Here is a 72,089-nt window from a genome sequence, read left to right as displayed (position 1 = left end):
TTCATTTCCTCTCTCTTCTCCCCATTTTCGATTTTTTATTTTTATTTTTGCTCACATACTACCGTGCCATGGCAAGGCTGCACCGGCGTGTTGCCGTTTTTACCGTGTCACGAACACAGTCACCGTGACACGGCGGCGCTGCTATTTTTTTGTTTCTTGTTTTTTATTTTTTTATTTTTTTTTATTTTTACTACTTCTCTGTTACTGCTGCTGTTCAGAGTTCGTTGCTGTCGTCGCCTGAAGTCGCCGCTGGTGTCGCCGGAGCTCCGTCGCCTCCAAGGTTCACCATGACACGGAACTCGCTCACCGTGTCATGGCATTGACTGACCGTGTCGCGGTTGCCTGCGCTGCTGTCTTCACGTTTTTTCGAGCTTCAGGGCTCAAATTCTCATCACTTTTGCTCTAATTTTTTGCTACTTCCCTCATTTTCGATTCTCCACAAGGATCCATGTAAGTTTCCCTTGATTTTTGTCTCGAATTTGCTTCAAATGAGTAATTTCATGTAAAAACCTTGAAAAAAAAAATCAATTTGGGGTTTTTTGATTTTGAGGTTTTATGTTGAAATTCTTATCATGAATTTACTTGTATATATATGTATGTGTGTTTGTGTGAAATTTGAGACAAAAATTGCATGATTTGATGGAGAATTGAGCAAATCACCATTTTTGGGTACTACTTTTTGTGAAATGATGTTCTTGTTGTTCATGTTACTTCTTTGCACTTGAAATGGTGAAATATTGGTGGTAGATCTTGTAAAATATGTCACAATGTGTTGATTCACTGTTTTTGTGCAATTTCAAAACATATTTCGTGTATGTACTATATCGTCATGGAGAACATAGTATCATGCGGCTAGGAGAACTGTAGTATTAGTTTGTCATGGAGAAACTAAATACTATAACTAATTCCATTATTTGGCCAATTTTTAGCCTTGAGGTAAAAATTTAGCGTATAATGCGATAAACAACCAAATAATTTAGGAAGTGATGCTAAGCCTTTAGATTTTTTTATTAAAATGCAACTCGAATTAAATGTCTTAGGAAATGATGCTAAGCATTTAGATCTTTATTTTTATAATAGCATGCCAAGGCGACGGGACCGCGATCTTTCCACCCATGGCCGGCGTCAGGCTTTTCGGGAGGACACTCCCACTATTCCCGAGGGTATGGACGACGATGTCTTAGAGTCTGAGCCTCGGGCTTCTACGAGTAGAGGTAGGTGGGTTCCACCTCTGTGGGCTCCAGACCAGTTGGTTTTCTGTCGTGAGAACCACGTTTCTCATCACCCACTTGCCGGCATAGTCGATGGCACGCTTCGCCACCACGGTTCTGGAGCTGGAGATTTGATTCCTCGACTTTACCAGATTATCACGAGGGATCCTGCTACGAACGCCTTATGGGAATCGGCTGGTTTAGTGGATTTTTATTCGGCGGTCGTAGGGTTTCGCAGCCCCCGGGGTTGCGGTACGACCGTCGTTCGCGCATTGTTGGAGTATTTTTTGGATACTACCAACACCTTTCATTTTGCTTGGGGGGGAGATGACAGTGACCCCTCTGGACTTCAGCATGATTAGCGGGCTGCGCTTCACTGACCGGGCCGTAGCTCAGATGTCTGATCTTTCTTAGGGAGCGGCTGAGGCAGCCGATTTGTTAGGTCCGATTGTTCAGCATATCAGGACCCCAACCAGTATCTCGAGGTGGTCCTAGGAGCGGGCGATCGGAGCTGGCTTCAGTTCTAGCTCGTGGTTTCGACATGGGGGAGACATCGGCTGAGCAGCGAGTGCGGATCTTCATTCTGATTTTGATCTCCATGACTCTTTCTCCTGATAGGAGTTCACGCGCACTCCTTTTCTACCTCCCTTCTTTAGTCAGGATCAGTGAGATAGGATCCTATAGCTGGGCTAGCCTCGGATACGCCGACCTTCTCTTGTCGTTACGTCATGGATGTCGGCAGCTGAACGACGAGTCTCCCATCACTGTCTACGGTCTATGGAGAGTCGTAGAGGTGATGATCTTTTCCTCTTCTTGTTTTATTTTAATTTGTTCGACTCATGTGCTCAAAGATTACTTTTCATTGCAGCTATGGTTCTACGAGTACTTCCCGAGATTGGCACCTCGACGGCGTCGTGGAGCGGTTCATGACTTCCCTGTCAGGGCCAGCTGGCGTGACCGAGGAGAGTCACGAGTGGAGTCTGTCCCTGCGCTGCGCGGGCTGCTACGCCAAGGCACCTCTTATGTTGGCGTAAGAATTAGTTTTGTTGCCTGTTATTTTATCTTTGACGTTATTTCCGGTGTTTCATGCCAACTTTTTATGGTTTTCAGGTTGCCACTGACGCCCAGTATCGTCCTTGGGCCGGGATGACTGATCTTCCCGAGGCCTTGCATCTTTCAGCACACCGTACCATTTTGGTTGGTACTGGACGCTTTGTCTGGTATTTGGGGGAGCGTGTCGCTCGTCAGCATAGCGGTGATCGCTTTGTGGTGCCCTCATCTCCACCGGAGTCGATGCTGGACTCGCGCTTGCTTAGGGAGTTGATAAACAGGGGAGAGCGCTACACTTTTCCCTGGCAGGAGCTTGTGCACATGGAGGGTGATTACGCGCAGGACTTGCTTCCCTTTCTTGCTCCTCCACCCCGCCTTCCTGAGGTATGATTTCTTTTGAGGATTTTTCTACTAGTCTCTGTTTAAATAGTCGAATAACTTGATTATTCGATCGTATTTTCAGACGACTGTTCGCCCTGTGGGGAGGATCGAGATTCCGCCTCAGTCTGTCCGCTACCCAGGGCCGATTGGTATTACCGAGGACCACATTGCCGACGTGCCAGAGGGTTACAGACAGGCGCATGAGTCTTTGCCCAAGGTTTTTTAGCCGGTAAGTTTTTTATGCATTATTCATCCTTTTAACACTGCTTGTCACTGATTTTTCCTTGTTTTGTTCTCAGCCTAACCGCCCGGAGATGATGGGATTCATGAAGCTGGTTGACGCTCTGAAGTACTGCATCATCAAGCTTCGGCGTGGAGCGAGTTGTCGGAGCAGTTCTAGCGATGTTCTTGAGGTATGCTCATTTTTTCCACTTCTACCATTTGTTTTATTTTTCATTTGTTGATGCCTTTTGATTTTGTATCTTTCAGGAGCAACGAAGGTCCCGCTCGTGCTCGAGGCATAGAGGCTCGGACGAGGAGGAGCTTGGTCGTGGTAGACGATCTCCTGCGGTTCATCGGCATTCTCAGTCTCAGCGAGAGCCTCAGATTACTCAACCGTTTCAGGAGGCTCAGTGGCAGCCTCAGTCTTCCTAGCGCTTTCAGGGTCAGAGTCAGGGGCGGCGGCAGTCGTTTTCACAGCCTTCACAGCCTGAGTTTAGGCCTATTTTGACTCCCGTGGATCCTGGTTTATTTTCAGCTCCATCGTCTGGGATTCCTCCACCGGTGTCGGGCTTGTTCTCAGTTCCGATGCAAGGGACGATGCCTCCACCGATGATTCTCGTGTCGTTGAGTCAGTCTACACCGTTTGCCAGTTGGACGAGTCCTACCTTGAGTTTGACTGCTGCTGAAGTCATAGGGACTAGTAGGGACACTACTCCCCGTACTCGGATGATAGCGGGACTCTTTGGCTCACCATTCTCGTATTCACAGGGTGGAGATGATAGTGACCCTAACTCTTCTAGTTCTGCAGACTTTTGACTGAGGGTCTTTATTTGTACATACTGTGATGACATTGACGCTGTTTATTTACTATGACTCATTTTGTACATTATTCACAGTTTATGCATTTATTAGTGTGTATTAGTGTGTGCTTGAGACTCATTGTGTGTGATCGTGCATTTATTAATGACGCGACAAAAACGTAAGTGGAGTAAGTGGAGGGTACCGACCTTCCCCAAAGGAAAAAGAAATGAAAAGACAAGAAAAAATAAATAAAAAGTAAATATATAAATGATAAAGAGAAAATAGAAATAAATAAATAATGAAAAGAAATGATAAAAATAAAATAATAATAAAAAGAAAAAAGAAGTTGAGAATTTTATTAGGAATGAAACTCTCAGAAAACTGAAAAAATAAACGGTGAAGATAAAATACTAAAAAAAATCCAGATAGGTACGGGAAAAGATAAAAAAAGAAACCGCGTGGGGTGCCGCGACATGACACTGCACACCGTGTCACGGCAAAAATTGCCGTGTCGCGGCAAAAATTCCCGTGACACAGTGGGATTCCCCGTGTCACGGTGCACGTATTCTACAACGTGTGTTTTACGCGTACGAAAAGATAATTTCTGAGTAGTTCTGAGCGCTTTTGCTATAAAATAGGACCAGTATATTCATGATATGCATAATTACAAAACACAAAATAATTAGAATTTCATATTTCAATAATAATAATGTCTCAGAATTTTGATAATACATTGCGCGACTGGTCTTATGCTTTGACCAATGCTGACAAAAGAGAGTTAGAATTGTTTCATGTCAGGGGTTTACTAGCCCTGAGGCATGTGGCGATTGAACAAGATTTTCTTAGGGCAGCATTACACTATTTGAGTCCAGAAACACATTGTTTCAAATTTGATTACGATGAAATCTGTCCCCTGCCGGAGGAATTTGGTGCAATCTTTGGATTTCCTGCTAGAAATCTTATTGCCATGCCTACCCTGCGTGAATATTATTACCAAGATTTTGAACGCCATCTGAATCTAACAGATCCAGATTTAAATAGAATTGTATGTGGTAATGAGGTAGACTTAGAAAAACTTGCAAAATTATATTTTAATCGCCCTATCTCTGAGTCTTATCATGTATATCGTAGAAGGGCATATATTTTTTGCATGTTTAGCAAGCTTTTATTTGCAAACAGTAGGGTAGGACATGCTTGTCTAGCGTCTGTGCTTGAACATGTCGAATATGGGAGATCTTCTATGCCTACGTGCCTTGGAGAAACATTTCGTGGCCTTGACGAAGCAAAAGCTAACCGGAAAGCCATCAGGAAGGGCTCTCTGGTACTGCTGCAGGTAAAAATACGTTCCGATTAGCCCCCATGACACAAAACAGGCACCGTGTTGTTGGGGTTTGGTGAGTCCGACTCACCGCGGAAACAACCCCGACCCAAGGAACCACTCGCAATTAATAAAACCATAAAGCATAAATAAATAATCACAAGAAAGGAAGAACGAATCTTACCCTCAAAGCGAGCTTCGCCCTTACAAAAACGGGCTCTTACTAGAAAGCTTCGAGCACCGCAAGCGTCGTGCCTCCAACGGTATCCACCCACAAAGGACGAACACGACTTTAAGGTCCGCTACCTTGGAGTTAGCAAGGTCCGACCAAAACCCGAGTGTTATTAGAGTTTAAGAGTTTTCCCAAAAATATGGAATGCTCTTTCTAACTCCCACTCAAGCAAAGAATTCTCAAGCCATGCCATGACTATTTATAAGGAAGTATGCCTTGTGAATTTCACTCATCTTTCAATGTGGGACTTGTCACAAAAAGATCCCACATGGAAAGATTGGTGAATTCAACCCTTAGTTAAATAAACAAAGGAACAAGTAACAAGTGTCACATGGTTAGGTGTGGACCACTTTCTCACTTGGTCCCCAAGGCATTTCACATGCAATGTGAACTAACCATGTGTCACCCAACCTTGAGCCCCAAGTTGGGTTCGGTTGGCCCATTTTATTTTGGCCCGTGTCCATGACCCATCAACCCGGGTCCATGGCCATTGCCACATGTGTCGCCACCGTGGCGCGCCGCCACCATGGCGCTGCCACGTGGTGGCTGCCAACGTGGCTGCTGCCACTTGGCGGCTTCCAACGTGGCGGCCACGTATGCTGCCACGTGTGCTACCACATGGCGTTTTGCCATGTGTGCTGCCACGTGGCATGCTCCTATTGGGCATGCATTCCTAGCCTTTTGCGTGGCTAGGATTTTACTTGTTACTTGATGCATTTTCCCGTCTCTCCAAATCCTAAATTTTGGCTCGACATTTGAGATTCTCCGACGCTCGGTTTCGACGCTCAAAGCTCGAATTTCCGACGTCTAAATGTTTAACACTCGGGCGACGAATTAATTTCTTCCGAATTAATTCGTCGAGTCAGTTCGTATATTTTGCTTGGGTGTGACCTGAAGGGTTCAATCAAGATTAAGCTGTAATATTAATTATATTAATATTACTGATCGGAAACGGCCTCCACCCAGGCATTCCGATCACTTGACCCTGCTGAATATATTATCTTTCTAATAATTCTGAACCCGCTATCAGAATAATACACTTGTTCGAAGGACACCATTCCTTTCCAATCTCCCACTTGTCCTTCCGGACAAGTGTGCATTTAGTGTATAGCCCCTTTCCTATGTCTCTTCATGAACTATAGAGTAAGATTACTCGTCATCTCTGTTATGTCCAGAAGTGTTTCTCGAAATCCGAGTTTGACTATCGATAAGCAGATGATTTCTAAAATCCATCTGAGTACGGCCATGCATTTTCACAGTCTCGCTCTTCGAGAGGCCTTGTAAACAACAAGACATGTTCCCTATTGTTAGTAGGGGGACATTTCCAGTCTTGTAATGTAGCTTCTCTTACTAAGAGGACTCACCCGCCTGATATCTGTCTTTATAATCCCCAGTTACGGCAGACGTTTGGCGGATACCAAAGCGGGCCAGTACTCAAACAAGAGATCTCCCACTATTCATGGTCAAAGGAAAAGAGTTCTGATAGTAATAATGAGAAAATACTTATGACGATTTTTTAAATCTCTTAAAGTATCCTCATAGGTCGATCCAGTATGGTTCTAAACCAATACCTGTGCAAATGATTTATATCCTCATAGCACAAGAAACGGTGCTATAATCATACTGCACACTAATCTCTGATGGTCATCAATCGTCCACAAAATATGACCTTGATTAGGGATAATTTTCGATTAAAATATTCAATGTTAACTTAATAGGTGTTTCTTTATCCAAGCCATTGACTTGATACCCTATTTTGAATATTTATTAAAATCGAATGGACTCATTATTTAATTCTAAACCACAATTAAATAGTTTTGTGGAATATTTAGAAATATTTTATTCCACTATGAAACTTCACAATGTTTCATCTTATGATAAATGGTTTTTCCCAAATGTTTTAAGAGTAGTACTCTTCATAAAACATTCATAAAAATCACACTCATATTTGATATGCTTGATTTCTTTCATGCAATTATGAATGTTGTCGTTCACTTATTGCATAGGTTTAGTTATAATTACTTTGCAAACCTTAGCATCTTCATTATCCACCATTTCCATAATAAGATGATAAAATTTTGAGAGTGTTAATGGATTACATGTGATTCAGGATTTATTGTCCAAGCAATGGCTCCCACTCATTTTTATGATTCGAGACCTTCTACTTGACAACCTACAATCATCAACGTTCAACAACGAACTTTTTCATTTAACATCTTTCCTTATTATTGCCTTTAAGGAAACAATATTCTCAACATATATTTTAGTAGACTCCCTGATGATGCCTTGCTTGGGTTTCACTCCAAGGGACTCACAACGATTTGGGATACCCTAATCACTTGTGAGCATGGAAATTTTCCTTAAATTCCCGCACATTATACATGGATGCACATCCATGTTACCATTCTCAAGCCACGACACTTCTTGCCTAGTGCTTATAAATGGCTTCCTTGCTAAGGATCTAATTCTTGTTAAGGTTTGTGCCTGCAACATCAAAACTCAAATTATATTTGTTTCCATTCGTCAAGAACTTATCCAACTACTTATCTAAGTTCTTTGGATGTTCTTGACTATAATCTAATGATCTAATACTTAGATTATTGTCGATTGGTATTATATATGTACTTCACATGCTCTAAGAATTTAAGTCATCTGACGATTCCATATCATAGCTTTACATGATGGATTTCATTCTAGAATTATTCTCAATTTTAATCCATCCATGTAACATTTAGCTCATACAGTTACACTGAGTCTTGCCAAATTGTTCGCTATATGATGTGGTTGAAAGTCTCCTACTAGAGTCTTTCTCGTTTGACTTAGTACTTAGCCTAGCTTATACATAGGTCAAACATTTACTTAGCTTCATACATATGGGTCGAAAGCCTTTCAAAGTCCTTCATGTTTAACATGGTAATTTCTTTTACTCATTTAAACATTTAATTAAGTCTATACCATAGAACTTAATTCCCAACATGTACTAAGTATCGTCTTTAGCTCGGTCCATTGTCGAAAATACTTTCAAATCTAAACATTTAGCATTTGATGGTTGTTTCACAATAGAGTTCGTAAACTTCTTGTTGGACCATTACTTTTGCTCCCACTAAACTTCTTGTTCATCAGAATTTCTATGTTTCTCCATAAGTCAATCCTCTTATTAACTTTATGAGAAAACACGTTCCAATTCCTTCATGCAATGCTTCCTTTAATCCTATGACGGATTCCATGTGCTTGCTTTCAAATCTAGCATTATTTAGATTTTCAAAACCCTTAGACTATTCCATAGTCACTTCCAAAATCCTATTTTGGGTAGGCGGTTTTTGTATCTATTTTGCCATATTTCATATGTGCAATTTTGCTAGACCAATCACGAAAAGACTTGAGCATTCCGATTGGTGAATGGGATTTTATTAAAATCAACTCCTTGATATTAATTATATCCTTTACAACCAATCTAGCTATGTATGCATATACATTTCCACATTTGTTAGTTTTCTCCTTGAAAACTTATTTGCAATCGATGGGTCTTTCACCTTTCATGCAAATTAATCAAGTTTCAAACATGATTTTCAAACATGGAGTCTATTTCGGATTTTCATGGTCTTTAACCATTATTCGAAATTTGGATTTGTCGTAGCTATCTTACAAGACATTATTCCTTTACTATCTAATAGTAAATAGTATGCTTGTAAGTCTTAGGTTTGTTTCTAACTTAATAGAAAATTTATAGGATTCAATCCAAGCCTTTGGTGAATTCTATACCTATACGGGGAAATTACATCAAACACTGAGTTTTAAGGCGCTTTCAAAGCCCTTTTATTATGTTGATCTTACTCCAACATTTTTAATGTTTTGTGAGTAATGAATTCTCTTTTAAGGCACTTGTAAAGTTCTTTTGAGTATTCTTGATCAAGCATTCTCATGAATTCCTTTAAGGTCTTCCGAGATTCTCAGTTCTAGTTTGTTGCTAAGTTCGATGGTCATCGAGTTCATTTGTCTCCCACTTGTCATTTTGGAAACGTGTTACTTTCCAGAAAGACACTACTTAGAGCAACAAACAATTTTTGTTCTCAATTAGGATGTGGAGGTAATACCCGTAGTCTCACTTGAATGCTTACAAAAAGACATGTATATTGTCTTTGGGTAAAAGTTCGTTGTGAAACAAACAGTTAGCTCCTACTTGAGCTATCTTAGTCTTTATTGAGCCATTCAGCTCCCACTGAGTTACCAAGCTCCCACTGAGCCACGTTGCTCCCACTGAGACTAAGAGCCTTAGACATATACTTGAAAAGACTTTTAGAAGTTATTTCTATCCATAACTGAATATGGCGTCCTTTCTTAGCTTCGACACATTGTTTAGTGTAACATTAGTCATTTGTGCAAATCTTTAAGAACTTTATAGGAAGGGTTGTGAACCATCATTGTTCGAGTCATTTTCAAATGACACCGAGGTCTCCATGAAGACACACTATGTTATTTGTGGAGTTATTTATGAAAATTTCCATTCATAACTTTGAGATAGTCACGCTTGGCTCAAGCAAACATAGCTCGATCTAATCTAGACGTTTTGATATCTTGCCAAGTCGATTCTGTACTTCACTGAACTCTTGAGCTACTCAAGTAAAGTTTATTCACATTTGATGAATATAACCATATCCTTTCAAATTCTTTGTGAAACGTTGAAGTAATTGAATCCTCTTTAGCCTTCGGAGTCAACTGTCTATACCAAGAACAATAGCTCTCTGTTTTGTCGGTTTCAACAAGTAAGACTTGCTTGTCTTAGAACAATTCCAAATCGAGCAACTATCAAGAGTATATCTAATAGAGCCTTTGAGTACGTTCTTGTCGATGTGACATTGCTAAAGATGTTCGGAATGCAAATCAAGCCCATGACTTGAACTTAGTGAGTTTATCATGTTTAGGGAAATGTTTGTTTATAATCAGGCATTCTTGACTCAATGCTTGGATAACCATGCCATTCAAATAAATCTCGCAACTATTGCTCATTACTTTGAATGTGAGTCTTTCCGTGTGTAAACGGATCAATTGCTGATTATGGGACATAATAACCATTACTTGTTCCAGCCTTTGGCTTAAAAGGTCTTTAAACAAAACATACGACCTTACAACTGATGTAGCTCTTCTTGCTTCATTCTAAGATTGTAAGTCGATAACTTAGATTAACTTCAATAGTTTGAGGTCACTATCATAGTGGAACACTCAAGCAGTATCCGATACTTGTGAAGATAACGAATTGCTAAGTTAACTACAATAACATGAACTCATGAGTTGAAATGAAATCTAATTCCTTTTCTTCGTTCCTTCTTTCCTATATTTCTTATCATACAATATCTCATAATCTTACTTTAAGAATAATTTCTTTAAGTACCTTGACTCTTATACTTTGTTAGGCATAATCAAGCACCTAGTGCGCCGTAAAACAAAGTTCCATCTTTTCCATTAATTCTTACTCGAATTACTACATCAATGAGTCCTACTCAATTATGTATGATGCGAAAGGATACGTTGGTTGTCAATCTTGAGATTGCAACTCAATTCCTCATGTTTTATCAAAACTACCTAGTATTTTGAATACATGATGTCCAACCGTCCTTTCGGACTTAGTTATAAAAGTCATTTATGAGAATTGTATTTTAGAAATGCTTTTCCTGTCTTTGAGATCTATTATCAAGGATTTCCTTTACCAATCATGGAAACAATATTATTTGATTTAGAATACTATAAATATAAGTGCTAAGTATAACCATTTATCAAGAACATAATAAGTTTGAAATTTAATAGCATTCATGCAAACTTCAATCTTATTAAACGTCTTATTTACGCAAAATAATTGTCCCTATTTGGCGAAAATAAGGCGATTCCAAGATCCGAAGAAACAAAGAGTGGTTAAGCATGCTTTGGCTTGTCTTAAAAACTCAATCTTCTAGGGTAAGCATTGCCTTGCTAATGGCTCTAAGCCACTCTTGGTTAGACAATCGTCACATCTAATGCATCTTTGACGATGTATCTCTTTTGCCACGGTATGTGAGGACTCCTCACTCATACCGATGAGTTAAACCAAAACCAACGTGCACACCCGGTGTGCCTTATGCCCCTTGGAGAAGTGATGGCCCCTCGCTTTGGCGTAGCCTACCATCACCATCGTCCGGTTAGTAAGTGTTGTTTTGGAAAGGCAAGTTTGACTCAATATTATTAGGGACCTAGGATTTCTATGTTGGTTGATTTAAGTGAACTTACCTAATCATCGCAACATCAAGATAACCTAAACATGCATCTAACAAATAATTCACATATATATAAGCATAAAATATAAAGCGAAATTATAGATGCATATTGGCAACTAGCATGACCCCTTGAATTCTTCAAATCTTCAAAAGGTCTTCATTTGCAATTCAAGGCTTTGTCTTCCAAGATACGCCGTCTTCAAGACTTAACCAAACTATGCAAATTACTAGTGTCTACGACTAGGAATAATCTAAATATAAAGGTACAAAAATACTTAACGGTGCGTAGACCGTATTTAGATTTACAAAAATACATAACGGCACGTAGTCCGTATTTTCTATCCTAGTCGGGTCCCACTAGTTGCCATTTCATAAAACCTGTGAGAGAGAATATACATTCCATTCATCCATTCACTATTTGTGAATGGCCCATGCAATTTACAAAATCAAACAAGTAAAATGCATTTAAACAACGCGCGCACTAGTAACTAATCTAGGTGGTTAATCCGATTAACACGCCTAATTAAAACTAGTCAAAGTTGTTTAACCGATTATGTAATTGACGTCATTAATAATTGAAGCTCCCACTAAATTCCGCATTTCCCTTAATTAATCAATTAATTAAGTCGGTAGCACCCAAACTTGTCAAAATGAAATTTTGCCAATGCCGCTCAAAACCGAGGCCTAGCCTCCCAAAATTTTAATTAAAATAAACAAAATTAATTAAAATAAGTAAAACGGCAAAAAATTAACATCAAGCCTTAAAAATAAAATTTTCACACTAAAAAGCAATTAGTTTGCAATTATGTGAAAATAAATCAACCTTTAAGCATCAAATACTAGCAAGTAAGTGTGCTTTAAGGGGACTTAAAAATGCAGAAAATAATGCAAATAATCAACCACATAATCAACAAGTTATGCCATTAATTTCAAGGTTAGAAAAGACTTAAATTTTTTTGTCAAAAACGAAAAACCCCTCGAAAAAGGCATTTTTGGTCAGAATTTGGCTAAAATCACAGTCCCTTTTGGGGTAAAAACCTTTCCAGAACACATTTTCCACCCAAAATTCACTAGTCTTGGGCGAAAATCTGGGTTCTGGGCCAAACTCGACATTAAAAACGGGATTAAAATAAATAAAACCGAGCTACTAATCTAATTAGCAACTTAAACTAGAAAATTAAGCCAAAATAAACCTTGAAAAACATGATTATAAAAATAAACGAGCGGGGCTCCGATACCGCTGTTGGGGTTTGGTGAGTCCGACTCACCGCGGAAACAACCCCGACCCAAGGAACTACTCGCAATTAATAAAACCATAAAGCATAAATAAATAATCACAAGAAAGGAAGAACGAATCTTACCCTCGAAGCGAGCTTCGCCCTTACAAAAACGGGCTCTTACTTGAAAGCTTCGAGCACCGCAGGCGCCGTGCCTCCAACGGTATCCACCCACAAAGGACGAACACGACTTTAAGGTCCGCTACCTTGGAGTTAGCAAGGTCCGACCAAAACCCGAGTGTTATTAGAGTTTAAGAGTTTTCCCAAAAATATGGAATGCTCTTTCTAACTCCCACTCAAGCAAAGAATTCTCAAGCCATGCCATGAATATTTATAAGGAAGTATGACTTGTGAATTTCACTCATCTTTCAATGTGGGACATTTCACAAAAAGATCCCACATGGAAAGATTGGTGAATTCAACCCTTAGTTAAATAAACAAAGGAACAAGTAACAAGTGTCGCATGGTTAGGTGTGGACCACTTTCTCACTTGGTCCCCAAGGCATTTCACATGCAATGTGAACTAACCATGTGTCACCCAACCTTGAGCCCCAAGTTGGGTTCGGTTGGCCCATTTTATTTTGGCCCGTGTCCATGACCCATCAACCCGGGTCCACGGCCATTGCCACATGTGTCGCCACCGTGGAGCGCCGCCACCATGGCGCTGCCACGTGGCACGCTGCCACTTGGTGGCTGCCACTAGGTGGCTGCCAATGTGGCGGCTGCAAACGTGGCTGCTGCCACTTGGCGGCTGCCAACGTGGCGGCCACGTGTGCTGCCACGTGTGCTGCTACATGGCGTTTTGCCATGTGTGCTGCCACGTGGCATGCTCCTATTGGGCATGCATTCCTAGCCTTTTGCGTGGCTAGGATTTTACTTGTTACTTGATGCATTTTCCCGTCTCGCCAAATCCTAAATTTTGGCTCGACATTTGAGATTCTCCAACGCTCGGTTTCGACGCTCCAAGCTCGAATTTCCGACATTTAAATGTTTAACACTCGGGCGACGAATTAATTTCTTCCGAATTAATTCGTCAAGAAATTTATTCGTCGAGTCAGTTCGTATATTTTGCTTGGGTGTGACCCGAAGGGTTCAGTCAAGATTAAGCTGTAATATTAATTATATTAATATTACTGATCGGAAGCGGCCTCCACCCAGGCATTCCGATCACTTGACCTTGCTGAATATATTAGCTTTCTAATAATTCTGAACCCGCTATCAGAATAATACACTTGTTCGATTTCACGTGTCACGGTGGGTGTCTGCCTTGACACGGTGTAGTCTGTCGTGTCACGGGAATCTGCACTTTTTTTTTTTATCAACGACTGATTTTTATTTTTTATTTATTTATTTATTTATTTATTTTTTTTTTTTTTTTTGCAGATTTGGTTGATGGAGCGTTTAGAACTATTCGAAGCCCCTGATGATGTTGAAAAATATGGCCCTAACGACCTAGTCCGCAGGAAAAAGAATTACTCTGCGAACTTGTCGTATGAAGACTGGAAAAATTTCTTTGCAAAGAGGGAATTTTCTATTCGTTGGGTGGTGCCTTGGTGGAGGCTTACTAGGATGGTTGGTACGAATGATACTCCATATTGCCGTGTTCCTAGTATCTCAAAACTGACTTTTTATTGTCCTTCTCGACTGATGCGGCAGTATGGACTTGAACAAGTAGTTCCACGCTATAACGATAGTCCTCGTGAAGTATCGTTGCATGAAAGTAACGTTCACACGTACGAGACTTACTGGATTGGAAGACCTTTGTGGACCGTTTCTGCAAGTGACCAAGCTCCTCCTCCTTTATCTAGTGCATACAAGGCATGGTTGAACCCTAGAAGTAGGAGAGAACGATTCGGATCACGCAAGTCTGATGTGAAGAGTCGTCTTGGAAATAAGAAAGCACCTCCTAAAGATCGTCTGGGTCCAAGAACACAAGGGATTGAGTTTAAGACTCCTATAATGCCGAAAAAGAAAAATTATGTGAAAGGGAAGGGTAAAGAGAAAATGGTATATAGAGAGAAACAACCGAAGAATTTTAAGAAAGGTGAAAGGGGTGAAAGTTCGACTAGGGGTGTGACGGTTCGGGCTACAAAAGACACATTAATGGTGAAGGCCGACCTAATTGACAAAGAGAATGAGGTTCCTAAAGTGAAGAGGGATTAGATCAGTATTGCTTTGCTTTTATGATTTATAATTTTTTATTTAAAATAAGGCGTATGATGCCAATAATTGTAGTCACATTTATTTCAATAATAATAGCATATTTATTTTAGCCTTAAATAAAAAGCTACAATGACCTTTTTTTTTTTTTTTTTTTTTTTTTTTTTTTTTTTTTTATCCGAGTCAAGGAGTCGGACGCAATGGAAGAATGAAAACAAAAACCTCGAACAAATATTGAATTCGCAAAGAATGCGTCACTAAAAAAAAGTCGGAAAACCTGAAAGTCTACCGTGTCACGGTAAAAAATCCCGTGACACGTTGCAAATTCCCGCGTCACATATATATATATTTTTTTTCTTTCTTCCAGATCCACCGTGCCACGGTGGACTATACCGTGACACGGTGGAATGTCCTGTGTCGCGGCAGAGATCCCCTTTTTTTTTTAATTTAGTCGTGACGCAATGCTGAACTGATGCGTATACTTGATCGACAGAGGGAGGATTTTATTTTTTGAAGTGGCCGGGCCCCCTTGAGGGGTTGCCTACGTATCCTTAAAAAGGAATCAGGCCAAACGTAGCTCTATTGGGTCATGAAACCATGCGACTAGGCATAGAATTTCTTGAGTTTATCCAAGTTGGTTAAATTGTAAAAACCGTTACCGTCCATGTCTACCAATTGCGCCGCTCCGCCAGACAAGATGGCTTTAACAATGTACGAGCCTGACCAATTTGGTCTAAATTTTCCTCTTGGATCTAACACATTTTTATGAAGTGCCTTAAGCACCAGGTCACCCTCTTTGATGTTCCTAGTCTTGACTTTTTTATTAAAGTGTCGCGTCATACGTTGTTGGTAGGTTTGGACATGATGCAAAGCTGCCAAGCGTTTTTCATCAAGTAAGACCAGTTCATCATATCTTGCTCTAATCCAGTCGACTTTATCTAGTTGGCTTTCCAATGCGATTCGAAGAGAAGGGATTTCGAGTTCAATTGGTTGTACAGCTTCAACTCCATAGACCAAAGAGAAAGGGGTAGCCCCCCGTTGATGTACGAACAGAGGTTCGATATCCCCAAAGGGCGAAATGTAGCTTACTTGGCCAATCCTTTTAATTTTTAGTCATCTTTTCGATGATAGTTTTTACATTTTTGTTGGCCGATTCGACCGCACCATTTGTTTGTGGTCTGTAAGGTGATGATCTGTGATGCTTGATATGATATTTCTGTAATAATTCTGCGCATTCGGCTTGGAAATGCGTTCCATTATCGCTGATCATCTCATGTGGTACCCCATAGCGGCATATGATATTTTTCTCAATGAATTGAGCTACGTGTTTTGCCGTCAGCTTAGCATATGAGGCAGCTTCGACCCATTTAGTGAAATAGTCGATCGCTACGAGGATGAATTCGTGCCCCCCTTGTCCCGGTGGTGTTATTTTTCCAATGATGTCGATGCGCCATGTGGAGAAAGGCCATGGAGAAGTATATGTGTAGTGAAGAGAAGGTGGAACATGCTATAAATTTGCGTAGACTTGACACTTCATACATTTCTTGACGTATTCATGACAATCTCTCTCCATAGTAGTCCAATAATAACCTTGTCGTTGAATCTTTTGGACTAACATCTTTGCATTCATGTGAGTTCCACATATACCGGCATGAAGGTTTTCCATGGTTTTATGTGCTTCTTTCTTGGCTATGCATAAGAGATTTCTCCCCATGTAGTTCTCTTGTTGAGTTCTCCCCTGATGAGCACATACTGTGAGGCCAGGAGCCTTAAAGCACGGCGTGCCCTTTTATCAGTATTAGGAGGGTATTCTCCTCTTGTCACATAATTAAGGATATCTGTATACCATGGCTCTTCATCTTCTTCTTGTGGTTATTGTTCATCGTCGAGTGCATGAACATAAGCCGGCCCATATCTTCTTTCTATGGTCAACGACATTCTGATTGTATCCGTTGGAATTCGCACCATGGATGCTAATTTAGCTAGTGCGTCGGCAAATTGGTTTTCTTCTCTCGGCAAATACGTATATTCCACTTCATCTAGTTGCTCCGTGAGAGTTTCTAAATGAGCTTGATACGTAGCGAGACTTTCACTTCTCACTTTCCATCTCTTGGAGATTTGGTTAATGATTAATGAAGAATCACCGTAGATTCTGAGTTTCTTAATTCCCAAGGCGACAGCTGTTTCTAATCCCAAAATACATGCTTCATATTCTGCGGCATTGTTGGTGACATCAAAGTCGAGCTTCATGGAAATTGGGATGTGCTCTTCATTGGGTGATACAAGCAAGACTCCTACACCACATCCTTTTTGGTTTGAAGCTCCATCGAAATAGAGCGTCCAGCTATCATCTTCGGTCACGAGCTTTACTTTTGTGGGATCTATTTCAATCCCTCGAGAACTGATCACATATCTAAGTAATTTGCCTGACGTGACTCCGAATGCACACTTTGCTGGATTTAATATCATGTTGTACTTGCGGAGTCTTTCAAAGAACTTGGGAAGTACAATGATATGGCCTGGGCGATCTTTAGACTTAACGATCATATCATCGACATAGACCTCCACCTCTTTGTGCATCATGTCGTGTAACAATGCTGTAGCTGCTCTTTGGTAGTTGGCACCCGCGTTTTTTAACTCGAATGGCATTACCGTATAGCAATATGTACCCCATTGTGTGATGAATGTGGTTTTCTCCATATCTTCTTCAGCCATAAATACTTGATTATATCCGGCGTAACCGTCCATGAATGATAGGAGTGCATGGTTTGCTGTGTTATCGACAAGAATGTCAATGTGAGGTAGAGGGAACCCATCTTTTGGGCTTGCTTAATTGAGATCCCTGTAATCAACACACATTCTGACCCTTCCATCCTTCTTTGGAACTAGAACCACATTTGCTATCCATCCTGGATACTTGGATACTCTGATGAACCCTGCGACCAACTGCTTCCTGATTTCTTCTTTGATTTTGAGAGCCACATCCGGTTTCATACGGCGCAGCTTTTGTTTGACAGGCTTCATACCTGGAATGAGTGGTATTGTATGCTGAGCTATATCCCTGTCAATTCCTAGCATATCTTGGTATGACCAAGCAAATACATCAACAAATTCACTAAGCAAGTTAATTAGCTCTTTGCGTTCATCTTGCTTATTGATAATCCAATTTTTACTTCTTTAACAGTTGTATCATTGGAAATGTTAACCGTTTCTGTATCTTCGATAACTGCTATTTTATTTTCGTGTTCTTCCATTGCTTTTATTATTTCTTTGTCACTTTTATCATTAGCAAAGCAATATTGATCAGGGCTAGGGGAATGACACGCATCATAAGCAAAGGTACTCATTTTATTGAATTCATTGGCTAATACATCAAGAGGGGCGAGGTCAGCTGCGACCTCACCGGGATTATTTGGACTAGAAAGAGAGGACTCAACAAGAGACTCAGGATTGAACTCTATAGCAGAAAGAGGGTCGGCCTCAGACTCTAAGGACTCGTCTACAGACTTAGACTCAGACTCGGACTCGGACCCAGACGACTCAGACTCATCAAACATAGGACCTTCGCCAGCGGTTATTTTCAACTTCTCTCCATTTGGCGTAGTGATCCTCAATGTCTTGCGCCATCCCCTTGAAATATTATCAGCTTGGACGATTAATTCGGAGGGATCAAAATCCTTGTTTGCTATAACATCTTGAACGAGCTCGGAATTATCATTACAGACGGGCTTAGACTCATTCTTCTCCATTCCAAAAAGCAGGTTGATGCCTAGATCATCAGAACTTGGGCTAGCTGGTTTCTCAGTTGTGAAGAGCTCTTCGTCTTCATCAAGAAAGTCACAATCGAGGAACATCTCGAATCCTGGTTCACGCATCCAATCGTGGACGAATGGTTCAGGAAATTCATAGCACGGAAAGTCTTCCCCTTCCTTGATGTACTGGCCATTGAGTGTTAATGGATATGGATCCATGGCCTTTTCCTTCTTCATGATTCGAGCGTTATTGCGAGCCTTCATCTTCAATAGAGCTTGTTTCACATCTTCTTTTGTTGGCTTGAATCCCAAGCCAAAAGTATCCTTCTTGAGTGCACTAGGATGGCCCCAAGATTCAACCATTTTCTTTTTGAGTCCGAGGGTCATTCCAGGGAAATGACCTTGCTTCTTCAGAATGGCTTGATATTGGTGTTTGAATAGGGATCGAAGTCGAGATGGCACTTTTCCCCTTCTTCAATCACGAGAACATCATCGAGTGAAAAACCCCAAAGATCTTCGTCTTCTTCGTCGTGCTCGACATGGACGATAGGAGTATCGATAACTTGAATGGGCATAGGAGAGGCATCAATGGTAATTGGAATACCTCCAACTATGGCTTTCACTTTTTGGTGCAGCGATGATGGAATCGCCTTTAGCTCATGAAGCCAAGGGCGTCCTAACAACAGATTGAAGGAGGCCTTAATGTTTACTACCTGAAACTTAGTGCGACGTTCAATGGCCCCAGTGGTTATGTTCAGTATGATAGTACCCACGGCTTGATGACGAGTATTATCATAAGCGCGAATCCCCTGAGTGGAGGGAGTCAGTTATTCATTCTTTATGCCCAACTTCTTTCCAGTACGGAGTGGGCACACATTGACTGCAGAGCCACTATCAACCAGGCTCATAGGAACATTCATCTGCCTACACAACACATTGAGGTGTAAAGCCTTATTATGTTGGTTCCCTTTCGGGGGCAGATCCTTTTCAGAAAACGAAATCAGATTGCTAGTACTTGGCAATTCAGTAGTGAGAAAGTTGACCAGTTCTTGAGGAGTCATGTCATCATCAACTCCTATTTTCACCAGAGCATTCATCACAGCCTTTCGATGCTCGTGGGAGGTGGCCAAAAGCTTCCATACATTCATCTCCACCTTGGTCTTTTGCAATTGTTTGACCACATCGCTGTTCACAGGGTCGATGGGATCAACTATCGGATGTGATTGTGGTGGAGGTGGATTAGGTTGTTGCAACCGTCCACTTCTGGTGAGAACCTTGACCTCAAAGTCCCCCCAAACATCTTCACTTGTGCTAAGAGATGAACAGGCTATATCCTTGAGATAGACGTCTTCATCGTCACTATCCCAAATTCCATTCACTTCTTCAGAACTCGAGACAAATACAACTTCCAGCAGAGGTTCATTCACAGGTTGAATGAGTATTGACGGATCAAAGGAGACTTCATCTCCCGTGATAGCCAAAGCAGCAGAAAGAGGACCTGTTTGAATGTTAGGCTTCTTGCCCCCTGGAGGGACAAGAAGTTAATTAGCATCAATTAGGTCTTGGATTGCATCCTTCAATCTCTAACACTTCTCGGTATTATAACCCTTGCCTTGATGAAACTTGCAATAAGCATTGGGGTCATAGCTAGCGGTCCTATTCTTTGGTCGAGGTTCTGGAAATGGTCCAATTGGCATAATCAGTCCTTGACCAGTCAAACGGTCATAAGCAGCATCATAAGTCATTCCCAAAGGCGTGTAAACCCTCCTTTGCCTTTGGAATCTTTGAGGAGGAGCATTAAGGGCCAACACATCATTGATATTGATATTGTTGGTAGCATTATTGGGCTTAGAAGACGAAGAAGAAGGAGTGTCGTTCTTCTTGTTTTTCCAAGTGCTGTTATTATTGTTGCTACCAGCAGTCTTCATTAGTTCATCCTCGATATTGATTCCAATATCGTATACAGCTTCAAAGGTACTCAGAGGCAGAAACTTCAAATGTTGCTTGTACTTATGAGTCTGATTGGCAATGAACAAGCGAACCATTTCTTTCTCCTTGGGGGGATCCACCAGGAGCGCGGCTGTTTCCCTCCACCTGCTTAAGTAAGTGGTGAAGCCTTCATTCTCTTTTTGTTTGAGAATGGAGAGTTCACGTTCAGAAGTCTTGGCCTGAATGTTACACTTGTAACGATCCATAAAGCTTTCAGCAACATCCTCCCAGGTCGCGACATGTTTTGATTCCAAAGAGTAAAACCATTGTTGACAGGCATGCTCCAAGGAAAGAGGGAACACTGTAGGGAAGAGTGTCACATCTACTCCCTTAAGAGCCATAGTTGCAGAAAAAGCCTTCAAATGGAAAAGCGGATTATCAGTAGGCTTGAATTTAGGAATATCAGCAGTGGAAAACTTCTCATGAAGTTTGTCCCTTATAGACGAAGAGGTGACAGGCTGTTCCACATAAGTGAATTCTTCAGAAATTTTGCTCATTTGTTCCTTAATCTTGTCCATTGCAGCGGTAGTGACATTGTTTTGACTTGCTCTACCGTGCTGACTCTAGTGGTGAGTGTCTGCATCATGTTAGACAACTTTTCAATTGTCCTGTTGAGGTTCTCGATGTCTTCCTTAGTAGCCATTGTTTGATAGTAGACTAGAGATGGATCTTGTGGAGATGATTGAGGTGGTTTCCTTGTACGCCTCTTTGGTATAAGAGGTTGTTGAGGTATTGACTTGAACCGTAACAATCTACCCCTGCTTCTTGACCAAGTGATGTGACACCGAAACAAACACACCTTTAATGACCAAACTTAACCTTAACCCATCCGGAATGAATTTTTTTTTACAAAAAAACTATAATTTTGAAATTCTTATTTGTTTATTTTCTTAAAAAATATATGGGAGGATACTATCCGACTTACTCCGAGAAAAAACGACACAAAAAACAAGAATATCCTAAAATACGGTAAAAAAGTAGTGCACGACTAAGGAAAAAAAGTGTGTGAACACAATATGTGAGTGATTAAGTGAGGTTATGGACGCGTGTTTTGACCGTATAGCTAGACATGACACCAAACTGGACATAACATCCACATACGTACGCACAAAAATCGAAACAAGACTGACAGGACACTTTTCTTGGGCACCGTGTCACGGTGCTGACTGTCGTGACATGGTGCAGTCTACCGTCAGACGGTAGAAAGCCCCGTGTCACGGCTGTAGACACCCATTTGTGTCTTCCCAAAACCAAACCCAGTGATGAGTACCTTTCACGTCGAATCATAATCGAATGAAACGAAAGTGTGGAAAGGTCTGGTGTTGCGGAAAGTTTTATTTCTTTTCTTTTCTTTTCTCTCTGTTTTTGAAAACTTTATTTTAAGAAAACAGCCAATCCAGTTTGGTTGGTACATGATATGGGTCCAATAGTGGTGTTGTTGGATGGGGTTTGCAAAGACCTTTCCAACGATATATTATAAGCCCAATTCCGATGAATATTGAGGAATTTATGGCCAATTTACTAAACTGGGCCCGGTTTGAGTTTTAAGTACGACCCAATGATCTAGGGGAGGGCCTAATATGATTTATCATTCCTAATGCAATTAGGAATGGTTTTGGTCTTCTAGAACATTCTAGAAGGTTTTATCATTCTTAATTCAGTTAAGACTCTTCAGAGTTTTAATTAGATCAAATAGCATTTTCGACTGAAATTATATTATTTTATCTTCCAGTACGGGAAATTTATCAGATTTTCGAAAACGCGTTGAAATCCAATTTGGCGTCCAACCCAGGCCTTGGTGCCTGGAATCAGGATTGGCGCCAGACGCCAGCCATTGGCGCCTGGCGCTAGCCACTGGTCCTGGCGCCAATGAGCCAGGGCTGGCGCCAAGTTAGTTTTGTGGTCTTCAGACTCTGTTTTGATAAATTATCTTTTTTGGATGATTTTCTCTATAAATATCGTATTTAAAACTCCGGTTTCATTCATCAACAATCACTTTTTTCAATTACCAATGATCAATATTCATTGACCATTAATCAACTTTCTTCATTCACAAAATTATTCAGTTCTTTTCATCAACATTCATCAACATTCATCAACATTCATTAACATTCATCAACAATCATCAATTACCATTCATTAATTTTCTCTTCATTCATCAAGCTTTCATTCATTCTTTAGCATTCTTTCTTTCTTGCTTTTTAATACAAAATTCCGCATTCACAAGATCTTGAAACACCTAGCCATATTCGAAGTTGCCTTCGCCCTAGACGTGAAAGGTTTTAATTTCTGAGGGTTTGGTCCCAAATCTCTCTTTCAATTATTTAATTTAATTGCTTTGATTATTATTTTCCTTGAAGTTACTAACGTGTGTATTTTGTTATTAGAAAGAGGTACGAGGCATCCACGTAAGTACTTTATTGGTTTTAATTGATATTATGATGTAGAAATCATGCTTAGGTTGTTATTATGATTCCTAATGTTATGTTAGCGCGTTTTGATCTTCCTAGTATCATGTCTAGGGTAACTCTAATATGAAGTATGATTAAAAGTATGATGTCTTTCATTTTCTTCCTAATATTAATTGATTGTTAGTATCATGTTAGGGTTAAAGACTTGATTTTTATTCCTTAGTGACATGCTAGGGTTTGTTATTAATCTTGTTAGTATCATGCCTAGGATCTTGCTATGCTTTAACATGATTATGAACATGATTATTATTAATTATGATTGATATTATTATTATTTATGATGTTTATTTATTATGTTGCTTGATGTTTATTTATTTATTGCTTGATCACACCTTTTATTGCATGCTTAAAGGGAATTGGTACTTGCAATCACGCTTAATAAGATAATTAATAATCTTGTTTAGGGTTAATTGTGATTATAATTCAAGTGATCGCCAATAATAGATTTGTTTGTGCATTAAATTCAACCAACGTAGATTAAACAGGTTTAGGGTTAATCCTATTGATTGTATGTTAGTCAGAAAGCGCACATGAATACGAGCAGAATAAAGTAGAGGCCTATTATTAGGGCAGGTTCAATCTCTTTTAGGTTGGATTTGTACCATCATCCTCGAACCCTTATTTGGTTCATGACCTTATGGAGTTGACGATCTCTTGGATCGTTAAGGGGTGTAACCTTCACCTCGTGAACGGTTTACAAGTTCCTTAAAAACTTGTTGGCGACTCTTTTGCTCTATCTTCTTCCCTTTTGGACGCCACCGTACTTTAGTGTATGATCACAGTGGGGTTCAATCTAGTGGGATTTTAAAGGCTTGAAAATATTCCCTACAGTTTTTGGCGACTCCACTGGGGAGGATTTCTATTTTAATTCCTGAATTTGTTTCGGCAATGATTTAGAATGAGTGGATGAGACTCGAAAAGTTCTAAGTATTTCATGTGCGTAATTTTGATTAACATTGTGGCATATGCATAAAAAGGTTCTCATTGGAAAGACCATCCGTAATGAGTCAAAAACATAGGATTTTTACACGTAGGAAATTTGAGAAACGTCTTTCACAACTAGGACTGAAATAACACCGCGCGAAACTGGATGATTTTATTGAGCACAGAAAGCTGCTGAGGCATGTGGGAAGTAGCGTCAGGGGCCAGAGCTTGGCGCCAAACTTTTAGCCGTAGCGCCAGACGCCAGTATTGGCGCCAGACGCTACAGTTAAAAGTTGGTGCCAGTCTCTGTTTGCTGGCGCCAATTTCCCCCAATACCGAGCCAGAAATATGCGTTCTAATTTCGACCGGTTTTTCGTATTGTTTGCTCGATCCTGCTTCCGGATTGAATTTTTTTCTCACTTTTCTGAAACCCATATGTGTTCTACATATGGATATAACCTTCTGGGAATTCATGCTCTATCTACCCGATTGAACGCTCCTGGCAACAAAGGGTACATCTGAGATGTTGAATTCACCAAACCATGGAAGTGAGTTTTTTTCTAAAAACTCGCGGTGTTCTATCCACACGCTTTAACCCTTCACGGTTAGGCTTCTACGTGGTGCATCTGGACAATTAACCATGGACCCTATTTGACTAAACCATATCCCGAACTTTAGAGAACTAGAGCCATGGTTAGGTTGCGAACTCATTGCATCATATTGTGCCTACTTGACTAATTGTGCATTATTTGTTGTGCATATATATTCCATGTTTCTCTCAACCGTTTGTTAATTTGTGTTGAAATTATAATTAATGACTTAAAGAACTTTGCCTAATTAATTAATTAATTAATTCGAGTTAATGAAGTTTTTTCTTCTTTCAATCGGAATTGACCTAGTACGACTTTAGGCATACCCCAGTTGACTAATAATATCGAAAACAGTCCCAGACCGAGGCTCCAATATTGGTGCCAAAATCTGAGCTGTAGCGCCACTGTATGGTGTGTAGCGCCAGACATTTACTAAAAAGTCTGGCGCCAACCACCGTACTGTGACGCCAGTTCTGTCGCTTGGCCGACAGTTCGGATTATTTGTCGAGTCATCACCTAATGTCTAATTAACGAGTTTACTAATTAATTCGGTTAATTTTCGCTGTCAATAACACCTTGTCAAGTCATTAATCGAGTCTTGGTCACATAGTCTAGCCACATGGTCATGACACGAGTCTTAACGCACCATCTACACTCACTAGTCTTAGCACACACTTTGAGTATACATCACCATGGCCATGTCTTAGGTTCATGCATGAGTCTGTCTCTTCCGTCATTTGAGTTGAGGGGGTACATTCTACTCCTAATTCTTCATATCCCTCCGTCTAAATCTTCTTCACATTCTTCCATCTTTATTCACCTCCTCCATCCATGGCATGTTGAATAAAGTTTGAGTCAAATAATTAACAATAAGTATCCCCAAATTCCTTTCCCACAGTACTTGGTCGAGGAGAGAAGGGCGATTAATCAAGGACAACCTCTTTATTCAAGTCTCGCTTTTTGATAAACCGATTCGTCAGAAGAGGAAGGCTAAGAAGATAATGGCAACTCAAGAAGAAGTCAATGAGCTAAGGAACCAATTGGTTACCATGACTGAAACACTGAAGCTACTCACCCTCAAGGTTGATGATCCCGTGAAGCAACAACAGATAGACCTCATGCAAGAGAGCCTAAGCAAGTTGTCTAGCGATTACAAGTTTCAAGAGCTTACATCACAAGGGGTCTCGGTGGACAAAGATCTTCTTCCACAGAAGTTCAATGCCAACGACATCCCAAAATTCAAGGCAACAGATAATCCTTACTTCCATCTAAGAGCTTTTGAAACTATAATGACCATTAAGGGTATCGATAAGAAGGTGTTCCCCTCTCTGTTCCCACTATCTCTTGAAACCGTTTGCCAACAATGGTTCTTCTCCCTTGACAAGGAGAAAACCTCTACCTGGGAATCGATAGCAAAAAACGCTTTCGTTGATAGGTACAAGTGCAATATCCAAGTTGAAACCGATCATAGACAACTTGAGATGCTAAGACAAAAAGAAAATGAAGGCTTTACTTCTTTCTTTAATAAATGGAGAGAAACTTCCTCTAAGATGATTGAGGTCCCCACCGAAAAGGAGTCTGTGAGGATGTTTATCAAGAATCTCCAAGAAAAGTATTCGAAGCACCTAAAATATCAACATAATTTGAATACTTTCAAGGCAGTTTATGACATCGGAATTGAAATCGAAGATGACCTTGCAAAGCAAAAAGCTACTAACAATAGTAACCACGGTGGCTGGAAAGGAAAGAAGAACGACAATCCTTCTTCTTCCGAAAACGCCAACTCTAGTAACAATGTTAGTACCTTTGATCTCAGTGAAGTTTTAGCCATGGATAACCAACGATCTAAGAAGCAACTAAGGAAAGACTTCACCCCCATTGGGATGAGCTACGATACTGCCTTCGATCAACTCCATGCCAAAGGACTCATTACTCCCATTGGACCTATTCAAGATCCCGCACCTGAAAAGAGATTCCCTAGTTGGAATCCAGACGAACACTGCAAGTATCATCAAGGTAGGGGTCATACTACTGAGAGCTGTTGGAAGCTAAGGGAGGCTATCCAACATTTGATTGATAATAACAAGCTTCCCATGCCTCCAGTTAACAAGAAGAGCGAGTGATGATAAAGGAAACAACACAAGACCAGAGGCGAGCTCCAACGAAAAGATTTCATGACCTCTTTTTCTATTTTTCATTTTTTCCTTTCCTCAATAAGTCTAGCATAGGCACCTTTCTTTTCCCTTAGATTAATTTTTGTAGATTCTTTATTTATTTTCTTTTAATAAAAATGAGCATTTATTTCCTTGTATATGATCATCACATTACATTGCATAAAAAAAAAAAAAAAAAAAAAAAAAAACCATGTCGAATTAAGCACAAGGTATACCAATGATTTGAGGCACCCCTTGTAGCCACATCATATCTCCTTTCGCCTTTCTAATTTACAAATCCTTTCTTCATAAACCACTTTGAGCCTTGTCTAATGATAGACCTTTCTTTTTTCAACCTACATCTATCTAATCTTGGGATGGGATGGCGTGCAACTTATGCAATTCTAAAGAAAGCTTGAGCAAATTTAAAAGATAGCAAAAGCAAAAAATAAATAAAAGTGTACAAAAGGGCAAGTGTTCCAATGTCTTTGATGTGAAAATATCTTCGATAAGAATACGTCTCAGATTGCGTCTCTTATCGAGTGCTCGGTACCGTGCCTGAGAAACATGAATGCCAAGTGAGTGATAGACCGCATGATCGGGATTGCTCACGCTTATTAAAATAAAATAAATGCTAAAACAAAAGAGCTAAAAAAAGAGTAGAAAACCTCAAGCATAAAAATACAAATATTCAAAAGCAAGGTTGCACACCTTGGGGGCTTATCTAGGGTCTTGAGCCTTTATCCCCTTCTTCTTCTATAACCTTTAGCCTAACCACGTTACAACCCTTAAAAAGACCTTTTTGAGGTATACACACTTGTGCGAGGTTCGGCTAGAGCTACGTTCGGCCTGATTCCTAACGGATACGTAGGCAACCTCACATCGAGGTGCGGCCGTAATAAACATGCATTCATATTCACATTCACACACTTACACCATGATCATATCAAGGCATTCCCTATGCTCATCCCTTTTCATTTAGAGCTAGACTTGGGGGCTTGATCCCTATATTATTAGCTTATCTAGCCTAAGAGTCACCACCATTTGACTCTTTTCAATATATTTTTTCACACACTTAGCTCTTGCGGCCTAACTTTAGTGTCACTATCACACACTGCACATATACATGACCAAATATACTTCCCTTAGGAACCCTTTGTCATGAAATCTTAATACAACGTTGAAGCATGCCTTGTCATATCGAAATCGCTCATCAATCGTAATCATCATTGCATCATGAAGTATGAAGTGCTTAGCCTCCGTGCCTAAGTTACCCAAATGCTTTCATCATTGAGTCAACCATTGAGATAGCCTAGGATGGATTAATCCTTGCACCTTGAGAGATAGTATTAAATGACATTTGACTAAGCTCATTCAACATGCATCTTCAAACTTTTGATTTTCTTTTTCACGTCTTTCCTTTTCGGGAGAAAGTCGGTACCCTCCAAAATTGACGGAAATTTTTTGGTTTTTGCATTTTTCGAGTCGCACGATCACATTACAATGCACACACGAGTCATGTACACATTGAGTCATGTCGTGTCATATAACTTTGATTTGAGTCTAACACATGTCATTTCACTTCGAGTCGAGTAAACCTCGAGTCAGTCAACATATCGAGTCAAGTTTATGCCTTGAGTCGTGTCAAGTCGATGAGTCAAGCAGCGTTAAGCCTTAGGTTAACCCTAAGATGATTAAAAAGATTGGCAAAGTTCTATAGTAAAAAATAAACACAGGTGCAGCAGAACAGGGAAGACCCTATCACAACATTCGGCGACAGAGTCAATTCTTGGCTCCAGAAATATTTCAGCAACGACAGAGCTCGAAGCCTCCTAGAAAGGTGATTTCGACTTCATACAGCAATTTCGGGTTCCTTGGTACGCCAGTTAGCCCCTATAAGCAATTTGACATTATTAAGTATTCAGTTGGATTACGATTGCAATAAGTGATCGACCTGATGAAAGATCGTCTCACTTAGCTTAAAGCGCCTAGGCATTGGCTCAAAAGCAGAAAAGGTACCGACGTATAGGTTCAAAGCAACGAAAGCGCCGACGTACAGGCATAGCGGAAGCAAAGTTCGAGCGAGCTTTAAAGATCGACAAGTGTTGGTCTTCGGTAATTTTCTTTGGAAAATTATCGCATCAAATGAGGATGACCTCAAGTAAAGTTATTTTCGACAGCGTTCGCTAAAATTGTGGAGGTTGTCACCAAAGATTTGAGAAGATAGCACGAGATGGGCGGTCTTCGACGGCATTCGCTAAGATTGTGGAGGTTGTCACCAAAGATTTGAGAAGATAGCACGAGATGGGCGGTCTTCGACGACATTCGCTAAGATTGTGGAGGTTGTCACCCAAAGATTTGAGAAGATAGCACGAGATGGGCGGTCTTCGACAGCATTCGCTAAGATTGTGGAGGTTGTCACCCAAGATTTGACAAGACAGCACGAGATGGGCAGTCTTCGACGACTTTTGCTGTGATTAGAAAGGTTGTCACTATGATTCAAGAAAAGGCTCAAGATGTAGCAACATTGATCGACGGCGTTCCCTAGATTGCGGAAGATCGTCAAAACAAACAGCAAGATGGCGTTCCATAGATTGTGGAAAGTTGTCACAAACAACTGAAGGTAATTTCAGGGCAAAATTGTCTTCGATCATAATTCCTGAGGCATGGAAGATGATCATAATGCGGATGAGAATTATTTCAAGAGAAATAATTTTCGATGATATTCCCTTGGACGTGGAATATTATCATAGCGGAGAGGATAGTTTCAAGAGAAGCAATCTTCTAATTTGGAAGCAGTTACAGGTGTAGTAGTTTTCAAGCGGGATGGCATTCTCTAGCTTGCAGGAGGTCATCAAAACACAAACAGCAGCAGCAAATCGGTTACTTTCAGAGACGTGTGCTCGACGGTGCAAGATACGCGTTTCTTAACTCTTTTATCTGTTTAACTAATGCTAGTTTTGCAGGTATCGGCGTTACAAGATTGATTTAGGATCGCAGAACGTTCTGAATCATTCTCCGTCCCTATCGATACTTTGACTTTCATTTTCGAAACTTGCATTTCTCCAAACTCAGTCAAAGTGGGGGCTTCTGTAGACACCCATTTGTGTCTCCCCAAAACCAAACCCAGTGATGAGTACCTTTCACGTCGAATCATAATCGAAAGAAACGAAAGTGTGGAAAGGTCTGGTGTTGCGGAAAGTTTTATTTCTTTTCTTTTCTCTCTGTTTTTGAAAACTTTATTTTAAGAAAACAGCCAATCCAGTTTGGTTGGTCCATGATATGGGTCTAATAGTGGTGTATTTGGATGGGGTTTGCAAAGACCTTTCCAACGATATATTATAAGCCCAATTCCGATGAATATTGAGGAATTTATGGCCAATTTACTAAACTGGGCCCGGTTTGAGTTTTAAGTACGGCCCAATGATCTAGGGGAGGGCCTAATATGATTTATCATTCCTAATGCAATTAGGAATGGTTTTGGTCTTCTAGAACATTCTAGAAGGTTTTATCATTCTTAATTCAGTTAAGACTCTTCAGAGTTTTAATTAGATCAAATAGCATTTTCGACTGAAATTATATTATTTTATCTTCCAGTACGGGAAATTTATCAGATTTTCGAAAACGCGTTGAAATCCAATTTGGCGTCCAACCCAGGCCTTGGTGCCTGGAATCAGGATTGGCGCCAGACGCCAGCCATTGGCGCCTGGCGCTAGCCACTGGTCCTGGCGCCAATGAGCCAGGGCTGGCGCCAAGTTAGTTTTGTGGTCTTCAGACTCTGTTTTGATAAATTATCTTTTTTGGATGATTTTCTCTATAAATATCGTATTTAAAACTCCGGTTTCATTCATCAACAATCACTTTTTTCAATTACCAATGATCGATATTCATTGACCATTAATCAACTTTCTTCATTCACAAAATTATTCAGTTCTTTTCATCAACATTCATCAACATTCATCAACATTCATTAACATTCATCAACAATCATCAATTACCATTCATTAATTTTCTCTTCATTCATCAAGCTTTCATTCATTCTTTAGCATTCTTTCTTTCTTGCTTTTTAATACAAAATTCCGCATTCACAAGATCTTGAAACGCCTAGCCATATTCGAAGTTGCCTTCGCCCTAGACGTGAAAGGTTTTAATTTCTGAGGGTTTGGTCCCAAATCTCTCTTTCAATTATTTAATTTAATTGCTTTGATTATTATTTTCCTTGAAGTTACTAACGTGTGTATTTTGTTATTAGAAAGAGGTACGAGGCATCCACGTAAGTACTTTATTGGTTTTAATTGATATTATGATGTAGAAATCATGCTTAGGTTGTTATTATGATTCCTAATGTTATGTTAGGGCGTTTTGATCTTCCTAGTATCATGTCTAGGGTAACTCTAATATGAAGTATGATTAAAAGTATGATGTCTTTTATTTTCTTCCTAATATTAATTGATTGTTAGTATCATGTTAGGGTTAAAGACTTGATTTTTATTGCTTAGTGACATGCTAGGGTTTGTTATTAATCTTGTTAGTATCATGCCTAGGATCTTGCTATGCTTTAACATGATTATGAACATGATTATTATTAATTATGATTGATATTATTATTATTTATGATGTTTATTTATTATGTTGCTTGATGTTTATTTATTTATTGCTTGATCACACCTTTTATTGCATGCTTAAAGGGAATTGGTACTTGCAATCACGCTTAATAAGATAATTAATAATCTTGTTTAGGGTTAATTGTGATTATAATTCAAGTGATTGCCAATAATAGATTTGTTTGTGCATTAAATTCAACCAACATAGATTAAACAGGTTTAGGTTTAATCCTATTGATTGTATGTTAGTCAGAAAGCGCACATGAATACGAGCAGAATAAAGTAGAGGCCTATTATTAGGGCAGGTTCAATCTCTTTTAGGTTGGATTTGTACCATCATCCCCGAACCCTTATTTGGTTCATGACCTTATGGAGTTGACGATCTCTTGACCTTTTATTTATTTTATTTACTTATTTTCTTATTTTAGCCCAAATAATAATAAATCAGAAAATGGCCCGAAATTATCAATCGGCACTTAAACTGCTGAACGAAATTAGGGTTAAAAAATGAATTTAGACGGAAAAATGGACAAAAAATTCCCGCGTCACGGCAATAATTCACCGTGTCACGAGAAACAGTCCCGTCTGACGGTGGGATTTCCCGTGACACGGGAAACTTGCTGTAACACGGGAGTTTCCGTGTCTGTTCCGCGTAAACCCTTCACGCGTTTTATTCCCTGTACCCTAAAATATCTCACGCGTCATACAAATGTTCACCGCGTTACAGGAATTTTTCCCGTCTGACGGTGGGAATTCCCGTGTCACGGTATACCTTTTTAGGGTTTTTATCATTTTAGGGTTCCGTGTGTTCCCTCAGCACATTTTTTCTATAAATACCCCCTCATTTTTTATTTACGGGGCATCAATTAATTCTCTATTTTTCTCTCTTCTATGCTCTATCCTAAACACTAGCCTACCCTTCTTCTTTCAAAATTCCTTCTTCAAGCACTCCAAGGAGTCCGTACTTTACTCGTGGTTCTGTCCTTAAGCCTAGGCGTGAAAGGTAGAACTGTTTGAGGGTTTGGTCCCAAATCAATTCTATTTAATTTAATTTAATTATTGTTTTATTATTATTTCCTTGAAGTTACTAACTTGTTTATTATTTTGTAGTTGCAAGCAAACAGAATCAAAGTAAGAATTATGTTCCTTTTATTTCTATTATTTTTCTAACGATTTTATATTGTTAGAATTATTGTTAAATTGCTTCAAATATTGATGTTTATTCTATTATTTATTATGATTATCGTATTGCATGTTTAAAGGGAATATGTAATTGAAAATCACCCCTAATAAGATAATTTGGACAACCGGTTTAGGATCCTTTTTAGTCTTTTTGTTAATTGAAGTAATCATAATATTTTAGAATTATGTGTTGCATTAATATTCAACCAATTTAGCATAATAATATTTTGGAGCAAATTGAATATTTTGTTTATATGCATTTGAGATCGCAAGAATGTTTTTCACTATAAGAATCAAGTAGAGGCCAATACGGGCGAATGTGACTCCATGACTCACTTCGTACCATCATCCCCGATCCTCCTTTCGTTGTTCCGAACCATATGGAGTTAGTAATCTCATGGATTAAGAATGGGGTGTAACCTTCACGGGTCAATCGTTGTTGCCTTCATTGTCCCTTATCGTGGTTGCCTTTTTATGATCCGTGAATGGTTTACAAGTTCCTTAAAAACTTGTTGGTGGCTCCCTAATTTTTTTGTCCCTAATCGTATTATGTCAAATCCCACTTCCTGTGAGTGCCAAGCATATTCACACATGCTTTAATGTAAGCGCACTTCGAGCGACGCCTATAGTAGTCGATAGGGACGGAGAATGATTTAAGACATTCTGCGATCCTTAATCACTCTGTATACGCCGATACCTACAGAAAAATGTTAGTTTTACAGATAAAAGAGTAAAGGCATAAAATGCTTATCTAACACCAATGTATCGATGGCAAACATGTTCGATAGTATCTGACACCAGTACATCGGTGACAAATGAGTTTGGTAGCTTTTTATGCTTGAAAAAATCTATTGGATTATATTTTTTGTGATACTTTCCATGCTTGAGGTAAGTCGACAGATAATTTAGGCAGGTTTCTATGCTTGAAGAAATCCACCGGATGACACTTTCCATGCTTAAGGAATTTCGACGGATGATTTTGGCAGGTTTTTATGCTTGAAGAAATCCACCTGATGACACTTTCCATGCTTGAGGAAAGTCTACATATGAATTTGGCGGTTTTCTATGCTTGAAGAAATCCACCGGATAATACTTTCCATGCTTGAGGAAAGCCGACATATTATTTTAGCAGCTTTCTATGCTTGAAGAAACCCGCCGGTTGAAATACTTTCCATGCTTGAGGAAAGTCGATAGATGATTTTAATCGCTGTCTGCTTCGCCTTGAGAAGTAGCAACGACCGACAATTTTCCATGCTTGAGGAAAAACTTGTCTGATGAAGAGATTGCTAGTCTTTGTGTATTGAGAACCTTGCACCGTGAATCGTCTTCGCTTGGGAGATGATCACTTAAAAATGATGATGGTTTGCTTGTCCCCGAGCGTGGGCTGTAGATGGTTTGCTTGTCCCCGAACGTGGGTTGTAGATGGTTCGCTTATCCCCAAACGTGGGTTGTAAATGGTTAGCTTGTCCCCGAACATGGGCTGTAGTTGGTTCGCTTGTCCCTGAACGTGGGATGTAGTTGAGACCTGCAAAATGAAATTTGCCATGGGACTCATATATACTGTGATTGACTTGACCAAGCTTTGACTTGACACGACATGACATGACATGTGTATGACTTGTGATTGTGTGTGTATAAGTATGATTTGAGTGTATGAGCAGACACAAGCAATAAACAATGCAAAAAGCAAAAATTTTCCGTCATTTTTATCATGAGTGGAGGGTACCGACTTTCTCCCGAAAAAGAAAGAAGTGAAAAAAAGTTTTTTTTTTGTTTTTTTGTTTTCCCTCGATAAAAAAAATTTTAAAAAGTTTTTGAACTTCCTCAAAATAAAAGACATGAAAAAGGGAAGAAGTTTTGAACTTCCTCGTTGAGCAAGACGAAATGAATCGTATGGATTGAATTTCTTGTCTTGAAAATAATATATGCATGATGCATGTCCTTAGGCCAGGAGGCTAAGGAATATTACATCATGTGATACGATAGATGAATGAACTTAGGTCATGGAGCTAAGCATCATATATTGTGTAAAGAAACGATCTTGAACGTCACTTAGGTCTGGAAGCTAAGCACGAATATTGATGAAGTGATTGTTACATAATGAACATTGCTTAGGTCAAGGAGCTAAGCACGATATGCTTTGTATGATTACAAATCATTGATATATAAATGGTACTAAGCACATTATGCGATACGTGAAACAATGAATATTGCTCAGGTCAGGAAACTAAGCAAGTATACAATATTTCTTTTAGTAAATGTAGTCTTGAAAGATAATGAAGCATGCGCGGTAGGGAAAGTAGATTTCATGATAAAGCGTTCCTAATGGAAAGAGATGATATGTCTATGTATTTGTGAAAGAAGTGTGTGATAGTGATACTAAGGTGAGGCTGCAAAGGCTATGGTGATGGAAAGAGATGTGAGAAGAGTCGAAAATGGTAACCCTTTAGGCTGGGTAGGCTAAATGATGTGGGTTCATGACAGGGTAAAGTCGTATCCCCTAATCAAAAGTAATACCTAAATCCTCCAACTAATGTAGATAGGGAAGTAGGGTCGATCTCCACAGGGAAACAAGTCTTTTTACTCCTAATTAATTATTATAATCTAAATTATCGAAGTAACCAATATTTATATTCGAATAAGAAACTAAACTACTAAGATTGAGAATAGAGAGAAAACAATATATAAGAGGATCTAGGGCATAGGTTCACCAATAAATAGTACTCCAGGGTAGAATATAATAATCATTCATCAATGCATATATTAATCAGATTATAAAGGGCTTTCGCTACGTATTATAATCACACAATTAATTTACCGGTATTAAATCTCATCTTTCCAATCTCGAATTAACCATTTATAAATTAACCTGCCTATTGAAACTAGACCTAAACATTAATTCTCATCTGTCGAATCTCGAATCAATATTGTTAAACTCATGCATAAAAGATCAGGCCTAATCTAGTCACAGAGCATTAAATCAATCAATAGGAAATTAATCTAGCATTGATAATTAACAACAATAAATTACCCTTTCATATTATTTATAGATCCCCACTACTACAAAATTGGCCAAAGAGACCACAAGTTAGAGACCATTTAATTAAATAGGTAGTCTCTTAGTATCAAGAGACCAAATATCCTAAATATGTGGTCTCTTTGATATTTCGAGAGACCACTTATTTGAGATAATAGGTCTCTTGTAGTTTTTCAAAATTTTAATTTAAACGACAGAGACCATTTTCCTACATAAGTGGTCTCTTTTTTTAAAATACATATAATAATTTTTTTTAAAAAAAAAAACAAAGGAGAGACTGGTGAAATGTCTAATATGGTCTCTACTCTCTACATTATCAGTCAAGATGGTCAACACATTCCCAATTCAATTAATTTTTTTTTTTTTTGGGTTGGAACCAATTAATTAATTTAATTTTCATTTTCCACGAAAACAATTAAACCGCCAAAACAAATAATTTTGCAGCAGCAGCGGCGCACCATCGACCTTCGACTTCGATTCTTCCGCCATTGTTTCCACCTTCGTTTTCCACCTTTTCCATTTTCATCTTCCTCCATTTTCATTTCCAAACCCATTATATGAAATTTATTACAATCTTTTGAAGTTTAGAACCCAATTTCAAACCTTTCGTCTATTGCACGAACCCTTACCGCAACTCTTGCAATCGCTCCACCACTAGGGTCGCACGACTAGCCGGAAAACACCGCCTACAGTCGCCTACTGCGCTACTAGCACCACATAGGGTCACACGGGTAGCAATTGATTGGATGTTTTGGGCATTGAATTCGCAATTTTAGTACTACTGCCCTAGCTATTCGCACAACTTTGCTAGCCTCCAAGAGACCACAATCGACTACTGACGCATTCTACCTCCGGCCAACCACTGCCAACAGGACCAGACGGAAAACCCTAACCAGCCCTATTAGGGTCACCGCAACTAAGCTAGGTATCATATTTATTTTGTTTGTTTTATGTAGATAATATTTTGAATATGAATCGTGTAATCGTGTTTATTGATTGTTTGCTACGATCGATGTTCTATTGTTATAGTAATCTGCCCATCTTGTTCATATATGAATCCTGTTTTTATGTATACAGTAATGAGTTATTGGATTTTGATTTTCCCGCGAAAGTTTGGATTTTTTAAAAGTTGAATAAAATAATTGCTATAATGTATGCCCATTTTTTTCTTTTTATTTGCTATTGTGTAATTGTGTTTGGCTTTGATTATCCTCTTTTATCTGAACTTTGTTGTGATTGGAATTTTTTTCTTTTTATTTTATACGGTCCGATGCCACGTCGTTAATAACATACAATGCGATGATTATAGATGCTATGATTAGACCAAGATTACACTTTAATTATTGTTTTGCATTTTGATAGAAATCTGTTGGTCTATTTTTAGTGATTAAACAGATCCGTTTGTGCTATTAGATTTTTAATATTCGAAATTAGTAAGTTTAATTATGTTGCTAAGGGTGAAATTAAAATCAAAGTTGGAATTACCGTCTGATATTTGATGATTCTTGACTCTCTTTCTGAGGCTACATAGAGACTTTGTTTTTAACTTTGTCAATTTCATACCTTCCTCTATTTTTAATTGTGATTTGGTATTTGTGTTATGAATATTCTAAGAATGACTCATGAAAGTAACATGTGTTACTAGATTTTGAGGAGTTTGTGTTTTGTTCTTCGTGCTTAGAAATGGATCAAAGTTGGATAACAACAACAAAGCCAGGTGACCCTGAATATCAACAAGGTGTTAAGGAATTTATTAAATTTGCATTTGAAAATAGTGGAGGTCGCTCCAAGCTACGTTGTCCTTGTTTTATGTGTCATAATTTTTTGCATAAGAGACCGGATGAAATTCTCAATCATTTAAATAAATGGGCATTTGATAGAACATATACCCATTGGATTTGGCATGGGGAACGAAGAGACATGCATGCGGATGATAGTGGTGAGACTAGGGATAATGTGTGTGTAGTTCATGATGTTGATGAGGGTGATAAGTTAGAGGACATGTTGCATGCGATTGAGGATCAACTTGATGACTACCCTTCAATGCTTGAGAGCTTGTTAAGTGACTCTGAAAAGCCATTGTATGAAGGATGCACCAAGTACACGCGATTATCCGCTATTCTTAAGTTATATAACTTGAAGGCGGGTCATGGTTGGACTGACACTAGTTTTAATATGTTATTGGAGTTAGTGAAAGACATGCTTCCCAGAGATAATGTTCTTCCGGATAGTACATATGAGGCGAAAAAGTCACTAAGCCCAATGGGTTTACTTTATGAGAAAATCCATGCATGCCCTAATGATTGTGTATTGTATCGAAATCAATACGAATCATTAGAGAGTTGTCCAATTTGTGAAGCTTCACGGTACAAGAAAAGGGAAGGAGCAGTACCAGCGAAGGTTTTATGGTATTTTCCTATAGTACCAAGGTTCAAACGATGGTTTTCAAAAGCAGAAGATGCAAAGAAGTTGACATGGCATTTCGATAGTCGAGTTGACGATGGAATGCTTAGACATCCAGCTGACTCTCCGCAGTGGAGATTTATTGATGGAAAATTCCCTGACTTTGCCCAAGAAAAGCGTAATTTACACCTTGCATTGTCTACGGATGGGTTCAATCCATTCGGTTCCTTGAGTAGCACATATAGCACATGGCCAGTTATGCTAGTGACCTACAACTTACCTCCTTCATTGTGCATGAAGAGAAGGTATATGTTCTTGTCGTTGTTAATTCAAGGTCCAAAGCAACCGGGCAATGACATCGATGTGTATTTGACTCCACTTATTGATGATTTGATTATGCTTTGGGAAGAAGGTGTTGAAGTGTTTGATGCTTATCGCAATGAGAATTTTAATTTGAAAGCAATGCTATTTTGCACTATCTAAGATTTTCCGGCGTATGGCAACCTTTCGGGGTACACTGTGAAGGGGAAAACAGCTTGTCCCATCGGTATGGAAGATTGCAAGGGAACGTGGTTAAATGCATCTAAAAAGCATGTCTATCCGGTTCATCGCCAGTTTTTGCCGCCTAATCATCCATATCGCAGGAGAAAGAATGTGTTCAATGGGCAGCAAGAGTTTAAAGGGCGATCAAAAGTCATCTTAGGTGAAGAGATATTCGATAAGGTGAAAAATATTGACATCACATTTGGCAAGAAACATAAATCGGCCCTTTCTACGCAGGGGTTCAAAAAGTGTTCGGTTCTTTGGCGGCTTCCTTATTGGAAACATCTTTTTGTGAGACATTCACTTGATGTTATGCATATTGAGAAGAATGTGTGTGATATTTTGATTGGTACCTTATTGAATATCAATGGTAAGACTAAAGATGGCAAAAAAGCGAGGGATGACTTGAAGGATATGGGGATTAGAGGTGAACTCCATGCTGTTGATAATGATAAAGGTCAAACATACTTGCCTCCTGCTTCTTACACTTTTTCAAGAAAAGAGAAAATCGAATTTTGTGAAAGCTTGGCAGGAGTGAAAGTGCCCGAGGGTTATTCTTCTAATATTCGCAACCTTGTGAATATGGAAACCTTGAAACTTGTAGGCCTAAAGTCACATGATTGCCATGTTTTGATGCAACAGTTATTACCTGTGGCGATTCGCTCAATTTTGCCTAAAGATGTTCGATTTGCAATTATCAGACTATGTGGATTTTTTCTTGCGATTTATAGCAAAGTCATTAATCCTAAAGAGTTGACTACTTTGGAGAATGAAATTGTTTTAGTTTTGTGTCAATTAGAGATGTACTTCCCTCCATCATTTTTTGATGTTATGGTTCATTTACCAATCCACTTAGTTAGAGAGATAAGATATTGTGGTCCGGTTCACATGAGAAATCAGTGGTGTTTTGAGAGGCAAATGAAAACCTATATGGGATATGTGACGAATGCTTTTCATTCGGAAGGTTGTATAGCTGAACAACTGTTTTATGAAGAAGTTCTTGCTCATACCGGTGACTTTTTTTTGAATTCAAAGCGGATAGGGCTTCCTGTATCTCGTCATAGTGGAAGAATGGATGGTGAGGGGACCATAGGTCGAAAACAGCGTGACTTGTCTTATGATGATTGGCATAAGGCGCATTCATACATTCTTCATAATGAGGATGAAGTTATGCCATATGTGGAGCAACACATGAGTTACTTGAGGAAGTGCAACAGAAAGGCAAATGAGAAATCATTAGCTGCCGAACATAGCAAATCATTCATTACTTGGTTCAAAGATCAAGTTGTGACAGAGCTAATGGATTCTTCTACTTTAATTTCTGATCGATTAAAGAGTTTGGCATTCGGGCCTAATTTCAATGCCACTTACTATTCTGGATATGTCATAAATGGTTGCACATTTTACACAAGGTTCCAAGATCAACAAAGTACTATGCAGAATAGTGGTGTTAGTTTAGAGGCCGAAGCCTTGCATTTTGCCAGTGCTAAAGACAAAAATCCTGTGAGTGGTTTGATGAGGTACTATGGGGTTATTGAAGAGATTTGTGAGTTACATTACTCTACTTTTTCAGTACCTGTTTTTAAATGCCAATGGGTTGATAATAACAATGGGGTCGAACATAGTGATTTTGGGCTTACATTGGTTGATCTCAACAAATTTGGTCATAAAGAAGATCCTTTCAGCTTAGCAAGTCAAGCAAAACAAGTGTTTTATATGACTGACCCGGCAAACAAGAAAATGTCAGCAGTTATAACCCCGAATCCTCGACATATTGATGATGATTATGGCGATGATAGTGTGTTAGACAATGCTTATGTTACGCGAAAGGTACAAGGACATATTGAGGTTGATGTAGCTGATGATGTTTCAATATATGTAAGGGATGACCACAATGAAGGCATGTGGGTTGAAAAAGAAAAAAAGGGAACCAAGCAAAAGCGCACTAAAAAATCTTAATAGGTGTGTGAAAGTTCATTGCCTTAAATCTTTGTGGTTGTTACTTTATTTTTTCAACTTGAATTATAAATGTGTGCTTTTATCACTTTAATAATTTCATTGCTTATCTAAATTTTGACATATTAGTCATTATAACATATTCTGTTTACTTTTTGGAATTGAGTTTTTTTGTTATGAAATTAACTACTCATGTCACTCTAAATTTTGACCTTTTGTGTAGTAGCAGGATGGCTCGAAAGAAATCGCAAGTGCACGCAACGGACAATTCTGAATGCGAGGAAGAAAGAGGTCCTACTGTGCTCAGAATGGTTGGGAGAGCTATTCAGGTTGGCATTAAAATCCCTTTACAGTGGCATACAACTCGGAGAATCCCTATCGGTGTTCATAGAGGTCATTTCTCCATCTACATTGGTGTAGTTGTTCGTGAAAAAGTGAGCATCACCTACAGAAAGTGGTCAGACCTGCCAAAAGCACTTATTGATGATTTGTATGACAATATTTCGGTATGTATAATGTTTTTATGTTTTAAAGGAAGAGAAACTGAATTATGTATCGATAATTTTAAATGTGATGAATATCTGAATTTCTTTTGGATATAGAGGGGGTTTCATATCCTTGAGGATCACAAAGGTTGGATTATGAAACAAGCTTGCGTTCGATGGAGAGCTTTCAAGACTAGATTAAGGCTCAAGTGGTTGTACCTGAAAGATGGAACAATCAATGATTCTCCACCATTGAAATATCCTTTGATATCTAAAGATGATTGGGAAAAATTCATTCAGGCTTGTAATTCTAGGGACTTCAAGGTGCAAGTTCATTATGTTGGCATTTATTTTATCTTTATTTTTTTATGTACATTTGAAATTTGTGTGGATTAACTCTGATATTAAATATAATTATTGCAGAAATTGAGTGAAAGAAATCGTGAAAGTTCGAAGAAGAGGACCTCAAAATATCGAGGTGGGAGACTTGGCTATCAATATTTTGAAGAAACAATTGTAAGTATATGCTAAACATTTTATAACTACTATGTGGTATTAGTGGTGTTCTTATTGCTGTAACCTTCTGTTTTTTACTTCAAATAAACTTAATACTAGCTGTTCTAACTAAATAATAATCCTGGTGTTCTGTTTTTACCTTTGCCTCGCTGCTTAGCTTAATAGTGCTCATTCCTCACCATGCTCATTCATGATAATTTAATAAAAGAATATATAGAGAACTCAATTGATAATTTTAGAAATTTTGAAATTCTTTGTGTTTCAGCTATATTTTCTATTTTATTTGCAATGGTAGGAAAAAGAGCTGGAGAATCAAGGAGTACATGTTTCATACGTGCCTCGGCATTTGACTTGGATTAAAGCTCATTCTCATGTGAAGAATGGAGTTTTAACTTTTGATAATCCTGCAGATAAGGAAATCCATGATGCAATAGTAAGATATATTTGCATTTGTTTTAGGTGTCTTCAGTCACTAAGATTATTATTTGGGCACTGATATAATTTTTTTTTATAATTTCCAGATTAAGTTGGAGACGCAAGTTCAAAAAGGTGAAATACATGTTACAGGTAGAGATGACATCTTAGCAAGAGCGTTTGACAAGCCAGAACGGGGTGGTTCCGTTAGAGGTGTTGGATCTGGAGTAACTAACACAGAGTACTTTGGGTTCAACAAACCACCTGCACCTAGCGAAGTCAATGCTAAAATGAATGCGATGAACTCAAAGATGGCATCTATGATGAAGTAGCAGAATTTTATAGTGTCATTCATGATGTCATGCTTGAACCAAGAGCAATTGAGAGCATTCATGGCTGGTGGTGCTCAGCAAGGTGTTTTTGGTGGTGACACTGACACTACAGGTTTAGGTGGCCTGCTTGGTGTTTCTGGTAAAAATTTCTGTTTTGGTGGCGACTCCAATGGTTCTACAAACCAAGTGGCAGGTGGTATTGTGTTCAATGATGCTCATATAGACAACACTTTTGGTCATGAGATCCCATTGACACAACTCTTAATTAGAGGTATGGAACGCCATGATGGTAAAGGGCCACAATTTAGACACGATTCACCAGGGGATAAATCTCATGAAGGGGCCTACTATGCACAAGAAATTGAGTCAAATGCAGAAGCTCATCATACAAACAGCCCTATTGGGCATCAGCCTCATCTTCAGAACCTTGAGACAGAGCCATATCGTGTCCAATGGCCTGAGGTGAACCATATCGATCAATCTGCACATACCACAACCCCCGCACAACTAAGTCAAGTAGTGGACATCATTAGCACCCATACATTTCCCGAGGTCAGCCATACTTTGCACATATGTTTATGTGAAATTTTAGCTATGTAGCTTTAATGGTATTAGCAGTAACCTTATATCTGCACATATTATGAGGTTATGTCCTTCCTAATCAGAATCTGAAATCTAGCATAATCATCAGAATTTAAAGTTCAGAATTGTAGATATGAACTGAATTTTAGAACCGATAATTTCAGAATTGACCTAAAGATCAAAACTTATATATGAATTTGCATTGAACCACCGAGTCTACACCATATACTATGCTGTGACAACACTTGTGTGCTCATTTTTAGGGATGTAGTGACTGTTGCTTGGCAATTGAGGGAAGCGACAAATCTCTACAAGTGGTTGCTAACGGAAAAGTCCTCATAGAAAGCAGCACCGAAGTTCTTGGAAATCATAACACATCGTTGCCCCCTGGTCATCGTCGAGTCACCATTACAGAAGATATTGTGCCAACTGCTCCTCTGCCATGCCCAAACGATGAATTGCTTTTTGTATGTCATGCTAAGATATCTTATACAGCTTGGCCTAATCATTTGATTTCCCCCAAAAAGGTAGTATTCTTCCTTGTTTTTAAGCTTCTGTCCGCTACTGTCTTTAAGATTCTTCATATTTTTTTCTTTAAGCTACTGACTGCTGTGGCAGCGGCAGCAGCCCTTCCTACCAGCGGCAGCAGCCCTGCCTTGCAGCGGCAGCAGCTTGGTTTTTCAGTTCCTATGCCCTCTTAGTTTTTGGTGTGTTGTTCCTTGCATTTTTGATGATAGTCCTGTTTTATTTTTCATGTGCAAACATATTATAAAGGCGAACAACCAATCAGATAAAGAAGTTGATGTGACCACACCATCCCCGCAATCTACATCCTCCCACGCATCAACAACTCGTAAGTATGTTATTACCGACAAGGATCGTGAGAAGGTGACATCTACTTTGATGCGTGTTATGAGAAAAAAAGCTATGGGAATGCAAAAGACCGGCGATACCATCTCTATCACTATTCCAGAGAGCATGTTTCTTAATGAAAATGGGTTAAATGTTTCACTTGATTACGAAGACTTGCTTGATTGGTGTTTCCAAAGGGAGGTTGGAGAATCGCAAATGAATATATTCATGAAGTAAGTTCACCTCCAATTTAGTTTCTAATTACAATGTGGAAAATCTTTGGTCCATTCTCATATATATTTACAACTTTTGATGGGATAAGGATCTTGAAAGAACATTGTCACAAAGAAGGTATCTCGGGAATGTATGGGTTTTGTGACTCTAATGTTCTATCGCCTTTGACACCAACGACAAACGAGCAAGTTCGATCTAACTATCTAGCTCGTGTTTTTGGGTGCAATGAGGGGAAGAACTATAATCAGCTATTCTTTGCTCCTTTTAATGACAAGTATAGTTCCTTTGTTATGTAATTATGTTACTTTGATTGTTATTCTTGTTCATTATTTATGCTTTAATATATGTAATTTCAATTTTCTTAACCTGATTGCTTCTATATTGCTATGCTATGCTATTTTTACTAATAAATTCCTCTTAAAGCAAACAAAGTCAGGGCAACATTGCTATGTTAAACAGTTTCTGCCCCCTTTTACATTTTGTTGTTTTTCTTATCCATTCTTCCTTCTAAAAGTGCCTTGCTGCTGGTTTAGTATGCATTGGACGTTAGCTGTTATTAGTCCGTGGAATGGGTTGGTGTATTGGCTAGATCCACTTGGAGCAGAAAATAAAATCAACTCATTCGCTGAAAAGATCATCACTGAGTATGTATAATTGCAATAACTTTGTCATTAACTTCTTATTTTGTTCTTACTGTGTATTTGGAAACTATTACAATTTTCCTATCTTCATGTAATTGTGTAGAGGAATCAAACAATTCAGCTCGGTCCATCGGAAGGACATCAAGAAAATAAAAAAGAATGCATATATTATGTGGGAGCAACTACAAGTAAGTTATCTAAAGTTTTATAGCAGTTAATATTATGCAGTTTAATCCTAAAATCTAATATCTTGTTAATGATTAATTGTTTGCATTATCATAGTGTCCTCGTCAACCAGCATACACCAAGTATTGTGGATACTTTGTTTGTCGATATATGCTAGATATTGTGCAGAAAAGAGTGCTATGGGTTTCCAAGCAGGTATATTACAAATATATGTCATTTAAATTGGTATAAACTGTCCTCAGCTCTAACTAATTGTCTGTCTGTCTGAACTGTGAAACCAACTGTCTGAACTGTGAAACCAACTATGAAACCAACTGTCTGGTGAAACCAACTCTGAAATGTGAAACCAACTATGAATGTAACTCTGAACTGTGCAACCAACTGTCTGAATTGTGAATGTAACTCTATCTGTCTGTTGCTCTAACCAACTGTCTGAACCGTGTTCAAGTGTAACTCTGCAGTCTGCATGCAGCTTAATCATATTAACCACCAAAAATAATCAAATTAGCTTATGCAATCAGAATAGCTATAAGGTTCTGATTAAGGTTTTGTATATTCTGATTTGTATATTCTAATAACTATAACATTATCAGCTTATGCAATCTATAATAGCTATAAGGTTTTGTATATTCTGATTTGTAGTTCTGATTGTAGTTCTAATTGTCAGGTCTACTTTTCATTTTTGAATCAGTCTTTGAAATTAAGTTAGGAATGAAATTTTAAATTGGAGTTCTGATCCCCCCTTTGAAATTTCATTATAGTTGTGATTTTAAGTTCTGAAATTCATTTCTTTTCAGTGCTTTGTTATGTCTGAAATACACCAAGTCTTGAAATTAAGTGAGCTAAGGGTGTGGATTGAGGATGTTCGTCAAAATGCTCTTTTGCTTTTTTATGTCTGATTTTCAGCTTTTGGTTAAATATCTATCTGATTTCCGTAAAAAATAAGTAAATAAATAATGCTCTTATTTGATGGCATATGTTGCATGTTGCTTCTGTTTGTATCTCACCTGTCCTGAGCCTATTATGCCAATCTATAATGTTGAACTTGCTGTTGTGGCAGCTCTAAATGTTGATGAAGAATCTAAGGAGGAGTGATCGGTTGGGGTCTGTTCGTAGTAGTATAGCTTCTGTTGTCATAAAGTTTGTTTTAATTGCTTTTCGAAGGGGCACTGTGTTTGTTAATATTAGGGCCATTAGTTTTTAGATTAGTGAATGGTTCTATGTTAATAGCTATTTGCCTTCCTCTAATTTTGATTTATGGAATGAGGTGGGCTGCTTTAGTTGTAAAACTCTAATTAATTAATATATTTCGTCTAGTTTGTGTTAAAAAAAATGTTGTATGTTGCAGGTCTTTCCCCCAATTAGTACATATTCTTCGGAAGACATTAATGAAATGCGAGATTTGTGGATTAAATATGTTCTTGATCATGAGCCAGATGACGAAGATTCATGATGGATGAGCTTGATAGATGATGAATCAGCAAAGCTTGAATACGAGATAAGCTTAGTGTTAATCATTATACTTGTGAATCTATCTCTACTTTTGACTCTTTATTTGGAGGAAAAGCTCTACACTTGAGTTTTGTTTTTGAATATTAGAATTAATGTAAATTTTGGGTTTTATTTCTATTGTAGAGAATTAGTTTTTGTATTAAATATTTTTATTTACATATATATATTATTTGGAAAATTTATGTTTCTATATATATGTACTGTATTAGTGGCAGGTTCAACAATGTAACATATTGGCGCCAAAATTTATTGGATGAATATGAATTGTAAAAGGAATATGGCAATTTATTTATTTTTTTTTTAAAAAAAAAAACGACCTCAGAGAGACCACCTATTTAAAATAGATGGTCTCATTATTCAAAAAACAAAGACCACTCATTTAAAATAGGTGGTCTCAGTATTTAAATCCAGAGACCGCCTATTTAAAACATCTGGTCTCTTATCCTTCTATATTATTTATTATTAAACTAAAAAAAGAGACCATTTATTTTAGCAAGGTGGTCTCAGGTATTGTAAAGTTAGACCACCTTTTATGAAATGGTCTCTTAGGCCAAAGACACCTGTGAGCTAGAGACCACACTTAAGGTAGTCTCTTAGGCTATTTTGGTATGGTTTCTTTGGCCCCACAAACCCTACAAATAAAACTACTCACACATAATTAAATCTAAACTAATTAAAGTAATAAAGCAAGACATGATAAAAAGAATAAAGTAAATAACTAAGATTAAGAGAAGAGAAATCGTTACCAAAATAAATCTGGAATTAAGAGTAGAATTAAGAACGAAGGTTTAAGAGAAAAGAAATCTAAGAGAATAATTAAGAGAGTAAAGAAAGAGTAAAAAGAGAGAAGAAGAGATACTAAAATCGTATTACGGAGGAGTATTTATACTCCGTACAAAAATCCGTCACCGGGCGCCAGCCTAAGCTTCTCCGCCCGGTCGGGCGCGCCTCCAGGCGCCAGCCTTTTTGGCCGGGCGGCTCATTTGGGCCACTATTTGGACTTCGATTGGGTTCCAACTCTTCGGGCCAATCTGGATTTCCTCTTCCGGTCTTGAATACTCGGTCCAAATGCCCCGGTATCACCTATACCGAGCCCTTAATCACCGGTTCGATGGCTCTAACCGGCCCTGGGCTATGGAATCTGGTCGTGTTTCTCTAATGCTCGTGATTGCTCCAAAATATCTCGGGAAAATACTCCAATAGCATAAATCCTTGCAAAAGTCAACCAAATCTACGAAAACACTAGAAAACACCAATTATTAATAAAAGTGGCTCTAAAGAGCAAAAAACACTACTAATTATGACCAAGGGACGGGGTAAAATACAGTATAAAATAGACACATCAAACTCCCCCAAGCCAAACCTTTGCTTGTCCCTAAGCAAAGATCTTATCAATGAATCAATAAATATACTTCACCCTAGAAAGTAAAAATCAAGCACAAACGATTCAGGGTAAATCAAATAAACATGCTTCAAAGTCAACCAATCAAATCCATCCAATAACCTTTCTTCCCTAATAATTATCAAATAGAGCAAACCACAAGAGCATATAGAATTCAAGACTAGTGCTTACACACTCAACTCTCATTTATGTGGCGAGTAAAAGATGTACTCGATCGCTCTCCATCCAACCCCTTTATGTGAACAATGCCCTCCCATCTCACACTCTCGTGTATATAAAACAATGAACGCTCAATCCTACTAGTCGACTCGAAATATGCCAAATCATAACTTGCATTGATAAACAACACTTTCACATTCATACAATTCTATGCACAAAGGTCAAAAGGTCTTTAAAGCTTGTAATGTAAGGCTAGGGTAGAGGGTAGGAATCATTTAGGAACAAGTGAGAGAAATGCTATGCTTAAAGGAGCCATATCCTAATAAAACCTATGATCAAAATAACTAATGATCATACATCTCCAACAACATAACCAACTCAAACATAAACCAAATATACTCCAATCATAATAAATAAACCCAACTCTTACAATTTCACTCATAAAATATAATAATGAAGAAGTAGAGTGAATAAAAAAACTTTGTTTTCAAAACTCTGATTTTCATTGAAACTCACTTTTTTTTTTCTTGAACAACCTCCAACTGGAACATTTGAACATTTTTTTTTCCTTTTGAAGTTCACTTATTTTTTTTCACATTTTTTTTTCTTGAACTTCTCTTTTTTTTTTTTTTTTTTTTTAATATCATGCTTAATTTTTCAAGAAAATATAACTCTCAAACTCATCAAAAATAAACATGAATAACAACAAAACAACTTCTCAAAGTCGTCCCACCCAAGTTGTGCAAATAATAAGTACACTACAAACTCCTTCACCTCACTCACTAATAGCTCCCCCAAGCTAAGCTTGGGACTAGTAACCAATTGGGCAAAATAGGCTTGTAATATGGCTAATAAAACAACAAAAAGTCAAGGCAACAACATGGGTAGCAAGAAGGGAACAAATGTATCTACAATATCTGGAGGCTACCTAAAAGAACAAATGCCTTCGTCCTCCACTGCACAATGTGCATAATAATGAATCATATAAATATTACTAATAGTTGCAAATCAATACTCAAATTCATTGACATACCAAGAATTATGGAACTATCACACATTTCCTAACCAAATCAACTAGTCAAGCACTATATTCACAAGTAGTTGGACAAAATTGACGCATGTAAAGGTTTCAAGGCAATCAAACATCAAATCATGATCAACTAATCCACAATGCATATCATCAAATACCAAGAATCAAAACAATTTTCTCAAGTAAAAGGCACAGGGAAGCATAATTTATAATTCATTGGAACGTATTTTTGAATTTTTTTATTTTTCAATGTTTTTGTATTTTTGTATATATAAGAAAGCAATAAAACTAACCTAGAAAGCAGAAAATCTAACCTAAGAAAACACACCAAAAATAAAAGAAAAGAGAAAAAGAAATATACCAAACCAAAATCTCCCCTAAGCCAGAATCAGACAATGTCCTCATTGGCTCGGGAACTAGCCCAGCATAGCTAGTCCTGATTATCCTCATCCATCGAGCCGAAACCCGCACCTCCACTGCCACCTGCACCACCTGCACCAGAAGAGCTACCACCAAAATAATCAGCGTGAAAGCTCCTTCCCCCCGCCGGTCCCCCGAAAGGAATGTCCTTTCCTTACCCGAAGAAAGAAGAATAGTCAGTGTAAATACCTCGGGCAGTGGGATCCCTATCGTATCCCTAGGTTGGAGGCTGAAACCAGTCAGGGTGAATAGCGTCGTCGGGAATGTTGCCCCGACGAGCATAATCATCGTACATAGGGTAGAGAGCTCTACCCTGGTTCCTCTCTAGGTACCCTAACTTCTGGTCAATGGAGCCAACCATCCTCCTAAGGTCAGTATGGGAATTCTCGATACGTCCTAGGGCCTGACCTATACTCTAAAGATCCCAAACTGGGTCAGAGTCAACATGAGGGACAGAGTGGGACATACGAGGTGGAGAGAAAGCCACCTCGGGCTGAGGCTGGGGTGGTGGAACTGGTGGTGGTGGTGCCTGCCCCCTAGCGTTGGCAATTAAAACATCATAAGTGTAAGAAGGTTGCCCTGGGGGAAAGGCGGTCAAGTCAGGACTGGGTAGGGGAAAAATGGGCAAAGGTTGCTCGCTCCCAGTCCGAATACACCAAAAGGGTGTCTGCTCGCTATCCGGTCTAACCCACCTCACATCCTCAAAATACCTAGCAGTCATATAGGTATCTGGTCCACAGTTGGTCAGCTGGTGGGGTCCGTCTACTACAAAACCGGCCTTTTTCACTACTATACGAGTGATAAGGCCACCTAAACGGATAGGGGTCTTGGAAGTGGTGTTGGCTATGGCATGCCTACTCAAATGGTGAACTATAAACCTACCTATGTTCAATTTCCCGTACCCGTACACATAGTGTCCTATGACAGCTAGTTCATTAGATTGAGCGTTATGGGGCTCGGCCGTACCTAAAAAATACAAACCCGTAAACCTTTGCCAGATTTTTGGGACAGGGTGGTGAATAGGTTTGGTACTAGCATGTTGGGGGTCGGGGGTAGGCAAACCAGTCAAAGCATAATATAAGTCACCCATTTTATAGTCCGCATGCCACTGGTGAGATAATTCAGAATTTAATTCAAAAATTTTACAAAATTCTACAAAAGTTAAACTAATATTTCTATTGTTTAACCTGAAAAATAAATTTGGCCCATTTCTACTACTAACAACATGGAAAGTGGACAGGAATTCACAAGTAAGTTCTCGGTATGTAGGATAATGCATATCAACAAATTTTCTCATGCCAATGTCATTCAAAAATCGTTTAACAAAATCATACAAACCAAATGATTCTAGGGTAGGGCGGTGTAACCACCGAGAAGGAATTACCTCACGACCGATTAAGTGCTCTAGCGTTCCTTTTGCTCTCGACTCACAATCTGGATCGTCGGCCAGTACGGAAGTTGCAAGTCCGGGTCGTATTCCTCCCTCGAACTGGAGCTCCTACCAAAAATGGACCTAGCCCTCTTTGAAGCCATGTTTAAGAAATGGGTTTGAAAATTTATTGAATTAAATCTGAAAAATTTTTATATGAAAATGTAAAGGATGAAGAAAGGATCACAAATATGTAAAGAGTTTTGAATTTGGGTAAGGAATGGAGGAGAAATCTTAGAGAGAAGGTAGAGAGAATTTGAGTTTTAGAGAGAGAAAGTAATGGAGAAAGAAGAAATAATGAGAAAAGGTGAAGAAAGAAGAAGAAAAGGCACGGTTAGGGCTCGCGCCCGGTCGGGCACCAGCTCGCCCGGTCGGGCGATCTAAATCATGAATACTACGCTAGCCCTCGCGCCTGGTCGGGCGGCGTTCGCCCGGTCGGGCGATCTTTCAATCTAATTTTTACCAAGTCTCGCGCCCGGTCGGGCGATCTATAATATCCAAATTTCTCCTGGTCTCGCGCCCGGTCGGGCGCCCTTCGCCCGATCGGGCGATCTTGAGGTTCAAAAATTCGCCCTTCTCGCGCCCGGTCGGGCGAGGCTTGCCCGATCGGGCGGATAAATTAGTCTGTATACGATGAATTTCGCGCCCGGTCGGGCGAAATTACTCTATTTTTAGACCTTGATCTCGCGCCCGGTCGGGCGAGCTTCGCCCGATCGGGCCCAAGGCTAAATCGTCTAATTATCATTCTTCTTCTTATATCCAAAATTTGGCTAACTCTTTTCTTCAAACCTGTACAAACACTCATAAGACTCATTAAATTCCCTCATCTCTACTCTCATAAGGAAAAAAGAAATAAAAACTAGTCTAAAAAGCATTAAAAATACGGGTTGCCTCCCGCAAAGCGCTGGTTTATCTAGGTCCCGCACGACCTTCTTACCAAGTACAATATCTAGGACCCTTGGCCTAACACTTGATCGGGTGGTTTCTCACCCGGTCTAGCGGTGTTCAGGCTGCGATGCGGCTTCCTGACATACCCTGTGGGACGCCAAATCACCTTATCTGGTGGATCCTCCTTGACTTGGACTGGGGGATCTTCAATGCTACGCATCAATGATCCTTCATTTATCGGGGATTGCTTCAAATTTTCCTTGCATGCAACACTTGAAACTCGATCTGACGGAACACTTACCGTAGGCTCGATTCGCACAACCTGCTCGATCGGTTCCACCTGTTCACCCTCGAAACCAAGACCAACATTGTAGAGTGCTCTTTCTATTGCATCGACTTCCTTCTGCCATTTGTTTATCTCATCTGAAAAGGATGCAACACAAGATACCGCCTCCAAGGGATCTTTTTCAAGAGCTTGGGGCTTGTTAGAATAATTTACAACCACATTAACACTGAAACATTTCTCCTCAGTCATGGAGCTTTTAGGGGCATTATTTAGATTAAAAACAACTTTATCATCCCCTACTGATAATGTTAACTTACCACTTCTTACATCTATGACTACTCCTGCAGTGTTAAGGAATGGTCTACCCAAAATAATTGGGGTTTGCATATCCTCAGCCATATCAAGAACAACAAAATCTACAGGTATATAAAATTTACCTACTCTAACGGGGACATCCTCTAAAACACCTAAGGGGTATTTGAAAGAACGATCGGCCATTTGTAGAGTTATGTTGGTAGCTTTTAATTTACCCATATTCAACTTAGAACACACAGATAATGGCATGACGCTAACACTAGCACCCAAATCACATAATGCATTATCAATCAAGAGATTGCCAATATGACAGGGGATGGAAAAACTACCCGGATCTTTTAATTTAGGTGGAGACTTATTTTGAAGTACGACACTACACTCTGCAGTGAAAGCTACTGTCTCTACCTCACTAATAGACCTTTTCCTCGTCAATATTTCTTTCATAAATTTTGCATACGAGGGGATTTGTGTGATCAATTTAGTAAAGGGAACTGTTACCTTCAAATCTTTTACCACCTCCAGGAACTTACCAAACTGCTTATCCAAGTTTGTCTTCAATTGAAGATTAGGGAATGGAAGTTTGATAATTGGCTTTGGAGCATTGTTACTCTTATCTGGAGTAGCCACCTTCTCTGAAGTCGTACCCTGCAATGTAGAATTAGATATGTTAGTACTATCCTTTAGCCCTGCAGGGCTATCAACTACATTGTTTGGTTTAACGGAATTAAGATTAGCATTATTTAATAAAACAGGTTCATCAACTCTGGGCATAGAGGGCCCTTCATAGTTTGAAAAACTCCTTAGAGTAATTGCAAATGCTTGATCCGTAGGCCGGGTTGGCTGTGCCGGCAGAGCTCCTTGTTGGCGGGCTTGTAGGGTAGCGGAGAGTTGCTCAATTTGATTATCTACAATTTTATTATGCGCTAGAATTTGATCAATTGTCGCATCTCTGCTCTCCATGTGCTTTTGCATATTGGCCAACATTGCTCTAATTTTCACCAGAGACGGATCAGAGGATGAGGAGGGTTAATGTGGTTGGTTCTTCTGGCTAGCATTGGGATGGTAATATTTCTGCTGCTGTTGCTGTGGCACCTGTGGTTCTTGTGGTGGTCGATTTTGAACATTAGTGCTCCGGTAGGAAAGGTACGGACGATTCCGATACCCAGGATTGTAAGTGTTGGAGTATGGTTATTCTGCCTATAAGCTTGGAAGGCATTAACTTGCTCCACGGAACTCATGCAATCTTGCTCCCAATGACCTACAATACCACAATTTTCATAGAAAGCCTCATTAGAATTATTATTAATCGCAGAAACATTAGCTACATTAGCAGTGCTCAGATTATCTAATTTTTGGCAAATAAAGGTTAGTTGAGCTTGCAAAAAGGATACACAGTCGACACTATGCTTCCCCTTGTTAGAGAATCCTCTAGGGTTCCCATATTGGGAATTGTGTATCGCCATGTCTTCAATAACCTGACCTGCATCTTCAACATCAAGATTCATAAATCTCCCACTAGCTGCAGAGTCTAAAATTATTCGAGAAGAATTTCCAAGGCCATTATAAAAGGATTGGATTAACTGCCATTATGCTAAATTATGGTGGGGGAAATCTCTTTGTAAATCTTTGAACCTCTCCTAAGCCTCATATAAAGATTCATCGGCTTCTTGGGCAAAATTCTGGATCGCACTCCGTAGTACGACTGTTCTCTCTGCAGGGTAATACTTGTTACAGAAATTCAAAACAAGAGTTTCCCAGTCAGTTATACCAAGTGTAGTTCTATTCAAGCCATTAAACCACAATTTAGCTTTTCCAGTTAAAGAGAAGGGAAAGATAATCTCCCTGATTTGGTCTTGAGTGACCCCGGCTTGCCTGATGGTGTTACAATATTGACAATAGTCGGCAATGTGAAGATTCGGGTCTTCACCCTTGGCTCCACTGAATTGCTTCCTCTCTATCATCGTTATAAATTAAGGTTTGATTTCAAATTGAACCCCATCAAGAGCCGGAGTTGGGGAGAGATGTGGAAAATCCGTAAGCTTTGGTTGTGAATAATCACTAAGCTTCTTTGGAGCCGTCATCTCTGATTCTGCGTCTGATGATGCCTCTAAATTGCTGGAATCAGTTGGAGGATCGCGGTGATTATTGTTATTATCACCAGATTCCGCCAGGATTTGCTTGTACGAATTTTTCTGTCTATGGAAGGAACGTTCGATCTTAGGATCGAATGGGATGTAACCTGATCTGGACCACCTGTGCATAAACAAAAACTAGAAGCAAATATGAGATTTGTCTCAGAGAACTAACGCTCTCTGAGACAAAAGGGAAATAATCAAGACTATAAAAACAATCAGAAATAAAAATAAAACCGTTTCCCCGGCAACGGCGCCAAATTTTGACAGGGTAAAGTCGTATCCCCTAATCAAAAGTAATACCTAAATCCTCCAACTAATGTAAATAGAGAAGTAGGGTCGATCTCCACAGGGAAACAAGTCTTTTTACTCCTAATTAATTATTATAATCTAAATTATCGAAGTAACCAATATTTATATTTGAATAAGAAACTAAACTACTAAGATTGAGAATAGAGAGAAAACAATATATAAGAGGATCTAGGGCATAGGTTCACCAATAAATAACACTCCAGGGTAGAATATAATAATCATTCATCAATGCATATATTAATTAGATTATAAAGGGCTTTCGCTACGTATTATAATCACAAAATTAATTTACCGGTATTAAATCTCATCTTTCGAATCTTGAATTAACCATTTATAAATTAACCTGCCTATTGAAACTAGACCTAAACATTAATTCTCATCTGTCGAATCTCGAATCAATATTTTTAAACTCATGCATAAAAGATCAGGCCTAATCTAGTCACAGAGCATTAAATCAATCAATAGGAAATTAATCTAACATTGATAATTAACAACAATAAATTACCCCTTCATATTATTTATGGATCCCCACAAACCCTAGAAATAAAACTACTCACACATAATTAAATCTAAACTAATCAAAGTAATAAAGCAAGACATGATAAAAAGAATAAAGTAAAAAACTAAGATTAAGAGAAGAGAAATCGTTACCAAAATAAATCTAGAATTAAGAGTAGAATTAAGAACGAAGGTTTAAGAGAAAAGAAATCTAAGAGAATAATTAAGAGAGTAAAGAAAGAGTAAAAAGAGAGAAGAAGAGATACTAAAATCGTATTACGGAGGAGTATTTATACTCCGTACAAAAATCCTAAACTAAAACAAATTAAAACGACGTTAAGCGTCCACTAATAAATACACGCGCCCGATTGGGCGAGGCACCGCCCGATAGGGCGCGCCTTTTTATCCTTACTACTAATCTCGCGCTCGGCCGGGCGCGTCACCGGGCGCCAGCCCAAGCTTCTCCCGCCCGGCCGGGCGCGCCTCCGGGCGCCAGCCTTTTTGGCCGGGCGGCTCATTTGGGCCACTATTTGGACTTCGATTGGGTTCCAACTCTTCGGGCCAATCTGGATTTCCTCTTCCGGTCTTGAATACTCGGTCCAAATGCCCCGGTATCGCCTATACCGAGCTCGTAATCACCGGTTCGATGGCTCTATCCGGCCCTGGGCTATGGAATCTGGTCGTGTTTCTCCAATGCTCGTGATTGCTCCAAAATATATCGGGAAAATACTCCAAAAGCATAAATCCCTGCAAAAGTCAACCAAATCTACGAAAACACTAGAAAACACCAATTAGTAAAAAAAGTGGCTCTAAAGAGCCAAAAACACTACTAATTATGACCAAGGGACGGGGTAAAATACTGTATAAAATAGACACATCAGTTCAAGCCTCCAAGTCTAGCTCAAGATGGATAGGGTCATAAGATTAAGCATTGGATATTCTTTGACTCGATCATGCATATGAATGTGGCCGCACCTCAATGTGAGGTTGCCTACGTATCCGTTAGGAATCAAGCCGAACGTAGCTCTAAACGAACTTTGCACAAGTGTATGTACACCTGAAAGAGGTCTTTCAAGGGCTGTAATGTGGTTAAGATGATGGTTTAAGGAAGAAAGGGTTAAAAGGATCAAGCCCCTTGAGAAGCCCCCAAGATATGCAATTATGTATTAAACTTTACAAGTTTTATTTTTCATATATATATTTTTAATTTCTTTTCTTTTTTTCATTCTTTTGAATGAATGTAGGAAATCTCAGATCATGCGGTTCATCATTCACTTAGCATTCATGTTTCTCAGGCACGGTACCAAGCACTCGATGAGAGACGCAATTTGAAACATGTTCATATCGGAGACATTGGAACACTTGCCTTTAGACATTGTTTTTTATAAATATAAATATATATATATATATATATATATATATATATATATATATATATATATATATATATATATATATATATATATATATATATTATATATATATTATATATATATATATATACTCACTCTTTTTTGTTTTAGTTGAACTTGCTTTCTGAATGTTACACAATTTCCACACCTTCCCATCCCAGGGTTAGGTGAATGTGGGTTGAATAAATGAGGCCAGACGTTAGACGAGGCTCAAAGTGGTTAATGAAGAAATGGATATGTGATTGAAAATGGTTTACGGGGAATGACAGGGTTGCAAAGGTGCCTCAAATAACTCGAGTACCTTGTTTTTAGTTCGGCATTTTTTTTTTTTTTTTTTTTTTTTGCATAAGAAAGTCATGATCGAGATATAAAGGAATAATGCTCTTTTTATTGATGGAAATGGTGAATCAACAAACACAATGATCAAATAACAGAAAGAGAAATCTATGTTAGGCTAATGGGGAAAAGGGAAATGATTAAGAAAAAATATCATGAAATCTTGTATGATGAACTTGCTGTGCACTTAGTCTTTATTAATTCTTGCCACCTGGAGGGACAAGAAGTTTGTTTGCATCCACCAAGTTTTGAATGACGTCCTTCAAATTCCAACATTGCTCGGTAGTGTGGCCCCTTCCTTGATGGTACTTGCAATGGGCATTGGGATTCCATTTGGCGCTCCTTTATTCAGGTTTTGGCTCTTGAAATGGCCCAATTGGTGTAATCAAGCCTTGACCGTAAAGGCGATCAAAGGCCGCATCATAAGTCATTCCTAAAGGAGTGTTGTAGACACCTAAAAATGTCTCCCCAAAACCAAACCCGATGATGAACAACCTTTCACCACCATTATTGGTCGGGTTGAGTATTTAATTACTGGAGTGCTTAAATCCATATTTCCATTTCATAAACCAACCCAATTCCTAGCCCATTTCCCCAAACCATAACTTATTTTCCTCTTTTCGTGCCTTTAAACCCAAAATAATTCATTTTGTGTCCTTTAAAATCATTCATTTCATGTCCTTTTTATAAAAACGTTTGATCCAGTTTATTTTGGTCCATAATCTGGGTCCAATTATTGAATAGTTGGATGGGGCTTGAAAAGAGTTTTCCAACGATATATTATAAGCACAAATCCGAGTTATAACGAATAAGTTATGGCAAAAATAATAAACCGAGCCCAAACCGAACCTAAGCCCACCTTACCTACGACCCAATGATCATGTGGAGGGTCCAAATTATTTAATCCCATTCATAAACCAATTAGGATTAATTGGAAGCTTCTATAAGTTTCTAAAAGATCTTAATTATCCTTTTTGAAAAGATAAGATTAAATAGTTTGAAATTAAATAAAACTCCTTTTTTTGAAAGTCCTAATTCTATTCGAATTGAAAGACGTTCAAAGGTAGACAAATATTATTTTCGTGACACATATTTTTTATCCAAATTTTATATGGTTGGATAGCCCTTGAAATTATCTTTCCAATGATATATTATAATATCAATTCCGAGCTATAACGGAAAAGATATGAATAAAATGTCAAATTCTATCCAAAACTGACACCGTCTCACTATTTCGGCTATATCTTTTATTCTATAAAATATTTTAATCTGATTATAATTGGGTTAGAAACTTTACTTCAAGATCTTTCCAACAATATCTTATTCATCTTATTCCAATTTTTGGATCAAAAGATATGATAAAAACAAAAACCGTAAAAACTACAGTCTATCGAGTTTTATTCCGATTTAATTTGGATCTTATCTTGTTTTCTTCGACCCTTCTTTTTTCTCTATAAATAGAGGTCATATCTCCCCTTTTTCAAACATCAACAAGCTTGATCATAAAATAATTCTCTTCTCCCTCTTTAGCCTAAATACTAGCCATCCTATTTTCTCAAAATACTTTCCCTAATTAAGCACTCCAAGGAGTCCATACTTAACCCAAAATTCTATACTTAAACGTGAAAGGTATAATTAAATGAGGGTTTGGACCAAATCAAATCTACATTTATTTAATTTAATTTCTATTTAATTTATATTTTTTATTGAAGTTACTAACAATTTTTTCATGATGTAGCAATTTAAAGGAACGCGCGGAATGTGAGTAATTAATTAATTTAATTTCTCTTATTTTATTTTCTTATTGCTAGTATCATGATCAGGTTATTTTATATTTGATTTGACTAACTATTATTGTTAAATTGCTTCCAATATTGATGTTATTCTATTGTTATTTTGATCACCATATTGCATGTTTAAAGGGAATATGTAATTGAAAATCACGCCTAATAAGATAATTTGGACGACCGGTTTAGGTTCCTTTTTAATATTGTTATAACACAAGTGGTCACTAATATTCTAGAATTATGTTTTGCATTAATATTCAACCAATTTAGCCTATTAATAGTTTGGAGCAAATTGAATATTTTGTTTGTATGCCTTTGAGATCGCAAGAATCCCTTTTCACTATAAGAATCGAGTAGAGGCCAATACGGGCGAATGTGACTCCATGACTCACTTTGTACCATCATCCCCGATCCTCCTTTCGTGGTTCCGAACCATATGGAGTTAGTAATATCATTGATTATGAATGGGGTGTAACCTTCACGGGTCAATCGTTGTTGCCTATTGTTGTCCCTTTATCGTTGTCCCTTTATCGTTGTCCCTTTATCGTGGTTGCCTTTTATGATCCGTGAACGGTTTACAAGTTCCTTAAAAACTTGTTGGCGGCTCCCTACTTTCCTTGTCCCTAATCGTATTATGTCAATTCCCACTTCCTATGAGTGCCAAGCATATTCACAACATGCTTTTACGTAGGCGCACTTCGAACGACGCCTACAAGTGTAAGTTCTCCTTTTCTTAAGCAATGGAGCATCAAGAGCTAACAATTCATTGAGATCAACTTGGCTTATATTGTTGGTAGTATTTTCGTGCTTAGAAGACGAAGAAGAAGGATGGTCGTTCTTCTTGTTTTTTAAAGTGTTATTATTGTTACTACCAGCAGTCTTTATTAGCTTATCCTCGATATTGATGCCGATGTCGTATACAGCTTCGAAAGTGTTCAGTGGAAGAAATTTGAGATGTTCCCTATATTTGTGAGTCAGATTTTGAATAAAGAGGCAAACCATCTCTCTTTCTTTGGGAGGATCTACCAAGAGTGAGGTCGTTTCCCTCCACCTGTTCAGATAAACGGTGAAGCCTTCATTCTCTTTCTGTTTGAGAATGGAGAGTTCACGATCAGAAGTTTTAGTTTAAATATTACACTTGTAACGATTCATGAAATTGTCGGTGACATCTTGCGAAGTCGCAGTACGCTTAGCATCTAGGGAATAAAACCATTGTTGGCAAGCATGCTCTGAGGAGAGAGGGAACACCGTAGGGAAGAGTGTTACGTCCAATCCCTTAACAGCCACAGTTGTAAAGAACGCCTTCAAATGGAATATTGGATTGTCAATGGGCTTGAACTTTGGAATAACAGCAGTGGAGAACTTTTTAGCACTAGTGGAAAAAATCTCATTCGTAACAGGCTATTTGTAACGGGCAAAGCTTTGCCCGTTACAATTAAGATATTCGTAACGGGCAAAATAGTGTCCGTTACGAATACTTATTTATTCGTAACGGGCAAAATAGTCTTCGTTACGAATACGTATGTATTTGTAACGGACAAATTAGTGCCCGTTACGAATACTTATTTATTCGTAACGGAAATATTAGTGCCCGTTACGAATAAATAAGTATTCGTAACGGACACTATTTTGCCTGTTACAAATACTATATTACACGTAAATGCCCAAACTTGGCCCAAATGATGAGAGGATCCCAATACTTGGCTTTTTAGGGTTTCACCTCTTTCTCTCTCATCAGTCCCTCACTCCCTCTCTCTCTCCTCTCCTCTCCTCCCGTCATTCACCTCTTTCTCTCATTTCAAACTCAAGCCCTCTCATTTCGAGGAGCAATTTGACCGGCGGCTTCACACACGAGCTCCCAAGCGGCGTCGTTTTTGGGCGGAGGTGTAACCGGCGGTGATGGAACTCTTGGTGATATCTTTGCCGGCGGTAAGAAGTCCTTAAATTGTTTTTTCCTCTTCTTGAATTGATTTCTGAGCATCTAATTCTTTAAATTCTTGAATTCTAATTTGCTTTATTTTGTATTTGATTCATTTTTGGCATTTGGGGTGACATTGGGTAGTTTTGGGCATTTATGTATGAAAACACGGATGATACTGCATTTCCATGGATATAAGGATGTCATTTATCATGTTAAATACTCTTAATTCATTCCCGTAACCAATTTCTATTTTCTGTTTTTTTTCCTGGGTTTCTTATGTAGTTTTTGTAGATCTACGCTTGTTTTTTTAAAATTTGAGGAATGTAGCTTGATGGGTTTTTTTTCAAATCACTTTTAATTGTCTTTTCGTTGTGTTATTTGATGTGATTTTCTTGAGATTAGTTGATGGGATTTTTGGGTTTTTGAATTCGGTATTTGGGATTTTTTGGAGGTGGGGGTTGTCTTAATTGTCATTAGTTATTCCGTTAGAATTGATGTTATGATTTCGGGTATGAACTATTGTAATTCTTGTTGGATGTGTTTTGTTTTGGGGCAAGTGTTGTGGTAGAAATAATGCTTGTTCTTTGTTTTTTCACTTCCTTTGTTATTTTTACAAGTTATTTATTTATTTATTTTAAAATTCTGTGATTCGTACTGAGTGAAAATCTGAGTTTGCTGAAGGAGTAATGTCACTGAATGCAATCTGTGCATGGTAAGGCCCAAAAGAGTGATTTTGATTTGTTATCTAGAGGAGCCTATCTTGTCATGGGTGGGGAATTTCAGCGTGCTGCACTTGTGGAAAGATAACGGCTATAAGTATCCTTAGCTATCAAGGATGGCTCGCGACTTCCTGGCTATTCCTATGTATGTTGCTACTTCTTATGACGGGTACTATACTGAGTAAAGGGGAGTTGAAAGGACATTGTTATCTTTGAAACCTAAGTTGGTGAATGCCTTAAAGTGCACTAGGAGTTGGAAACTCGGCGCTAATAAGTTAAATTAAGAAGGTACTAGTCCTAAATGAACTTCTGCTTCTGTTTTTATGGTCTAAAATGATAATGTTTTGTTCTTTTTTTACTTTCATTTCTGTCTCAATTAATTATCCTCTTAAATTATTCGTGTTGTTTGCTTGTTGCAGCTGCTGCTAGTACAACCTCCAGGAATAAATTGTCATGGTCAAACTATGGGAGTATCCATTGGAGTTCTGATTTTAGAAGTATAAGTATAAGCTTTTGCTTATTACAAGTAATTAAACTTGATTTAGCTCGTGTTTTGGAGTTATCCTTTTAAAAATATGGCTTGCCATTAATCACTATGATCAACTTTTCCATGAAAAATACTGCATTGGTGTTAATTTCTAGTTTACAACTCTAGTTTTATACATTCGTTCACTCAATAATTCATGGTAATGTTTGCCCGTTTCTGTTCAAGCTTACTGTTGGAATTTTGCTCAAATTGCTTGCAGTTTTTTAGAGCAGAAATCAGGATGACTTGTTAAATACTTAAATGGCTTTGGTTATGGTAAACTCCGAATTACAAAACATACATGTAACATACTGAAGAAGTGAAAGTGAAGAGTAGATATCATCATATTGAGATCATAGTAGGCTTATTAGCTTAATACATATGGGCCTGTTTAAATAAAAAATTTAGCTGTCCAAGTATCCAATTTAGTAGCTATGACTATTATTATACATCGTATAAGTGTATAGCCCATGTTTGATCGCATTATATGTTACCCGTTGAATATTTTCTTGGGCTAACTCTTGATCATAATTTAATAACACCTTAATTCAACTATTCAAGATATGTAGTCATAACATTTGTTTTAACTAAATTGAAAAGTTTAAGCTTAAATATACTACGTAACTTAAAGTGAATGTCAACTAATTTAGTTGGTTTGTGTTTTTCAAGTATAATTTTATTTTTTAATTCTTCTTTGTGGGGGAAAAATATGATACATATGATTGTAGATTTAATTTGCTCTAATTTCCTTGGGGTTCTCTTTCTCTAGTCTCTAGCCTATTATGAATTTAACTTTACCAATTTTCATTTTGTTAGATTTTTAGTGAAAGATAAGAGGAATTTAAGAAAATTTAAAATATTTCATAGCTAAATATGTTCCACCAAGTAATCAATTCTTCATGAAACGGTCACAAATATAACACTGAAAAATTTAGATGAATTTAGTTAAGCTATTGTGATTTTGTGAATATGATACTTAAAGATTGTATAAAATCTAGTACATACAGATTGAATAATGTCATTGTACTTTGGTCTAAGGCTCTAAGCAACCAAACAAGATCGTGTTGTAAGAAAAAAAATCTAATGTCAATAATTTAGGTAATAACATGTTTGTATTTAAGCATTTCGTATTGAATTCTTACAAGATGTGATGTTTAGTTTCATACTTGGTACATTGGTTAGCTACAATAAGAAATTGATAGGCTCAAAGAGTATGTCTTTGTGATGGTTGTTTAACAATGAAGCCATCCATTTATCCCAGGAAATAATATACCCTGTATTTCTGAAGATTTTCGTTCGTTTTCCATAGTCCTAATCTCCTTGTCAAATTTTAGTTTGCATACTTAACAACTGATTTTGTCCTGCCTTAAAATTTATTCTTGTAATAAAAAATATACTCTAGAACTCTTAAACTTGATCATGTTTTTTTGTTCTTCTCTAAAGGGATGCTGGGAAAAAAGAGAAAATAAATGAGTGCTGAAGGATTTAAGCCAATATAATCTTACCTTGGATTTCCACTCAATCTTTTGTCACCTCCACAGTGGATTTTACAAGATCACACACCTGTCCCTGTGCCCTTATAGGTAATTTGTGTTATTAATTCTCCTTCTACCCCTTATAGTTTGCTCGGGGCATTTATTTGTTATCTTTGACATTATATCCAATCTGCAGGGTGTTGGCTAAGTGTAGGAAATAAAAATAGATAATTAAAGGTTTAAGAATTCAAAGATGTGAAGCATGTCACTGAGCAAGGTAACTTCTCACAATGTTTTAGCCTTTCTGTCCGAAATCAATTATCTTATCATAGCCTTCAACTCTTTGATGACTGTTCTTGTTGATCAGCATTTCATCTTGAGGCTTTAAGGGTGGATCGCAACAATACTCAGATCACTCACTCAATATCAAGGGCTTATATAACTTCTTCGAGTCAGGTATTCAATAAAATTTACACCTGTCTAAATCTTTTCAGATCCTTTGGCTACTAGTGTTTTCAAGGAAGTAGAAACCCTGTTCACTTTGATACCTCTGTATTTTAAACAGCACAACCAAAGTGATAACTCGACAGTCATGTTTGAAGGACTTGAAATACGGTCTACTTTACTTCCGACGTTGCAAAAGGTATGGTCTAAGCATGGAAACTTGATAGAAAATATAAACATATGTAAGAGCTGAGCATGGAATTTATTTTAATGAATTTTGTTTGTCTTCCAATCTTCTGCTGTTTGTCGAAACCTATGACATGGAATTGAGAGTTCAAGTTTGTATTTAGTTTTAAATAATCATCAGCTTTAATAGAATTCTATCTTCATATGATAAGGCAAAAGGATGCCTTATCATTTTGTTGTTCAAAGTGTTGCGCCGAGTTAAGATTATTGCCCCTCATATTGAGTTTTTTTTTTCTGACATTATATAGGAGGTCTAGCTTGAAGTAAATTTTTTATAAGGTCAAGGCCGTTTTGAATCATTTATCCCCCGATTATTCTCTCTATTACCTATGCTCTGCTGGAAATTTAATCGTTTCAGTGTTTACGTTTGACAAAATAGTGATACGTTGGTTCAATTGATGCATGTGTGTTTGTTCTAGTTACGTTGAGTACTTGAGTTGTCTTAGAAGCTCTCTCTATCTCACACTCTCATTCTTTCTTTATCTTTAATCTCTATTCTTTCTTAAAGAAATCTGGGTATATTCAAGCAAAACAAGTAACTTTCTTTGTCTCTCAATGGGAAAAGTTCATCCTTTTTTGTGTTATTGATTTGGTGTTATCTATTTTTGTGATTTTGATTTTTTTTTTTCATTGATTGGATTAGGTTGCTGCTGCAGATGCTACTGTTATCGTTGTTGCTGCTGCTTATGGTTGCTGCTGCTATGCTATTACTGTTGCTCTAGGAAGCTGTTTAAGCTATAATATTATTTACATTTTTGTTTACTCATTAACCTTTTACAATATTATGAGTTTGTAAGCAGTTTTTAATTGTAAAATAAATTTGGTGTGCATGATATAATTGATAATATATATTTATGTCATGAAAACAAATATTTGGATTTGGATATCACAGTACTTATTTGCAACAGACATTTCACCTGTCTATTATTTTTTTTAATTGGATCTCACAGTATTCGTAACGGGCAGGTTCTGCCCGTTACAAATAACCCCGTTATTCGTAACGAGCAGAACCTGTCCGTTACAAATAACCCCGTTATTCGTAACGGGCAAAACATGTGCCCGTTACGAATAATAGGGTTATTTGTAACGGGTGTTTGGAATGCCCCGTTACAAATAATGGGTTATTCGTAACGGGCAACTGAAACGCCCGTTACGAATGAGTACTTATTCGTAACGGGAATTTCAGTTGCCCGTTACGAATAAGTACTTATTCGTAACGGACGGTGCCCGTTACGAATAACAATCGCCATCCGTAACGGCCGCATACGTAACGGACGCTGCCCGTTACGGATGACCTTTTTTCCACTAGTGTAGGGAGCCTGATTTTCACATCCAAAGGAGTAGGAGGCTATTCCACATTAGTGAAATCCATAGAAATCTTACTCATTTGTTCCTTCAATTTGTCAAGGGTAGAAATAGTGACCTTGTTTTGTTCCATGGTAGTGACCCTAGTGGTAAGGGTTTGCATCATGGAAGACAGTGCCTCGATGGATTTGTTAATGTTCTCAATATCTTCTTTAGTGACCATTGAAAGGTGATAAGTAATGTGGAGATGGCGAAGTTCTCTTTGAACCTCTCTTGGATTTAAGAGATTGTCACGGTCATGACTTAAACTGTATTAATCTACCCCTGCTCCTTGACCAAGTACTGTGAAGTCAAACAATTCACTTAAATTGTTTGACTCATTGCTCAAGATAGGAAAGGAAGGGAAAAAATAGACATTTGAAAACAGGTGAGAAAGACTCTACTGATTTTTTTTTATTATGACGAAAAAAAACGGTGCATGAACCTAGTATACGATCATAAACAACCAAGTGCACAACTCGACTCGGAACATAAAGAAAGTGTGTGGACTATACATGACTCGTGAGTGATTAAGTGATGTTATAAGACTCGTGGTATGTTCGTATGTCTAGACATATGAACAGTAAACAAAATGACTAACACGCAGACCAAATTAGCACGGAAGACCAAAATAGGGGCTGACTGGACTTAAACTTGGGCACTGTGTCGTGGCGCAACTGTCGTGTCACGGAAAACCTGCATCGTGGTGCGGTATAGGACGTCATGACACGGTATTGATTGCCATGACGCGGCTTTTTTTGCCGTGGCACGGTAATTAGTTCCAAGTTTTTATGTGATTTTACAAGTTTTTTTTTTTGCTTTTTGTTTTTTTTGTCAATTTTAGAGTTTTCGCTAATTACTAAGTGAGTAACGTCCAATTGGAAATTGTTAGTCATAAAATAATCCACCATAGAAAAAGAAAGATCGTTAAGGTTAGGATTAAATCAATCAATTATACACACATAGGACACGTAGGCACAATAATGCAAAGAATAGTTCGCAACCTAAAGTCCAGTTCTATGTTCCACTATGGTCAGGTTTTATTTGGTGTCAAAAGGGTACCATGGTTAATAGTTTGGACACGTTAGCAAGGCAGCCTCCCTCGAGGGTGTATTCCAACGGGCGGCTCCACGAGTTCGTGATGAAATCGAACTGGACACCATGGTTTGGGTGGATTTAGAAAAAACTCGGATGAACCCTTTTTTCCATGAGCGTTTTTTGGTTGATAGAGCTTAAATCCCTCGGGGCTAAGACGTGTGTAGAACACACACGTTTTTTCAAAAAAAATCGAAGGAAGCTGACTGTGAGAAGAGAAATAAAGCCACTGGAAGGATTTTAAAACTGTCGCGATACGGCAGAATCTACCGTGTCACGGTGCTGGACGCCGTGACACGTCAAGCTCTCCCAAGGCGCGGAAGTAAGGAAATCTGACTAGTGCCCCTATTTTCTTCGTTCACGACCAGGTCATCCAATTTTTCCTATGGGAAAAACCTAAATGTGACGTTAAAACGTCTATGTATGTGCAAAAAATGCCAAATTAATCATAAGAATACTTTTTAAGAATATTTCAAATCTCATCCACTCATCTTAATTAAATACCGATCACTCAAATCGATAAATAACCAAGAACCCTACCTAGTGGAGTCGGCAAATTGTAGGCGTCGTTTAAAGTGCGCCTACGTTAGCATGTTGTGAATATGCTTGGCACTCATAGGAAGTAGGAATTGACATAATACGATTAGGGACAAGGAAAGTAGGGAGCCGCCAACAAGTTTTTAAGGAACTTGTAAACCGTTCACGGATCATCAAAGGCAACCACGATTAAGGGACAACGAAAGGCAACAACGATTGACCCCTGAAGGTTACACCCCATTCATAATCCATGATATTACTAACTCCATATGGTTTGAAACCACGAAAGGAGGATCGGGGATGATAGTACGAAGTGAGTCATGGAGTCACATTCGCCCGTATTGGCCTCTACTCTATTCTTATAGTGAAAAGTGATTCCTGCGATCTCAAAGGCATGCAAACGAAGATTCAATTTGCTCCAAAGTATAATTATTCTAAATTGTTTGAATATTAATGTAACATATAATTCTAAAATATTGTGATCACTTTAATAAATAACAAGATTACAGAAACCAAAGCCGGTTGTCCAAATTATCTTATTAGACGTGTTTTTTAATTACATATTCCCTTTAACATGCAATATGGTGATCATAAATAATAATAGAACAAACATTAATATTAGAAGAAATTTAACAATAATAGCGTTAGTCAAATCAAATATAAATTAGAAAAAATTAGAAATAATAATCCCAACTTTCATCAATTTTGGTAGAATAATCCCAACTTTAGATTATACTGGAATAATCCGAACTTTAGGGGGGTCTTCTTTTTCTTCAATCCCAATTACCGGTTACCTGTTGAAAAGGTTAATTTCTTTTGTATATATATATAAATGCTAATTAGCAAAAAAAACAATAAAACAATAAAAATAAAAAAAATACCAGATTCCCAGCCCCGTTGCTCACAGAATCCCCAGCCACCACAATCCCACAACCCTTCTCCCGCCGTCCACAACCCACAACCTTCTTCCTGCCGTCCAGCCGCCACTAATCTCGGAAAACCCCAGCCGTCCTTCCCCCTTGAACCACCACCCTCAAACCCACGAATCTCCTTTACCGTCAACCTACTCCAGCCACCACCACCACCACTCGAAACCTCCACAAAACCACTTTGCGAAAACCCTTAAAACCTCCTCCCTCAGTCCCGAAACCCCCCAAAACTCCTCCCACACCATTAAAAACCCTAGTTGCTAGGGTTTCGAGGTGGAGAAGGAGTTTTTGTGGTTTTTTGGGAGAGGGAAATGGGTTTTTTGTGGTGGACTGGTGCTTGCACGGAGGGGTTGGAGGGTATTTCGGGGAAGGGGGAAAATGGCATGAGAAATAGGCGGTCGACGTGGGAAGAATGGCTGTCGGCGATCGACGACGGACTCGGCAGTGGTGGTGTTCTGGTGGAGGTTAGGGTGGGACAGTGTGGGAGGGGAGGTTGGTTGGGTTTCTGATATTTTTTTTTTGTTTTTTTTTTTTTAAAAAAATTTGGACCAATCAAGACTTGACACGTGTCAAGTGACCTGATATAATAGGTCATTGACTTTTGTTGACCAGTTAGGGATTGAAGAAAAAGAAGACCCCCTAAAGTTCGGATTATTCCAATATAATCCAAAGTTGGGATTATTCTACCTAAATTGATGAAAGTTGGGATTATTATTTCTAATTTTTCCTTTAAGTTAACCTAATCATGATACTAGCAATATTAAAATAAAATAAGTAATTAAATTAATTAATTACTCACATTACGTGCGTTCCTTAAAATTGCTACATCATGAATAAATTGTTAGTAACTTCAAAAAATATTAATCAAATTGAAACAATTAAATTAAATAAAAAGTAGAGTTGATTTGGTCCAAACCCTCAGTCAATTATACCTTTCAAACCTTGGTTTAACGACGGAACCTCGAGTTAAGTATTGACTCCTTGGAGTGCTTAAGGGAAGAATGGTGTAATTAAGAATATAGGTTTAAGGGTTAAAATATGAGAGAGAGAGAGAGAAGAGAATGATTTTTGGTGTAAAAGAGAGGAATAGAGAATGATTTTGTGCCCCGAACTGTAGAAAGGAGGGAGGTATTTTTAGAGGAAATGAGTAGGGGATCACATGGAACCCTAGAAAAGATAAAAAAAAAACCCTAAAAATAATGTCGCGACACGGAAAATGTTGCCGTGACATGACAAGGATTCCCGTGACGCGGGGTACTTTGCTGTGAAGCTGGACAGAAAAAAACCAACGGAGGATAAAACGCGTTAGGGTAAACGTAGAGAAAACACGGGAAATTCCCGTGACACGGAACATGTACCGTTTCATGGCACAGCACACCGCGACGCGGCAATGTCCACCGTGGCACGGTACAGTACACCGTGTCATGGTAAAAAAGTGCGTGAGAATAACGCAGAAAAGAAGCGGAAAAAGCACCGTGACACGGTGAGAAATATCGTGTCACGGCAACAGGTACCTGTAGACACCCAAATGTGTCTCCCCAAAACCAAACCCTGTGATGAATACATTTCACGTCATTTGATTATCGAACAAAGCAAAAGTGTGAAAAGTCTAGTGATGAGGATGTTTTTATTAAACTATCTCTTCTTTTTGTTTTTGAAAATATTTCTTTTCTTACCCTATTTTTTAAAAACGTGCATACCAGTTTAGTTTGGTCCATGATAAGGGTCCAATAATGATTTAGTTGGATGGGTTTTGAAAAGACCTTTCCAACGATATATTATAAGCCTAATTTCGATGAATAATGAGGAAGTTATGGCCAAAATACTAAACTGAGCCCAAACCGGTTTTTACCTACGACCCAATGATCATGTGGAGGGTCCAAAGGTTTAATCCTATTCTTAAAATAATTAGGATTAATTAGAAGCTTCTATAAGTTTTTAAAAGATCTTAATTATCCTTTTTGAAAAGATAAGATTAAAGAATTTGAGTTAAATAAAAACTTTTCTTTTTTAAAACTTTCCTTTTTCTTAAATTCTAATTCTATTCGAATTTAAAGATGTTCAAAGACAGTCAGATTTTATTTTTGTGCCTCATAATATTTATCCAAGTTTTATATGGTTAAATAAATATTGAAATTATCTTTCCAATGATATATTATTATACTAAATCCGAGCTATAACGAAAAAGATATGAATGAGATATGAAACTCTATCCAAAACTGACACCGTTCCACTATTTCGGCCATATATTTTTATCTACAAAAGATTTTAATCTGATTCTAATTGGATTGGAAAGTAGAATTCAAGAGCTTTCCAACTACATATCATATGCCTTATTTGGACTTCTAGATCAAAACATATGAGAAAAACAAAATCCGCAAAAATTGTTGTCCATCGAGTTCTATTTCGATTCGAATTCGAATTCGGATTCTTTTCTTATTCTTCGACTCTCTTTTTTCTCTATAAATAGAGGTCATATCTACCCTTTTTCAATCACCAACTCTCATCAAGAATTTCTTGATTCTCTCTCTCTTTCTAAGCCTAGCTTTTTACAAACACAATTCCTCATCATTAGCACTAGACACACCTAGCCAAATTCGAAGTTGCCTTCGCCCTAGACGTGAAAGGTTTGGTATTTCTGAGGGTTTGGTCCCTAATCTCTATTTCAATTATTTAATTTAATTGTTTGATTTTATATTTTCCTTGAAGTTACTAACGCGTGTATTTTGTTATTAGAAAGAGGTATGAGGCATCCAAATAAGTGCTTTAATGGTTTTATTGATATTATGATTTAGAAATCATGTCTAGGTTTTTATTATGATTTCTAGTATCATGTTAGGGCTTTTTGATCTTCCTAGTATCATGTTTAGGGTAATTTCTAATATCAAATATGACAATTGTGTTTCCTGCGATGCTTCTTATTCTTTTCCTAATATTCATATTAGTATCATGTTAGGTTTAAAGCTTTGATCTTTATTGTTTAGTGACATGCTAGGGTTTGTTATTAATCTTGTTAGTACCATGCCTAGGATCTTGCTATTATTATGCTTTAACATGATGATGATGATTGTTTATTATAATTATTATTATTATTATGATAATTTTATGATGATTATTATGTTGCTTGATATTTATTGTTATTGCTTGATCCTGCCTTTTATGCATGTTTAAAGGGAATTTGTACTTGTAATCACGCTTATATAAGATAATTAATAATCTTGTTTAGGGTTAATTTGATTATAATTCAAGTGATCGCCAATAATAGTTTATTTGTGCATTAATATTCAACCAACATAGATTAAACAGGTTTATGGTTAATCCTATTGATTGCATGTTAGTCAGAAAGCACACATGAATACGATCAGAATAAAGTAGAGGCCTATTATTAAGGCAGGTGCAATATCTTTTAGGTTGGATTTGTACCTTCATCCCCGAACTACCAGTCATGGTTCCAGACCTATTGGAGTTAACGATCTCTTGGATCGTTAAGGAGTGTAACCTTCACCTCGTGAACGGTTTACAAGTTCCTAAACTTGTTGGCGACTCTTTTGCTCTAGCTTCCTTCCCTTTGGACGCCACCATGCTTAAGTGTATGATCACAGTGGGGTTCAAGATAGGGATAATGCTTGAAATATTCCCTACAGTACCGTGCCACGGTGGATTTTTGCTTGGACAAATCACGGAAAAAGCACCGTGTATGTCACGGCACCAGGCACCCTGCCACGTCAGATTTTGACGTGACACGGTGCTTTTACACTGTGCGCGGTAATTCCTGTTTTTTTTTTTTGCGTTTTTAAAACCATGATAAATTTTGATCCGTAAATTGGAATAAGGCATATAATATATCATTCCATGTGTACATGGGTTTGCCTGCATAATGGACAAGAGTGTGGACCCTAAAGACTTTGTGGATGTGTATTATAGTAGGCAGACTTATATTTATGCATATGGGGAGCCTGTGAAGCCTATGTCAGGACCAAGCATTGGGAAAAACAAAAGTTCAGAGAGCCATTTCCACCTGCTGTGAAAATTATGCTTGGAAGGCCAAAGTTAAAGAAAAGGAAGCTTGAAAAGGGTGAAGGTGCAACAAAGTCCACTGACAAAGAACCAAAAGCACAGAAAAGGTGTAGGAATTATGGAGATCTTGGCCATTAATCCAAGACCTATGGCAATGCAGCAATAGAAGCTCCTC

At 38.3% G+C, this 72,089-nt stretch overlaps 4 protein-coding genes, 1 long non-coding RNA gene and 2 other non-coding genes across 11 annotated transcripts; all 7 read left to right on the top strand.

Annotated features, from left to right (window-relative positions):
* The first annotated feature begins 36,863 nt into the window (after window positions 1–36,863).
* On the top strand, window positions 36,864–37,016 carry LOC145566698 (small nucleolar RNA snoR2/U65). Its single transcript, XR_014095475.1, has one exon. It is a non-coding gene; the product is annotated as a small nucleolar RNA snoR2/U65 (small nucleolar RNA).
* Window positions 37,017–37,282: 266 nt separating this feature from the next.
* Window positions 37,283–38,485, top strand: LOC145633245 (uncharacterized). The gene has a single exon (XM_081685514.1). It carries the CDS (start codon window positions 37,283–37,285, stop codon window positions 38,483–38,485), a length of 1,203 nt encoding a protein of 400 aa, XP_081541640.1.
* A 66-nt stretch (window positions 38,486–38,551) lies between these two features.
* Window positions 38,552–40,504, top strand: LOC145633237 (uncharacterized). The gene has a single exon (XM_081685507.1). The coding sequence runs from the start codon at window positions 38,552–38,554 to the stop codon at window positions 40,502–40,504; it is 1,953 nt and encodes a 650-aa protein (XP_081541633.1).
* A 148-nt stretch (window positions 40,505–40,652) lies between these two features.
* LOC145591263 (uncharacterized) lies at window positions 40,653–46,872 on the top strand. The gene is made up of 5 exons (XM_081647710.1): window positions 40,653–41,007; window positions 41,104–41,310; window positions 41,410–41,502; window positions 44,840–44,938; window positions 46,092–46,872. Exons 1-5 carry the CDS (start codon window positions 40,678–40,680, stop codon window positions 46,194–46,196), a joined length of 834 nt encoding a protein of 277 aa, XP_081503836.1. The 5' UTR covers window positions 40,653–40,677; the 3' UTR covers window positions 46,197–46,872.
* On the top strand, window positions 42,309–44,775 carry LOC145563608 (uncharacterized). Its single transcript, XM_081624056.1, has 7 exons — window positions 42,309–42,710; window positions 43,094–43,301; window positions 43,430–43,537; window positions 43,621–43,915; window positions 44,005–44,190; window positions 44,450–44,560; window positions 44,661–44,775. The coding sequence occupies exons 1-7, from the start codon at window positions 42,309–42,311 to the stop codon at window positions 44,773–44,775; spliced, it is 1,425 nt and encodes a 474-aa protein (XP_081480182.1).
* A 6,905-nt stretch (window positions 46,873–53,777) lies between the features above and the next one.
* Window positions 53,778–53,884, top strand: LOC145566098 (small nucleolar RNA R71). The gene has a single exon (XR_014095357.1). It is a non-coding gene; the product is annotated as a small nucleolar RNA R71 (small nucleolar RNA).
* A 6,507-nt stretch (window positions 53,885–60,391) lies between these two features.
* On the top strand, window positions 60,392–64,881 carry LOC145556520 (uncharacterized). Of its 5 annotated transcripts, none has more exons than XR_014091893.1 (8): window positions 60,392–60,590; window positions 61,300–61,589; window positions 61,721–61,827; window positions 63,271–63,410; window positions 63,499–63,579; window positions 63,670–63,758; window positions 63,868–63,945; window positions 64,636–64,881. It is a non-coding gene; the product is annotated as an uncharacterized LOC145556520 (long non-coding RNA). The 5 variants fall into 5 exon arrangements; XR_014091890.1 differs by having other exon boundaries at window positions 61,264–61,589; XR_014091886.1 differs by having other exon boundaries at window positions 60,392–61,589; window positions 61,721–61,798.
* The last annotated feature ends 7,208 nt before the right edge of the window (window positions 64,882–72,089 follow it).

Source organism: Chenopodium album, chromosome 1 (genome assembly GCF_948465745.1).
Source record: "Chenopodium album chromosome 1, dcCheAlbu1.1, whole genome shotgun sequence".
NCBI lineage: Eukaryota > Viridiplantae > Streptophyta > Magnoliopsida > Caryophyllales > Amaranthaceae > Chenopodium > Chenopodium album.
This window is presented reverse-complemented; position numbering and strand designations above follow the sequence as displayed.

What these genes read in the sequence shown, in the direction of transcription:
- LOC145633245 (XM_081685514.1), top strand. Translation starts at nt 37,283, where the DNA reads ATGGATCAAAGTTGGATAACAACAACAAAGCCAGGTGACCCTGAATAT.
- LOC145633237 (XM_081685507.1), top strand. Translation starts at nt 38,552, where the DNA reads ATGGAAGATTGCAAGGGAACGTGGTTAAATGCATCTAAAAAGCATGTC.
- LOC145591263 (XM_081647710.1), top strand. Translation starts at nt 40,678, where the DNA reads ATGAAATTAACTACTCATGTCACTCTAAATTTTGACCTTTTGTGTAGT. An exon ending in ATTTGTATGACAATATTTCG is followed by an intron (nt 41,008 to 41,103) that starts GTATGTATAATG and finishes TTTTGGATATAG; the next exon opens with AGGGGGTTTCATATCCTTGA. An exon ending in GTAATTCTAGGGACTTCAAG is followed by an intron (nt 41,311 to 41,409) that starts GTGCAAGTTCAT and finishes TAATTATTGCAG; the next exon opens with AAATTGAGTGAAAGAAATCG.
- LOC145563608 (XM_081624056.1), top strand. Translation starts at nt 42,309, where the DNA reads ATGGCTGGTGGTGCTCAGCAAGGTGTTTTTGGTGGTGACACTGACACT. An exon ending in ATCGTGTCCAATGGCCTGAG is followed by an intron (nt 42,711 to 43,093) that starts GTGAACCATATC and finishes GCTCATTTTTAG; the next exon opens with GGATGTAGTGACTGTTGCTT. An exon ending in CGATGAATTGCTTTTTGTAT is followed by an intron (nt 43,302 to 43,429) that starts GTCATGCTAAGA and finishes TTTTTCTTTAAG; the next exon opens with CTACTGACTGCTGTGGCAGC.